Raw genomic sequence first — 65,788 nt, forward strand, 5'->3', positions numbered from 1 at the left:
CCCACCAGTGTGCCTTTGTTTGGGTCGATGCTGTACGGAGTATCTGCTGTGGCTGTCAGAGCCTTGTTGTCTTTGAACCAGCGATAGGTGGCTGGAGGCACACTGAGTTTGTCCTTACAGAAGAGATCCAGGCCTGCACCCACAAACACAGACTTCGGCACCTCACAGGACGGGACATGAGGAGGCACTGAGGATGCAGAAAGGAGAAAAAAGCTGGAGCTTGAGCAAAAAAGTGAACTGCAGCTGAACTTGGCTGTCAGATGGTATAAATAAGCCTTGATTGATTGATCGAGGAAGCAGGGTAGACATGCATCAAAGGGTTAAAGTTGGGAGTCAGACCTGGGACAGATGCATCAAGAAGTAGCCTCAATATATGGAGTTCCTGCTCTACCAACTAAGCTAAACTAGTGCCCAAATGCTTGTAGAGAGGTCTAACACTTAATTTGGTGCATGATGCATCAAAGCATCAGCCTCATAAAATGCATTTAACTTCTAACTTCCATTTCAGTATGTTTTTATAGTATGTGTCTTTTGTAAGGATAGCTTATTTACATATTCATGAAGTAAAATATCACATCTTACCAAGAACATTTAGGGTCACAGTGGTCTCTCCGAGGTTGTCTTTGTCCTCACTGGCAGTGACCTCACAGCGGTACTCCCCCGAGTCCTTCTGAGTGACGGAGTGTATCGTCAGAGTCGCTCCCTCTATCTTTGCCCGTCCTGCATAAGAGTCTGAAGAGGATAGTGATGGATGATGAAAGGGAGGATTTAAAAAAAGAAACTTCAATAAAAAAATGACTATATTTAGTGTAACAATGAAGGGTAATTAAGAGAAAAGGAGAGAATCAACATCGCCAGCTTGTTTGTTTGAGAGGAGGTAGAAGGTTTAAAGCGGCTCGTTGTGACTCACCTGTAAATTTTTCATTAAAATACACGAATGTGACTCCTTTTTCTTTCTTTTTCCACTCAATCCGGGGCCTCTGATCTTTCACAGTCCAGAACTCGCAGGAAAGAACAGCATCTAAATGAACGGAGCAGCATAATAAAGTTTCATACTTTGATTCATTTTTGGCACGTACAGTCATGTGCATAAGTTTAAGGCATGTGTGGGGTGCTAAGGATTCATCACAATGCCCGATGTGCCACAGCAAGGGGCCGGTGAGGTGGGGGGCAGAGATACACTCAACACATGCCAACACACACGTGTTGCTCTGCAGCTAAGGTCAAGGAATTTTGTCCAGGCCTTTTCACCCCTGGTAACACACGCAGAGATTTTTGGACCCTTAGGACATCCACAGCACAACCAGGGTCTCACAGCAACCCTACTACCTGCCTGGGCAGTACTCTAGGCCGTGCTTACTCACCACGACCGATTACTCTGCCCTAGAAGTGTGGACTTTGATATTTTTTCAACAGATTATTTTTCAATGCCCCCGGTGATATATGCAAGGACACCCAGAGCACTGCTGATGTCATACCTGCCCGGTATTGCCCTCAGGCAGTTTACTCGCCACATCTATGCCTTACTTCAGCCTCAATTATTGGCTCAAACTTGCATGAAAGTTCTGCACATACTGTGGATTTAAGGATATTTTTCACCCTTTATCCAAAGGTGACTAAGGCTGCATGTCCATTGCCGGCTCTTTTTGCATCATCAGTTCTAGAGACCTCAATGCAAGAGCGCTTTTTGACTGTGCTTATTGTTGCTTTGTTACAAAAAATGGATCTGTAATGTTTTAAAATAGATCTATGTGATTCATATTTTTGAATTTCATGGAAATATTACACAGAAGACAAGCAGATAATGTAAAGTAATCCTGTCCTGTCACAGGCAGCAGCTGCAGACCTGAAAACTACCCTTGAAAAAAGAAAAAAGGAAGATGAGTCAGATCCGTTTCTCTTCTGCTACTGTCAGATATCCCGCCCCTTCAGGGGCAGCAGCTCTGTTTGCACCTCCTGTTGGCTGCAGTGGGTGCACAATCTTTCCTTTTTAGGGATCCAGCTATGTCTGTGGCATCCTCTCTCGATGGCGAGGTTTTGGTCACTGAGTCTGTACATAGTCAAACATTTTTTCAGCCGTGATCCTTTTTAAGGGACAAAGCATTCCAGTTTGCTATGTTGTTCAGTCAATTCGTGCCAATAAGTTCAATAATTTTCTTTTGGTTTTTGAGTAATTTGGTTTAAGCTGGTTGGTTTTGTGTCTGAGGACTCTGCAGATGATCAGAGTCTCTGTACCAGCTGTCTGAGGGGGAAGCTCTCAGCAGTCTCTCTGAAGATCAGGGCTTTGTTACAGAGTGTGTCAGGCTTGTTTTCTTTTAGATGATCATAAAATTCAAATGCTCTCTTTGATTTTGATAAGTACAGGATATCATCCTAGTTCTGTGCTGCATGCATTATTTGATATTTTTCGCTAGACATTGAGGATGGATTCACAGCATTATGCCTGCAGAATCTGATATTTGTCCCGTTTTGTCAAGTCATGGTTGGCACGTGGGCACCAGACCTTAGAGCCAAAAAGAGTGGTGTTCAAATATCTTTAGTCAAATCTGAATTGGAATTTCTAATTTGGTGCTCCTTTTGACATTATAAAAATCCCTTCTTAGCTTGTTTCCTAGGTTGTCCAGCTTCATTAAAGTTACCTGTGTTACTGATGTTAAAGCCAAGGTAACTGCAGTTTTTGGCATGTTCACTTTCATCTGTATGTAAAAAGAACTCCCTCTGCATTGACTCTCTCTCTCTCTCTCTCTCTCTCTCTCTCTCTCTCTCTCTCTTTCTCTCTCATGTGCATGCTTAATCTCTCAGCACCTGATGACACGGTGGGGGGAGGGACAATTTCAGAGTTCAGACTCTGGCTGAAAATCATCAACACAGTGTCTTCTGATTGTTACAAAACAGCATGGGAGTAAGATAAATAGAGCAGAGAAAATTGGAGAATGATGATATTGACATTATTGAGGCAGTGTTTCTTTATCATGATGACTGGCGCATAAAACATAAAAAGACTTGCCTAAAATGAGATCAAATCTCATTGGATTTTGATGCTCCTTAAAGTTTTTTTCCCCTGATCAATCAGTGATCAGAAACACTCAGCAATAGTCTCACCTGAATGCTCATGGACTTCCACTTTAGGCTTTTTGCTGCTGACTTTCACTGACAGATAAAGAGGACCTGCAGGAGGGAGAAGATCATCATTTTATTAGAAAAGAGTACCATATCAATCATGTTTTCCTTACTGCTCACAGTTGCTTTATGTGCTTTTAGTTTCAGATTATTAATGTGCAGGCAGAGACAGGGGAAGCACAAACAGGTATTACAACTGGAGTAAAAATCTAGGAGGATTAACTCACTACAAAAGAAAAGTGCATATTTAGAGACTGATTCACAGATACACACACAGACGTAAGGAGTGCGTAGCCTAGTGGTACCAGGAGCCGTGCTGCAGAGGAATGCAAGTGATGGATGATTCTCTGACAAGTTGCTTTATCCTGAACTGATAACCTGTTCTTGTGATCGGTCCCTTCAGCCTGATCACACAGACAGAGGGGAGTAGAAAGTCCCACACAAAAATGCACACAAAAAAACTAGATGTTCTAATGAAAGAGAAACAATTTTAATGAGAGAGCTTGATCTAAGTATTTGAAGTATTCAAATTTGGTGAAATGGGGCTTTAAAAAGCGATCACTTTTATTCTTAAACTAAAGTGGCTGCAGTCTGCTTCAATTAAAATCAATTTAAACTGTGTTTATGTCTAAAAAAGATTGAAAAATAACCTTTCACAGAGGATGACAGGGACTTTGCTGCAGATTTGTGAGCTTTGAAATGATGTAATGCTGATTTTACTTTTTGATAACTGAAATCTGCCTCCAGTTTTACATGGTAACAAGTTTTAAATTAATCCAGCCTCCCTTTTTGTTTCCTTTGCAGGTCAGAACCTTAAGCCTCCATTTAAGAAAGCATGGGAAAAAAGTAAAAATCAGACTAAATGGAGCTTTAATTTGACAAATGTAACAAACACTAGAAATTATTCTGGAGCACAAACAGCAATGCTCAAGGGGAAAGGTGACCGCCATGTTTTTGCGTGGGGTGAAGGAGCGTGAGCATGTGTCTCTATGTGGGGCACACATGTCTAAAAAGCATGTTTTTCTTATGGAGACAAAGCAGCTCTGTGTGACAGTAACCTTACCCTCTTCAGCTGGCACAACACACACTTACACACAGATATCTGCATTACACACTTGTGGGATCTACGGTGAACCCTTAACCCTCTGAGCTTTACTTTGACCCTCTGCCAAACTGAAACCTGACGCTCATTTTAACACTAGACCTGAATCTGAGCCATGAACTCACATATGCACCACTACACACTTTAGGACAGTAATAGTGTGTTTAAGTTTCTAATAAAATGCAAAAATAAGAACGTCTATGTCGTGTTTAACAAACAAGATTTTTTTTCCACTGTGATCTATTCCAGTTTTGAGTGAAATAAGTTTGACATGTACTGCCGTGGTACTTAAAAAGCCCACGAGTATTTGAATCTGCTACAATAAAATCCAATTACACTGTTCTCCCTGTGCAGAAACTAATGAAAATTGTATTTTTCCTAAAGCTCCTCTGAGGGGTTTTTGAACAATAATGACACAGACTGAAATCAATGTTAATACCTTTTTATGACCTAAAAAAGCAATAAGATCATAAAATGAAGTTTGACTTCTTCCATAATTTTATTTTTAATATCTGAGTGATAGAAATGGCTGTTAGAAACAGCAACATTACATTTTTCAGGGCTGTCAAAGTATTGAAATGTTTCATCCATATTAATCTGAGATTAAACCTCGAATTTCTGTAATTAACTGCAATTAATTTCCCCTTTAGTCACATTTTGAAATCAACTATTTTGCATTTAAAACCACTGTGTTTCATTTTGGGTTTTTGTTCCGTGTTACACTTGTATAATCTAGTTCCTGTTTGGATATACAGACCTGCTTTTATTTTGAAGTCATAAAGAACTCCGGGTCATTAGAAGGTTATGACATGAAATAAACCACAGAAAAAAGGATCCTATAATGGATCGAATTTAAACAAGGGTATAGTGAAAAGGTACATGTTTGATACCATAAGGTGACTCTTCCGCTGAGCTGTATGTGAGTGTTTTTAAGGTGAAATTTGACATGAAGTAGCAGTGGTTGGTTTTCGCTCCTCTGTAGATCCACTTCATCTTGAGTTTGCGATCGTTTAATCAAGTGGCAGTTTAGTCAGACCTCAACAGTATTTCCTGATCAAAACAAGAGCAAAGAGCCACACCAGCAGCTTCTCTTAGCAGTGAAGATGTTTTTGCATGTCCCTCTATAGGCTTCGCCATGAATTTTATCCACAGATAAGCTTTTGCTATTCAAATATGGTAGTGCTAGCCTGGATAGCTTACGTTAGCATTGGAGCTGCGCGTGGATGCTACCTCATTTTGTCTTGTCACTCTGATTGGCCAGTAATCTATGTGATAGACAGAACATTCATCCAATCACCCTCTGATTTTTTTTGGCAAAGCCCTGCCCTTCCCAAACACTTTATATGGGATGTTTCCCAGATGAATGTAAAATATATCCAAGCAGTGGAAACAGTCTGGCATGTCAGGTTGTGAGTAAATTAAAACAAAACCAATATCAAAATCTATATACTGTATCACTGTTTTCTTTACAGGGGAGGAGAAAAGCTGTTAAAGGGTAGCGCTACCAGCCAAACAGTGAAATAGTGCAGTCAGTAAGGTATGAGCCAGGGACAGAAAGTGGAGGACAAGTAGCAGAAACTTCAACTGATCATCTGCTGTAATGCAACTCAGTTTACTGATGAAGCCATATGTTAGCAGACTAATGGGGCTTCTTCATTACATGGCACCGCTCGGCCCTACTTGGTTTGACTTGGCACGGCAGCCCAGCGCAGCAGGAAGATTTACTTTTCCACCACAACCACGCTACCCGTTTGTGGGCGCGTCTAGAGCTGTTGACGCCGTGTTTTGAGCCCTCCTTGATCTCTCAGAACTGTCTGATCGGATTGACTTTAAATTGTTTTAAAGCAAAAATCAAACTGTAGACTGAAAGCGCTACACGCCACTCTTCACACTCTCTCTCCCTCTCTCTCTCTTTCCACGATTAATAAACAAACAATAATTCACGCTTATCGTCAAAAGGAGAGAATTTTCCTGCAAATAAGTCAAAGAACAGTCTTCTGATGATTGATTGAATGTGCCCTACCAGCTCTAATACAGGGGGCTTCATACTCACACAAGCCAGAAGTTCCTCACAGGAGCTTTAAAATATTCCAGCCATTTCCTAGACTATCTTTGTTCTAACTAAAGATAAAGATTTGATCTTTAACTCTCTGTGAGGACATTTAGTCCACAGGGGTAAATAAGAGAGATCAAACAGGCACGTCAAAGCGGCGATTATCAGCATAAAACAGTTTGTTTGGAAAGCAGCCTCTGCTTAAAAATATCCCACTGAAACTTCAAATGCATTTTTTTTTCTTCCAGATAGCGAGGAGTCGTTTTCATCTCTGTCCAATTAAGAGCAGGGTCAGTCTGGGGTTATCTACAGACTGAGAGGGTGGGATCTAAGACTCCCCCTGTGTGATGTGTGTATGATCAGAGTGTGGATCTCAGGTTCAAACAGCATCAGAGTGGCTTCAGTGTAAACATGAACACCCGACCACACCCTCACCATCTCTGCACAATCTCCCTAAACACATCACACCTCCTCTCTGCATGCACCAGCACAATCACACTAATAATCACCATTAAAGTAGGGACAAATCGCCTGGCCCCTTAATAAAGGTAGAAATTTTTTTATCAAAGTTTATAGCTACAATTTCAATTTTTCCAATCTACCATGCATTCTCTTTAATCCAAGCACTTTTCTTTAATCAACTAACCAAATTTCAAACCCAAATCATTAAACTGTATTTCTAGCATAAAAATATTTGAGAGCTAAATGGGTCAGAAGAGGGAGAGACAGTCTTTTTTGTTGAAAAAGTAAAGTTTCCCTTCAGAAGAGTATTTTTATCTTAATCCTAATTTGAAGGGTTTTTAACAAAGTGTTGGAAAAAAGGGTGATGGGAGGGTAAGAGTGCACCATGAACTCCAAATGTTTCAGCTGTCGTTATTGGTGCATTAGTTGAATAAATCCCCAAACTTTTTTGTGCATGCAATATTGTGGATATAGTAGTTTTTAAGGAAAAGGGCCCTAAAATATCTCAAGAACAATGATACTGCTCTTACTTTTTAATATAAAGTGACATTAAATTTAACACACACCACCTGAACGAGTAACTTTACTTAAGTCCCTGATTATCAATGAGGTTAACACGATTTCTGACGCACACAAAACAACTGTAGGTTTCCAAAAACGTGTATTACGCTGAAAAAGAGAAGATTAAATGAAAAAACAAAGCATGTGAGGCACTAACATCTACTTTAGTAATGTGGGGGAGTAAAAATAACACGCCAAAACGCGACCAGAAAATGATTTACCCCTCTAAAATGTGTTTTAGGTTACGTTTATTCGATGTTAAACGACCTATGTCACTCTTTCTTAAAACTAGTAATATCCATCCTACCTGCCCATTACATCGAGTCAAAAATGGAAAAGTGTTTGATAAAGTTTTTTTTAACCAAACAAAACAACTCACACTGTATTAAGGTGATGAGAAGAGGCAGCGCCAACATCTTCAGGACGTCCATGCTCGGTCAGTGCCGGTGACTTGAGGTCCCTCCAGTGTGGCTGAGGTCGGTTTTACTCCAAACTTTCTGCAGCTTCTTCAACTTTCATCTGCAGCACGTGCGCGTTCTCGCATATCCAGGACAACTGACGAGGGCGCGCGCAGGCGGGAGACCAACGGTGCAAGGGGAAATATGATAGGGCTTTATTTTGACAAGGCCTTATGATACTGTTGGGGCACCTCGAAATTATTTTCCTGGCCATTGTACTTTGTAGCATAACAGTATTAGCAAAACTCCCTTTACTAAAATGTTACAAAAAGGAGGATAAGTCCAAGACTGATTTCAATTTTGCTGAGACATAATCGCAAACTGAACTATTTGACGACAATAAGCCACTTTACAGAGCTAGTATGTTTAAGCTAATTGGTTAGCACTTGGGCTTACAACTTTATTATTCCTTTTTTAATTGCAAACTACGGTGGCCAGGAAGTGCAATACAGTCTGAAACACTTTTAAAAAAGCTTGAAACACATTTACATTAACCAAAACATTTTTACATTTCATGAAACAAATATAAAAAGCAAAATAAATGTACAATAAAAAAATCTAATACAAAGCGCAAAGCACTTTTAATAACAACACTTTTACATTTCATGGAACAAATGTAAAATATGAAAAGCAACATTTAAATTTATTAATTAGTTATTTATTAGTTTTGTAAAAGTGTTTCAGACTTTGTAACTTTGTATCTAAATTTGTGAATTCCTTTCAAGTTTTGTAAAAGTGTTTCAGACTTCATTTTGTATCGGTCTTTGTTAATTTGCTTCAAGTTATGCACATTTTTTTGTTAATGCAAACTTGTTTTATGGCATGAAAAATGTTCCTAAAGCAAATTTGTTTAAAGCTATGTGAAGGTGTTTCAGACCTTGTATTGCACCCTCATACCGCCATAGAAAACCCGGTGAAATTTGGTGTTTAAGGCACTTTTATAAGCTAGCTGGTGATCACAACTAGCAAGAACCTAGGTGCTACCTTAAAGACATTTCCCCATGAAAATGGTGGCAATGAAGAAACAGGACTCAATGACTAACCAGGGGAGTTTGGTGTTATAGCTTTGATAGAAGCATAAGCCTTAATGTTTTGTGTTGCTTTGTTATTGCAGGATAATTATGTGTAGCCTAGTTTTTTGTGTTTCCACTTTAATATTACTGCTACTAGAGCGTATCCTGTCAAATACACTCTCAATGGAAGAATTTAAGAAAATAGATTTTACCAGTAGATCTTGACTTAAACCTTAAAAACACCCTGTTTTTCTTGCCTTTTGCATTTATTCCAAGATATCTGTTTAATTCAAATGTGCATAGCCTAACATAAATCTGAAAGATAATGTCCATTAGAGCTTTACGTTATCCATGACAACATAAGTGTAATAGGAGGTGCAGAGATAAGACAGCTGCTGGCTGAGCTACTGTGTCCTTGGCTATTAGGTTTCTTACCAGCAGCAGCACACACAACAGCACATTGTCCCTCATTCTAGCTAATGCGCACACATGCTTACACTTGTGGCCCTATGCATACACAAAGACACTCACACAGGGGCCATACGTGCAGGCACGTGTGAGCAGACCCACACACACAGAAAGAGAGAAATACAAGCTCACAAAATCTCTGCTGCAGCACCTGTTCACTATCGACAAGCCCAGCTGCTGCTGCTGGCTGCAGGACACACTGCTGACATGATAGACACAATACACACCACATTTACATAGAACAGCAGAGCTCAGCACAGCGTGTGTTTACTTTACATAAATATATTATATGAAGGAGTCATTTTCACTTAAACAATAAAATCCTGGTAGTACCCACCTACTGACCCTGCACACTCAAGTGTGCATCTCAAGTTCACTTTCAGCTGCACACAACACATTTCATCACAACAGCAGAGGCGTGGGCAGGTGTAACTCATTACATTAATGATGGCTCTGACCTATTTATGTGCTCAACTAAAGATTTATGCTGGAGACTGCAAGAGCTTGTAAAGTAACAAGCTAAATGTTGTATGCCCTCATTTTTGTCATGTACGACACCAGAGATTTTCCTGCGGTGTCAACAAGTCACTGTAAATACATTTAAAAGCAGAAAAGTAGCATCTTATGTTTCCTGTTTTCTTTTAGTGTAAGATTTTTAGGCAAGAACACGTAAAAATTTTGATTTAAATGCACAGTATGCAAATTCTAATGGCAGAAGGCTCTCAGTTAAAATAACACTGTAACATTCAACCGTAAAAAGTTGTTGTTAAAGTTAAGTTGTTGTAACTTAAAAATCCAAAATAACTATTTCATCTCAATTTTTCTGAGTTGATAGTACAAATTTTCAGTTTTAAGTAAATGTATGGAATGACTCTCAGTCAGACAAGTCCTGTCTGTAGAGAGCAATTTCTATGTGGCATGGGTGGTGTTCTAACAGGATGGAAGAGCACTTCCTGACTCAGTTTGCACCCATTAGTCATTGTTACTTGTAGTCAATCAAGTTAGCTTACCTTGGAAGGCATGAATGTTTAAATTTGAAGTATGTGAGGGAAATAAGTGAAAATTTCAGCAGATGACCTTTTCCCAGTCTAGTTATGCTCATATTTTAAAATCTGTTCTCCCCTCCTCCACAGTCAGTTTGACGTGTCAGTGCGACCACTGCAACCCTCCTCCACCCCAGCCACCTCATTATATCTCATCTGTACCCAAGTCCAGATCCTCAAAAGTCCACTTTATCTCATCCTCCCTCCTTCCATTACAACAACCAATGTCTGGACTCTATAAAGGGGATATCCTATCCTGCTGGCAGCCTCACTACCCCTGTCAAGTACATGAAGACATCACTATGGGGGCTATTCACCAAAGACATTTGGAAAGATTTTGACACATTTGGAGAGGCATCTGGCTGCAGCCCTTGGGCAAACCTCTACGCTGGGGCGTTCGGTTGGAGACCTGTCCGCTGGGGTGAAACCTCTCCGCTGGGGAGTGACGTATATTGCCCGAGCTGGCGGACCTCTACGCTGGGGCATGACGTATATTACCCATGACGAAATTTCAGCTCTATCCATTTGCCGACAGGCTGACCCTAAATTTAACCAGTCGGATTTTAATGCCTAAACCGAACCAGTCGGGGTTTAATAGCGTAGACCCGTACACTGGGGCAAAGCCCCAGCATATGGGGCTATGCCAATGTGTCATAAGCACAGCGGTGTAGTCATGCTAACAACAGCCCAAGCGTAGGTTTGGGCAATGACGTCACACCCCAGCGAAGATGTTTCGCCCCACTGTAGAGGTCTCCAGCTGAACGCCCCAGCGTAGAGGTTTGCTCGAGGGCTGCAGCCAGACCCTCTTGCACATTTGAGGCAGTGAAAGTACTTGACTACATAACAGAAGCAGTGATTTATCAACTGATGTAGACATTTCAGTGTGAAAATGTACCATATTGTACTTTTAAACAGATTACAGCTCTACTACCCAGATTATCCAACTGTAATCTCAGGGGGGAATTAAGGGATGGACTGGCTGCTAGAACATTCAAAACTAATTACCTGAAGTAAAGAAACATTCATTTTGAGTCAGTGGATTCGACTTTCTGTTGAGAAACACCGGTTTGAGGAAATTCAGTGACTCACACTTATTAATATTTAGGCTTGGAGTTTCAAAATGTGAACCCAAGTTTCTTCAGGGCAGGTACATTTCCTGCTGGCTTTTTATTTGAAGGAGCATACCACATGTCTGCCCTACTTCATATTTTATTGACAGCAGTGTTGTGAGTCATCCAGGAAATAGTTCGCCACAGGAGTATAAGACTGAATTAAACAGTAACGTCAAACATCACTAATGATGCCTTAATCTATTCTGTTATTCTCAGGTCAGAATCCAAATCAGGATCTTTGAGTTGATAGAAGTTTGTTGTGAGGAATAGATAACAATTGACCTATACCAATAATAACCGATGCTCCCAGTGGTTACACATTAATTTCTAAGAGTAGAGTTAAAAATACATTCTAACCTCATGCAGTGCCATTTAAAAGTATTCACCCCTTGGATGTTTTACCTTAAATTGATTCTATAAACCAGTTTTATAGACACCTGTGCCTGGAAGATCCAGTCACTGGTTAATCAATATTCTTTGCTACCATTCCACCATGAAGACAAAAGAACACTCAAAGCAACTCAGAGAAAAGGTAGTTGAAAAGTGATGGGTACAAAAAAATTCCTAGGCACTAAACAACCCCCCGGAGATCAGTTAAATCCATCATCATGAAATGAAAGGGGTGTGGCCCATGTGTAAATTTGCCTACATCAGAGTGACCATGCAAAAAGGAGACTAGTGAGAGAGACCATCAAGACACCTATGACTACTCTGATGGAGTTACAAGCTTCAGCAGCTGAGATGGAAGAGCCTCCGTATACAACAACTGTTACCAGGCTTCTTCACCAGTTAAGTCTTTATGGGAGAGAAAGAGAAAGCAACTGTCAAAGGAAATTCACATTATATCTTAACTAGAGTACGCCAAATGACATGTGGGAGACTCCATGGTCAAGTGGGAGATAGTTTTTTTGGTCTGATGGGACCAAGATGGTGCTTTATGGCCATCAGACAAGACACTATGTTTGGCGACACCAAACACTGCACATCACCACAAACACAACATCCTCACTGTGAAGCGTGGTGGTGGCAGCGTCATGCTGAGGTGATGGTTGTCTTTGTGAGATATTAAAATGGGTTTGATGATCTGAAACATTAAAGTGTGATAAATATGCAACAAAAAAAAACTCAGGGATCAGAAAGGGGCAAACATTTTTTTCACAGCACTGTATATATTTTCAGTTGGGTCAGTTAAAGTAGTAGAGCCAACTTCCCCCAGAAATTGTTAGCCCAGCATAAATCTTTCTGTTCAGCTGGCATATATATTATATAATTGAACAAACTCGGTATGATGTGTTGTATCAGCTAGTTAAGTTATCAGAAGTGCACCCAGTTCTTAACCTGCCAGATTTGTCTGCTCAGATGTTTTGGTTTTACCAGGAGCTATTTACAGCTCTGTGTACTTCTCTGGAAACCTTTACAGTGTGAACTTTAAGCTCTTTTAATATTTAGGGTTTGTGCCAACAGGAAACAAAACAAAAAAAAAAAGCTTCTGACACGATACGTTTTATTGCTTTTCAGAAAGTATTGATCCAAAGGCCATGATTAATGCTGCTCATAAAGATTAGAGGGATCATAACTAAACCCAGATAAATAGCAGTCACAAAGAGACGTACTGCATGAAGCACAAGGTGGCAGGGATTATATCGTGTAGACACTGTTCATATAGAGCGGACTTGTTTTTTCATATTGATGAAGATGAAGACTCTGGCTTTACTCTCACTGAGCCTTGCAGGTAACAGATTTTACTCTGATCTTTTTGATTTTTGATTTATTCTCTGACAGCTTGCTTTCTATTTCTTTTTCCTGTGCTGAAAATGTGTCCCTTTAATTTTTCCTCCAGGAAAATATTTCACTGTTTGTGTAGATTTTAAGGTTATAAAATATATCTGCCTGTCATTTGGTTTATGAGCTTTGTCATGTTTGAGAAAGTTCTGGTTTCATGTTTTCCAAAAACACAAAACGTACCATTATTCTGAAAATGTTTTTCCAAGATACCTAATGGAGATGCTTTCAATGGCACATTTAGAAGGGATTTTGAAAAAAGAAATCATTTGAAAATTACAGCCAGAGTTTTTGGTTCAGTATAAATCAAATATTTCAAATTTTGCATTACTGTAATTCACATCAAATGAATACCACCACGATTAGCTAATCTTAGCTTGATGAAATCATCATCATGTTTGTATGCATGTTAAGTATGTGGAGGTGGTTTGACTGAGGGTTTAGGGGGGCACTCAGAGTCTACGTTTGGCATGTATGTTGAAAGTCAATCAAAAGACTACAAAAAGATTAAAAAGCAGAGACAAGTTGATGTAACACATAAACAAAAAGATGAAACTGAAAGGAAAGTAATCATAAAAGGCTCAATAGTACCACAATAATGCTAAAGGACCACAAAAGATACAGAAATACTTCAAAGGAAAGTAAATAAACGGCAAAGGGGAAAAATATTTTTATGAACTCATAAACAGAAGTAACCATAGTAATCACAAAAAGAGTAATACAACTTTAAAGTGATTGTAACATAAACAAAATGGCTCAAAAACATGCATAACTATTTCAAAATGATTCACAATCAACCAAAGACACACAAAAACACAATGACCAGGCTGAATGGTAAAAAAGAGAGGGAAAATTACAACAAAAAGGAAAAAATGCAAACACTATAAGAAACAAATCAATTACAGAGAAATCCAAACAACTTCAAAGAAAGGCACAACAATGGCATTATAAACAATAGAAACACCTTCTAAGAGATATGAGATGACCACAAAGAGATTCAAAACAACTCCAAAGACATACAAAACAACTTCAAAATAGTTACAAAACAACTTCAAAAATATACAAAACAACTTCAAAATAGTTACAAAACAACTTCAAAAAGATACAAAACAACTTCAAAAAGATACAGAACAACTTCAAAAAGATACAAAACAACTTCAAAGAGATACAAAACAACTCCAAAGAGATACAAAACAACTTCAAAGAGATATTAAACAACTTCAAATAGATAAAAAACCAACTTCAAAGAGATACAAAACAACTCCAAAGAGATACAAAACAACTTCAAAGAGATATTAAACAACTTCAAATAGATAAAAAACAACTTCAAAGAGATACAAAACAACTCCAAAGAGATACAGGATGACCAAAACGATTTACAGAACAACTTCAAAGAGAGGCACAATGACCTCAAAGATACAACACAACTACAAAGAGATACAAAGCAACCTTAAAGAGATACAAAATAACTCCAAAGATATACAAGATGACCACGAGTTACAAAACAACTTAAAAGAGATGCACAATGACCACAAAAAAAAATATAAAACAACTCCAAAGGGATACAAAACAACTTCAAAGAGATACAAAATAACTTCATAAATGCAAAACAACTTCAATTAGATACAAGATGACCACAACGAGTTACAAAACAACTTCAAAGAGAGACACAATGGCCACAAAGAGATACAAAACAACTTTAAAGTGATAAAAAAAATAACTTCAAAGAGATACTAAACAACTTCAGAGAGATACAAAACAACTTCAAAGAGACACAAAATAACGTCAAAGACATACACAACTACCACAAAGAGATAAAAAACAACTTCAAAGAGATATTAGATGAAAAAAATGAGATAGAAAAAACTTCAATGATACAAGATGACCACAAAGAGCTCTGCCAAACTTATTCATGTTTGCAGATATATTAATCCAATTTCTTGTTTTGTCCCCACAGTTGCTCTTGGGATGCCACCATTTGCTCCAGATATGGCACAAAATCCTGTTCTGACTAAAGAAGATAAAAACCCAGTGCAAGGAGATCTACTGCCCATGCAGGGTCATGTAGTGGTTGAAGACCCTCGGCCACAGGTCAGATTAGGAGAAGGGGAGCAGGAGGTAATAGCAGCCCCTGTGGTGGTAGAGCCAGATGTTATAGAGAAGCCAGAGGTTAGGGTGGAGACGGTGCTTAAAGAGGAGCAAGAGGTTAAACCAGAGCTAGGGGTAGAGGTTCAGGAAAAAAAGGAAGTTAAGGAGGAGCAGGGGCTAAAGGCTAAGTCAGAGGTACAGATGCAGGCAGATGTAGAGGTGCAGCAAGAAGGTCAAGAGCTTGAAGAAAAGCCAGAAGTTAAAGAAAAAGCAGAACCCAAGGTGGAGCCGGAGGTGAAGGTAAACACAGATGTTGAGGTTATGGTAAAGCCAGAAGGGGTGGATTTGGAGACGAACATGGAGTCAGAGGTAAATCTGAACCCAGAAGTTATGCCTGAGTTTGAAGTCAATGTGCAGCCAGAGGATGAGATGCTGGAGTTTAAAGTAGACTCAGTTTTTAAGGTTGAGCCAGAGGCTGAGGATGTCAAAGAGGCTGAAGTGTTTCCCAAGTCAAACGAGGAGCTTGAAGAAGAGTTTAAGGTAAAACTGGATCTCCTGCCAGAGCCTGAAGCTGGCCCTGAGTTTGAGAAAAGGTACGTCAACAGAGAGGTGAAATCAGAAATGTTTGACGAGCCAATCATGGAGCTAGAACCACTAGAAGAAGGTGATACAGAATTTCCAGAAGAGAGGGAATATCTGAGGGCATCATTTCAGAATCAACTCATACAAGAGGAGGAAGGGCTTGAAAAGGACTATGATTTCTATGAAGAACCAATAATGGAGCTGGAGCCTGAGAATGAAGAAGAGCCATACTCATATCCAGAGGCTGCTATCATGGAAGAAGGGCCTGCAATGGACTTAATGGACGAACCATTGATGTCTTTAGAGGGCTATTTCCCAGAGGAGGAGGCGAGGATGGGTATGGATATGAGCGAGCAGGAGGACTTGTCCAAAGCGGAGGGGCCGGAGTATTTCATGATGGAAGAACCAGGCAGTGAGTTTGGAGAGGAGAGAAGAATAGCACTGTCACAGGACAGCCAAGGTAAGGTGTATGAAAATGTTGCTCCTCACCACACTCTACAACCAAAGATACTTTTACAATGCAAAAGATGAAAATGACTTTAGTTATAACACTTTAAATTAGCAATAGAAGAAGATGCTGCAGAGCCTATGAAAATTATTCACCTCCTTGCAGCCAAAGGTGCAGCTGCTAAATACTGACTTGAAGGGGATTAATATTTATGCAGTTACTATTTTACATACATATTTGTGTTTGATTGGCAGTTCTTTGTAGAAATCTTTTCTCATGTTGACATTAAAGTGTTTTTTTTTTTTTGTTTTTTTTTTTTGGATTTTTTTTGTCAAAGAAGCCAAATTATATTGAGCGTGATTGATCTATAAAATCAATGACAGGCTTAAACATCAAAGGGAGTGAATACTTTTTATAATCCGCATGTTGAACTAACTTTAAATGGATACAAAATCATCAAAACTGTCTTATATTAATTTAAAGGAACCAAAAAGGCTCACATAACAATTAAAGCTAATGTGATAAGCCCAGAAAATGCTTATAGACCACAAAGAGATTGAAAAAGCAACAACAAAGAGTCACAAGTAAGACTCTAAATGACTTAAGAAATACAAAAACAACTTAAAAAATGGTGAAAAGGGGACAAAAAAGAAATAAAATTGACTACAAAGAGAATTAAGGTTACTTCAGAGAGGTACAAAATGACAAAATGTTTACACATTCACCCTTATAGTGCTACAAATGATTACTTTAAGATACAAAAAGACTTCAAAGGGATGTGGACGTCCACTTAAAGATATGAAGCTATAAAAAAAAAAACTCAAGACAACTACAAATAAGTACAAAAACTGCTAAAGGAAGTCAGATGAATATAAAAAAGACACACAATTACTTAAAGATGCTAAAATAATTCAAAGGAACACAAACAAAGAGATATAACATGACTTCAAAGAAAACAAAACACTTACAAAGGGATGCCAAATGACTACAAAGACACTCAAGCAGATGCCTGGCAAATTCTCAACGTTAAATCATGAAAAATAAACTGCTTGAGCATCACATCAAAGGGTTCTTACATCTGAAGCTGCTACCCAGTAGGTGATATGTCAGAGAATCATGGGGGTGATATCTGGAAAAGCTTAACATGATAAACTGAAAATGGAAAGCAAGTTCGGGTTAATATCGGATGTTTTTGTCAACATCCATCTGCTTACACTGACAGATATTTTAAAAATTCACTTGACTCTCTCCCTGGCTCCTGTTATAAATCATGACCCCCACTAGAGGGTGCTGTCACTCAAGCAAAATACATACACTGATATTAACTGAAGCTGTTGATCAACTTGGAGTAGTGTAAGATGAGTTATATGACCATGACTTTTAAAAATAGGACAGGGAGATACAGAGAGGAAAGATATTCACAGAAATTGATCATAGAAATGAGTTACTGTTTGCAAAAGAATTGTAATGATCAGCTGACAGTGCTGTAAAAAAGTATTTGCCCCCTTCTTTCTTCTTCTTCTTCTTTTTTTTTTTTTTTTTTCAAAATTTGTCATACTGACATGTTTCAGATCATCAAACAAATTTAGATAATAGCCAAGGATAACCTGAGTCTTTGGGGATCATCAAGATGTTTTTTGGCAAATGTGAGGCAGTTCTTTGGTTTCTTTTTGGTCAGTAACTCTGAACACTGACCTTTACTGAGTAAAGTGAGGCCTGCAAGTCTTTAGATGTTGTTCTGGTTTCTTTTGTGGTCTCCTGGATGGGTTGTCAGTGCGCTCTTGGAGTAATTTTGGTCTGTTCCTGGGAAGGTTCAATACTGTTACAAGTTTCCTCCATTTGTGGATAATGGCTCTCACTGTTCTTTTTAGTCCCAAAGCCCTATGGCTTAATAACCCTTTCCAGACTGACAGATGTCAATGACTTTGTCTCTCATCTGTTCTTGAATTTCTTCAGATGTGCTTTTTGAGATCTTTACGCCTACTTCACTTTGTCAGACAGGATCTATATCAGTGATTTATTGAAACATCAGGTCTGGCAGTAATCAGGCCTGGGTGTGGCCAGTAAAATGAATATAGTTTTCTAAAAACGTGGTTAATCACAGTAAATTTTATCAAACAAGGGAGGACAAATACTTTTTAGCATAGGGACAGGTAGATTTGGATGGATTTTCTCCCTTAATAAATGAAACCATCATTTAAACACTGCATCTTGTTATCTTTGTATAATATCAGAGTTTGTTTGATGATCTAAAACATTTAAGTGTGAGAAATATGCAAACATTCAAAAAGAACAAAGGTTGAAAATGCTGCACTTTCTCTTTGTAGCCACTAGGCGGAGCTATTGTCCTGGTGTTCTGCTGGGGGGGAAGTGTTACAGGTCCTATGGAGAGCCATGAAGGGCTGAAGAAGAATGATGAAGACTGTGTAAGTCCTCGCGCTTGGTAAGAGTCACATTTTTGTCCAAGTTAAACTAAAGGCATATAATGTTGTACTTTGTGTGTCTGATGTGCTGTCTGTGTGACTTTCAGGAAAAGGAAAGTTCAGTGACTCCACATGTTGGAAACATCAGCCTTTTTTCTGCTCCTTCCCCTTCACTGACTGAGCTGCGAGTTTTTCATTCAAAGTCTGATGCTTTGAGAGACACAAACACTTCCGAGACAGAGCCAACAAATCAGGATGTTCAAACATGTACTTATTGTTCAAATAAGACTTTAAATGTTTTCTATAATGAGCTAAATGTACATAAGCAAACAATATTTAATTCTTAGCCTTTATTTTCTACTAACTAACACAGATTGCATCATAATAAGGTGTGTTCATTACCAAGTAAGATGATATTAGACGTTGGGCTAAATGATGCAGATACTCTATGCTCCATCAATCTTGTATCAAACAGCCTGTTTGTCATTTTAGTTTTTTCTGTATCTTTGTTTTGAATTTTTTGTATCACTTCATAAAAAATAAATTTATAAATCTTACATTTTAATGTATTCTGTTTATTCTGATACCACAACAATGGGTTAATGATGCGTCAAATATTTAGGTAGGCCACTGTCTGGGGCCTTGTGCTCCAAGCATCTCAAAATATATATCCATTAACTCTTTAAAGCCTGAAATCTCAATTAAGAGCTAGAAAATTCTCATTTGTTGGACATGAGATGTTTATTTAACATTCTACCGAAATCTAGAAAAAGAAGCCACAAAATTTCACATAAATATTTTTTATATCACATTTGATGTATTTGGTATTTCTGAGAACTGATAATCCACCAGAGGGCATTTTTTGTATCAACAGATTGTATATAAAAGGTTTTTAAAGAAATTATTGACCATGTTGATTAGACAGACGTCTCACAAAATTATGTATCAGATATGATAAACTGGCTTTAAAGGGTTAAAGGTGTACATCAAATATGCACTAACAGTACATTTAATAAAGTAATCCATTTGAATTATTGATGAAGTTAAACATCAATGATACTGATACTGATAAAGTCAGAGGCAGAATAAAGGAGTAGCTGGGGTGGAGGAGGGTTGTAAAAAGTGGCCTGCAGAAGGAGCAGTAAAGTGTAGAGCAGTTTAATTATGGCAGCATGAGTGTGATTTGCCAATGGAAGGAATTAGCTTGTCTTCAGGGTTTTATGTGAGATCAGTTAATGGCAGCACTTCTCTCTGTGGCCTGCCTGGATTTAATGTAACATATAAGAGGTTATTTTGTATAGATATGGTTTTGGTGTGCCTTGAAATTGAATTTTGCAAGAATTGAAAATGTGCAACAGATATTGTGGGTGGAGACCCTCTTTAATGACAGTATGTCCATGTTTAATACAGTTGTTATGTGATTGACTCATGCTCTGCACCAATAGGTGTTTTTCCAGTATTTTCTCATTATTTACCCTATTTAACTGGGCTGACCATATTAGAAATGCATATTGCAGTACAGCTCAGCATCCTTACCACCACTGGTCCAGCTCTCTCCTCATATGGAGTCCCTGCATTTCTGATGGCTCATTTCCCAGCTCACTCAATCATACAGAGAGATCTGCTCTGATGCCAGATGTCCTTACCACTATTAAAGCTGTTCACACTTAGATTTGATATGTTCTCATTACCTCACCTACCCTTTAAAATTGCAGCAGCTTATCACCCATTAACTGACACATCCACACACTCAGGCTGCTCATGTCGCTACTGTAAATCCAGCAGGGACTCACATGTTGCTGTGTGTGACCATGACTCATTTTCCACTGGCCTACACAATCTTTCCCTGACCTTTGGACGTGGAGGTGAGGATTACCGACACTAAAGTGATGAGCGCAGCTCTTCATCTTCACATTTTAATTACAGGCCGCTCTACATACATCCATGATAATTCATCCACCAATATGAATATTTAAATGAACTGATCCTACATGAGCTATTGTTTGACATGTACACTCTTTGGCATGGAGGTGCTTCATTGTTCTCCTACCAGGAAGAAGGACTTCTGCAGGATTTAAGAGCTCACAGCTGAGTTTGCATCTCCAGTCTATTACAGGAGGATTGTCACTGAGCTTTATATTACAAAATCATATTTTTAGACTGTAAACACAACGAGATTTCTTTAGTCATCATAAGGCAGATAAATGTGATGAAACAAATGTGTAAGAAAGTATTGCATCAGGAGCTATTTTAGTCAAATATCATCTGTGCAATAAATCAGTCATCAATGATTGATAAATGAGATGTGGATCTGTGGGTTCATGCTGCTGAGATCCTGATGCTCTAGAAATCCCCTAAAACCTCCCATGATTATTAGAGTTGCTGTTTACATGAGAGTGACTCAGTGTTGTTTGGTGCTGTCTGTCAGCTCGAGTCATTTCCAGTTTCATGCAGCACAGTTGTCTGCAGGCGTGCGTGAGTGTGAATTTAAGCACTGAGGCTGTGAATCCTCCAGAGTGAGCCCCACAGCGCGCCTTACTAACACATGCAGATGCCACTGTATCAGTGCTCACTCGCAAGTCTACATTACAATGACAGAAGCAGACTCTACACCCCTGACCTTTCCTTCAAGCAGGGTGCAGCTTTGATTGAGCATATTAAAGCCAAAACAGTATTTAATAGTGTTAGCTCAGTCCAAGATAGGCATGTTAACCCTGTAAGCTCTAAATCATCCAGTAAATGTCAGAAAACTATAACTGTTTTTATCTGGAGTCTAAAAAAAGAAAACCGGATTAACATATTGCATACACAGGAACCACACAGCAGATCAGAGGATCAGCGCGCGGTGGAAGGAGACAAAATGGCGAAAGCTGCATTATAAATTAGTGCCTGACACTAATAAAGTGAATTGCTTTGTACATTTTCGACACAGTGTACAGGCGAGCCAACATATTTTCTTGGCCCATTTTTACGTAAAACTATGCAGATAGAATGATCCCATCTACAGCCACTATGCGCCGGATCTTGTAATAACCACCGGAGCAACTTTCACCGAAATCACTGGAGGCTAATGACACCACTATAACCAAGTACCTCATACGACCCAACTTCAAAAATCCCAAAATATCCCTTTAAGAAGAAAGTCAGCTGATGGCAGCAGTCATTAAACTGCATGATACAGCACACACCACACGCAACATGGTGTGGCCCTCACACCATAGCGTCTAGCAAGACTAAAAGCAAAGATACTGGATTATTTCAGGTTTCAAACACTAGAAAGTCTTTCAAGCTGCAAAAAACAAGGTAAAACACTGCAGTAACACTTCATCCATACACAACTCCAGGCTAGTTGGCAACAACAGCAAGGCTCACTGGGCTAGTATGTGTCATCCCAACCAGCACTGAATGACCCTGTAAAGTCAAAATTTCCCTCAACTTTCAAAACCGATCAGGAGATCATAAGCAGCACATTATGCTGTATTTGTGCAGACATGAGCTAAAAAAGCAGTGCCGATAACAAAGGCTAATGAAGCCTGCTGCAAGACTCCCAGTATGCCAACATTTTCTCACCATAAAAACAGAGTTTGCTTAACTGGTGACTTTTCTTTCCTGTAAAAAGTCTCTTGCTAGTTTAGCAGCTAGATATGCACTATATGGACAAAAGTATTTGGCCACACCTGTTAATTATTGAAAGTCTTGTGAGAAGTGCCCCAAGAAGAGTACATGTATGTGAATACAATGTCATAACAGTCCCTGTTGGTGAATTCTCAGGTGGACAAATACTTTTGGGCACATAGTGTGCATCAGATACAAGAATTAAAGTGATTGGACACATTAGATAAATGGGGTTGATATTGGCCAACCTACTCACAAACCAATGAAATCTCATAAAGTCCTCTGATCGTTTCCACCGTGAAAGTACCTCATCTCTCTGATGGTTCGTTTTTTTTTTTTACAGAGAAACCAACAAAAATCCTGTGGACTGATGTTTCACACATCAAGAAGGCTCTACAGGAGGAGGAGGAGAGATATTTCAGAGGGATGAGAGGAAATAACTCTTGTGAAAGGTATCAAAAGTAGGTAAAGTTTTCTCCCCTCTCCTTCTGTAAACACTCTTGTCTTTGCCAAATCCATCTCACACATCCATAACAAACCTCTCAGTTCTGCTGTTTGCCTTCCCAGGGTAAACATAAATGTGCAAATATAATGGCACAGAGATCAGTGTGAAAACATGCTGCACTGTAATGTTTACATGTCTCTATAGACCGACCTGAAAAGGTGTTTGGAGAAATGATAAAACATCCTACAAGAAGATGAACACTGGAATTACAAGACTAGCAATCTTTTTTTTTTGTTTTGTTTTTTTTTTTGGTATATTCAGATAAAAGGGCAGGTCTGCACCACACTCCAAGTTATATTATAAATATTATTCCCCTAGAAAACCTTAAAAAAAGTGGAAGCTTTGACCTCAGAAATGGTCAAGTGCAAGTCACATTAATCAGTTTGTTTTCCATGCTTAAACAGTTGGCTTTAAATATCAACCTTTTGACTATTTTTGACTGTTTTGCCCCCTTTAACTTATTTCTATTGCCACTTTAACCCATTTTTTGCCACTCTGTAAATTGTCATTGCCCTTATTTTCAATTTTTGCCACTTTTTATCCTTGTTTAATGCCTTAAGCCCACTTTTGTTGCTTCTTTTTGCAAATTTTCACCATTTTTGCCACTATTATCCAGGTTTTGCCCCATCCTCCCACCTTTTGCTACCTTTTGCCCATTTCAGTCGCTTTTCACTACTTTTTAAAAATGTTTTTGCCACTTTTTGACCATTTTGCCACCTGTAACTCATTTTTGTGTCGCTTCTCACCCAGATTTTGCCCGTTTCTGCCCTTTTTACCACTTTATCTCAACACTTGTATCACTTTTCACCCAGTTTTTGGCATTTTATGTTTACTTTGCGCCATTTCACCCGTTCCTGCTGCTTTTTGACTGTTTTGCTCCCTATAACTTATTTTTATTGCCACATAAAGTCATTTTTGCACTTTTCACCACTTCAATTGTGGTTTTGGAAAGGTATTTTTCAACAATTTGGCTCTCTTTGGTTGAGCAGGGTTTAGTAATGCTGTCATAAGCCTTTTATAAATTATTCACCCCCTTGGATGTTCAACCCTTTTGTTGATTTAATAAATCAGTCATGGTCTGTATAAATTGACCAAAAAAACTCTTAAATGTCCAAGTGAAAACAGATTTCTACAGAGTAATAACAATTTAATAAAAATATAGAAGATAATATAAGTGATTGTGTAAATATTCACCCCTTTCACATCAGTATTTAGAATCACCTTTAGCTGCAATCACAGCACTGAGTCTTTGTGGCTAGGTCTCAATCAGGCTTGCACATCTGGACGATTTGGACATTCTTCTTTTGCAAAACTGCTCAAGCTCACACAGGTTGCATGCACAGGTCTCAAATCCAGCTTCAAATTCTGTATTGGTTTTAGGCTTTGGCTTCAGTCTTGCAGGTTTCTTGCTGACTGAATAAATTTGTCCTCCAGGATTTTCATATATTTTGCCACATTCATTTTACCCTCCACATTTAAAGTCCTTCCACGGCCACCTGCCAAGAAGCATCCCCACAGCACGATGCTGCCATTACTTCATTTTCATTTTCACTTTGGCATCAAAGAGGTTTTTTTTTTTTGTCAAAAAGCCAAATTATATTGACCATGATTGATTTATTAAATCTATAAAAGGTTAAAACATCCAAGGGAGTGAATTCTTTTTACAGGCTCTGTCTATACAAAGACCAAACAATAACCCACCACGGCACCTGAAAACATTTTGCATAGCAGAAGCATGGAAAAACCTTCTTTCACAGCAGCAGGCCGTCAACACCAATGATCCAGATGGCACAGATGTCCCTGCCTTATCAGGGGTGTGTCACAGACGATGCTGCACCTATAAACACAAGAAGACGACGGCAGAGAGACATGCACACTGCAGAGAAAGAGGACAGCACTACGACATCGTTCAGGTAAGTCTGATACTCTCTGAAATGCAACAAATGCAACGGCTGCTTTTGAAACTTTTGGTTGAACGAGAAGAAAGCATCAAAATTCAGAATCATAACGTCTGCATGTCATATTTGCATGTATCTCCAGCTGAATGTGATGTGTACCCCACTCTGTGTCCCTGTGTGAAGCATGCTGACCAGAGGATTTGACCAGCTGTGTTTCTGGGCTCCAGACTGCAGCTTAGTGTCAGCCAAACAGACTAGTCGACTAAATCTAGTCCATCCTGAACCCACTCCAACTTTTTCTCAGCTTACTAATAAGCCACAAACACACAAATCATATGGCAAGCTTCATGGATATGAAGCAGGATTCTCAGTGTGACAGCTGGTGACAATGCAAATGTTTGTGATGATTCAAATACTGGAAATGTAAAGCTATGATATACACAGCTGATGCATTTCCACAGCTAAAGCCATTTATTATGTCGGTACCTATTGAGAGAATATGTGAGGGATTTTTAGCAACATTTTTATCATGAATTTTGATGTGTTTGGATGAGAAATACCTGCAAAATGAAGTTTATTTCAAAGGTACACGGTTAAAGGTTATCCTCATTATAACATTAAAACTCCCAGAGAACAGAATGATGTAAAAACAGGTTGAAAATATCAGTAATTTCCCAGCACCCAGAGAGGGGTCTGAATGTAAAGAGGGCATGCCACATACATTTGGTTTACTACATATTTCATGATGATGAGTTTGGCTTGGCTGTTGAGGTCTTGTCTTATCAATGCTGCATCAAAACGCTGCTTTTCCTGTGATAAGTAGTTATGGTCAAATCAGATTTTTTTTTTAATTGTTTTGCGAAGCCACCATGTCAGAATACACAGCAACAATCTTGTCCTGTTTTGGCCACAGATCTAGACCAATCATTTTATGCTGTTGTCCTGAGTGTCTTCATGTCTGTGCATCAATTTATTGGCTCTTAGGGAAGGGGGTCAACCAGAAGATCACTGCAGGAGAAAAAAGATTTGGAATAATTGTATAATGCAATTCTGGTAAATGATGATACAAAGACAAGTTGGGGAGCATTAAGTTATGCATTGTTGACATAAGGTCAGGGGGTCAAACAAGATGGAAGATGCAAGAAAAATTCTGATATGCTGGTCCTGTCCAACTGTGGTCATAAGGTTTCCTGGATGCACCACGTGTAACATCACACAAGATTTTTTTTTTGTCATTTCCAACATCATTATTAAAGGTCACATATTTTACCCCTTTATGACAAGTTTATATTGGTCTCAGAGGTCCCCAAAACATACCGGCAAAGTTTTTTTTTTATGAAAAAAACACTCCATTATTGGATTTTTGCATGTCTAAAAACTCCTGAGGCATTTCTGTGTCTGTGGCTTTAAATGTTACTGAGCTGTCTGACTCCACCCCTCTCAGGAAATGGATGTAGCTCAATGGATGTGGCCCTTCTGATCCTCCTCTACACTGCCAGCTGTGAGGAGGACCAGGAGAAGAGGGCGGAACTTTCTTCCAAGCGGGGAGGGCCAACCGAACCTGGGGGCGGTGCTAACTCCCCACATGACATCATGAGGGGAAAATCTGAGAATGTCTTGTTTCAGCATACATTTTCTGAAAGGTGGAGAAAGAGAGGGCGGGAGGGATTTTTCCAATTCTTTTGGTGTGTGTATGTGTGTGTGTGTGTGGGGGGGGGGGGGATTGTGGACAGACCCAATATTCAGGCCCATTATAACACACTGGCAACGATGTACCATAATTTCAGGGATCAGTTTAATAAGATATTCCCAAGTCCAGCAGATTTTTTTTTTGGTTTGGTTCATAAAGGATGTCCAGATGTTGGTTTAGCCCTGTGGATTCTATCCACTGTCCTCCTCTGGCATAAAAAGCCAAAAATAAGTTTTTAAATAAATTTTAAATCACATGACCCATTCTTAACTTCATAAGCTATTATCTGCCTGTACAAATATTGAGCTAATATTACGCCTACCTACTTATCATGACCAATTTTCTATTTGTAACAGTGCTCAAAATGTTATTAAATGTCTGTCCTTTGCCAGCATGCACAGAATGACCTCAACCTGCCAACCTGTGCTACAGAAAAAAAAGGAAAGTGAGACGGAGTGCAAAAGACCAAATGTGAAACAACAGATGGAGCAGGAGACCAGAGATGAAGGTACCTGTTCAATCTGCACTGCCATCACATGTCTGATTTCTGTACTGCAACACATAAACATCATTTAGCTTTTAGCTAGATTTACTCCACTGATGAGAGCTTTAAGTCTGCAGATTTACACGCCACCCTCTCCTCTTCTGCTCTTCAGCTGTAACAGAGCACAGAGCGATGGCAGGAGAGGCCCAGGACAGGAGGAACGTCTGGGAGCCGAGTGTTTACTACGCACTGGGGAAGGAGAACTTTTACTTTGCTGGTCATGACATAAGCATCCGAGAGTCTATAGATACTTTCGGTGCTCTGATCTGGCCTGGGGTATGTTTGTACACAGCTGTGTGTATCTGTACAGAAGTTAGTTGTTCGTGAAATAATAACATTTTTTCATTTTGCAGGCGATAGCTTTGTGCCAGTTTTTGGAGAATAACCAGCAACAGGTGAACCTGATGGATAAGGCAGTGCTGGAGCTGGGAGCTGGGACTGGTTTGCTCTCTATAGTGGCCAGTCTGCTCGGTGAGTCTGATAATAAAGTCCATCTGCATATTTAACAGTTTATAACATGTGTGAACAAATATCTTTGTCCACAAGAACAGTGCATGTCTCCATACAGACTTTACACTTCAATCATTATTAACACATAACTCAAAGTGATCTATCTGCACACTAAAAAGCCCCCAAATACAAGAACTAGTGTTTGTATGTTAAATTCCTGTTAAGAAAGCAGTTATGGTGGCATTTTAAAAAAAGTTTAATGTCCGTCTCACATCACAGAGGCTTTGCATTTGTGCCATAGGTCATTGGTTTGAATGACGTGAAACTACTGTATGCCTTTGCCTTTAGTCGACATTTCTCTGCTCTTCTCTTCTTTCGTACAAAATGTACATTTTTTCCTGCTTGTGGAACTCAAGGAAATATCATTACGTCACTAAACACTTGGACTCATTGTCTGAGAACCATGACTTTCCACCCACACCAACATTTTTGCATCCCAAGCAGACCAGTAAAGACACAGCATCATGATGAAGAGTCCTTTTGACAGTTATTCACATACGCTGAACTTTTCATTTATAATGCATGGGAAACATAATTCTCATTTTGCTTTACTGGATATTAAAAACTAATCATACAATACTTCAGAACTTTTCATAGTTTCTCCTCGTTTCTCTGCCTTCGTCATCACAGAGCTACAACCTGAAGACCAGTGATGAAATACTAAAAGGAGAAAGGTTCAAGTGAATTTCTATGGAAGCCCTAAAAGGACATGCATCTACACATTTTAAATGCTCCATTATCTATAGTCACAAGGAAATTTTTAATGTTCTTATGATAACTAGGCCAGTTTTCTGATGAGTCCTTAACATTTTGTCGAGATCTTGAGAATTTAACTTCTTGCCACTAATTTTTAACCTGACACGCAAGATGGATGTTTCACATATCCATCTGGTAAACCTCCCATATACAGTGTTTGGAAAAAGGCAGAGCCTTTGAAAAAAACTCGGAGGGTGATTGGAAGAACGTTCTGTATATGACATCTTTACTGGCCAATCAGAGCAACAAAACACGTGATGAAGCTGCTACCAAGGAGTAAACTCCATAGAAAAACGTGAACCATGGCGACTGTAGACATCAGTACACGACTTTTATCATTTTCTAAAAGAAAACAACTCAATGCTGTTCTTTGTTTTTCTTTTAACGGAGAAATGTTGTTAAGTTCTGATTAAAACTAATGCTTTAGCAGCATCCACACTACTGTCTTCCGCCATAATTGCACCGGCCTCTTGTTGCAGCTTGCTTACCTCACGACTCCCCGCACCCGGAAGTACTGCCCCTCGTTGCTGATTGGTCCTGTCACTTTCTAACCGGGTCCAAACGGTTCAAATGGGAACTTTGCAAGGTGGATTTACCAGTGAGAAACACAGAAACGGGTGTATCCATCTGCATTGCAAGGTTATGAAAAAGTGATTTTTGCATAATATGTGACCTTTAAAGACTACTTTTCTCATACTGTGCTAGTAAAAAAAAAGCCCATTTATTTTTCCTTCTCTCTTTTTTTTTCTTTCCATCATATTTCTTAACTCCCCCTGTGTTTCCCTGAAATGGTTTGGTCCTGCCTCAGACAAAAAAAGATGTACAGGTGCTGCTCAAAAAATGTGAATATCATGAAAAGGTTTTTTTTTTTTTTAGAATATCACTAAACATCAGTTCCAAAAAGGATTTATGATACAGAAATGTCAACCCTCTGGAAAAGTATGGTCATTTATGCACTCAGTACTTGGTTAGAGTTCCTTTTAAGATGTTTCTGCATCTATGCAATGTGGCATGGAGCCAATCAGTCCGTGGCACTGCTGGGGGGAAATGAAGCCCAGGTTGCTCTGATAGCAGCCTTCAGCTTGTCTGGATTATTGTCTCTCGTCTTCCTCTTGATATTGCCTTAGTGATTCTCTACGGGGTTCAGGTCAGACCAGTTGGCTGGCCAATCAGACACAGTAACACCACGGTCAACAAACCAGTTTCTGGTGGTTTAGGCTTCACAGTGGGCAGGTGTCACATCCTACTGGAAAAGGAAACCAGCATCTCCATAAAGCTTCTCAGCAGATGGAAGCATGAAGGTCTCTAAAATCTCCTGGTAGATGGCTGACAACATAGACTCTGGACTTTATAAAGTACTGTGGACCAACAGCAGCAGATGACATGGAACCTGATACCATCACTGACTGTGGAAGCTGAAAGCACTGGACCTCAAGCACCTTGGACTCTGGGCCTCCCTGATCTACGTCGAGTTTCTGGAATTTAGATTTCCAAATGAAATTCAAAAATGTACTTCCATCTAAAAACAGGATTCTGGGCCACTGAGCAACAGTCCAGTTCTTTTTCCCCTCAGGTGAGACACTGATGGCGTCTGTGGTTCAAGAGGGAATTGACACTAGGAACTGGTCACTTGAAGTCCATTTCCTGGACCCATTTGTGTGTGGTGGCTCTTGATCCACTGACTCCTGTTCATTCCTGTTTTCTCAAACTTTCTTCCAGGTGCTGCTGTGACAGCTACAGACCTACCTGACATCTTGTCCAACCTCACCTTTAATCTTCTAAGGAACACCAAAGGTCGGTCCCGTTACACCCCTCAGGTAGCCAGGCTAACCTGGGGCCAGGACCTGGAGCGAGACTTCCCCTCTGTGTCCTACCAGTACGACTACGTCCTCGCAGCTGATGTGGTCTACCCTCATGACTGTCTAGAGGAACTGCTGGAAACCTTTTGCCACTTCTGCCGACCAGGAAGTCGAACCACGCTGCTGTGGGCCAACAAGATCCGGTTTCAGTCGGACTTGAGGTTCGCAGAGAGATTTAAGAGCAGCTTCAACACGTCGCTGGTCACTGAGATCCCACAGCAGGAGATCAGGATCTACAAGGCCACAGCAAAGGAGTAACAGAACCCTAATGAAGGTTAAACAGTTTTAGATAAGTGTGCTTTTAATGTGTGCTTACATTACATTCCTCTACAAACCTGCAAACGTTAGAGATTTTTTAAAATACATGTAGTTCTTAGCCAGATTGCATTTCAATCAGCTGTTTTATTTATAAGTACATTTTTGTAGAGTTGTCTGACTTTTGCTGTTTTTAGAAATATTGTGCTTTCAACATTTTTTGCATTAAACTAACCATACATTCAACCAAGGTTCTATGCTCTTGCCATTAATTAAAAAAAATATATATAACAACTGAACTTAAACAGAAGAGCAACCGAAACGTTAAAGCACTAATTAAACTGATAAATCTAAACTATTCTTCTCACTTTTTCCCCATGATGAGTAATTTCTCAAGAGAATCACAGGAAAACTAGAGTTGTTGTCCTGGGTTAACAAATCATTTTGAATTTAATGTCAGTAACACGTCTCAAAAAATTAGGGACAGGGCCATATTAACCATTATATAGCACCCCCTCTTCTTTTCACAACAGTCTGTAAATGTCTGGGAAGTGATGAGTGGTGGAGTTTTTGGAGAGGAATGTTGTCCCAGGATTCTACCTGCTCAACTGTCCTGGGTCTCTGTTTTTTGCCAGACTTTCATCTTATGATGCACCTAATGTTTTCCTTTTGTGAGATTTCTGGACCAGTTCAGCCCCCAGACTCTTTGCAAACCCATGCTGTTGTGATGGATGTGGTTTAGCATTCTCTAACCGGCATAGTCAAGGCCTTCCCTGAAAGAGACGTTGTCTGGATGAGAGCGTATGTTGCTCTGAAACATCTACAAAGCTGTCAGCATTGATTCCACCTTTCCACATGTGAAAGTTGCCCTCGCCATCGACACTAACACAACCCCATACCATCAGAGATGCAGGATTTTGAACATGGAAGCTGTGGTTTCCTAAAAGATTTTCAAATTTTGATTTAACTGACCACAGAGCAGTTTTCCATTTTGCCTCAGTATTAAATGAGCTCTGGCTCAGAGAAGATGGCAGCATTTTCTGATCATGTTCACATATGGCTTCTTCTTGGCATGTCACAGCTTTAACTTGTAGGCATGGTGAACTGTGTTGACAGACAGTGATTCCTGGAAGTGTTCCTGAGCCCATGCAGTGATTTCCAGTACAGAATCATTGCTGTTTTAAATGCAGTGCCACCTAAGGTTTAAAAGATCAGGAATCCAATATTAGCCTTCTTCAGATTCTCTGAATCTCTTGATGATGTCTTTGCAATTTTACATTGAGGAGTATTTCTCTGTGCCTTTTCCTTTCTTCTCCTAACTTGTGAGAGACTCTCTAAAATGCCCCTTTTACACCCACTCATGATACAGACCAGCTGCCAATAAACATAACAAGTTGCAAAATGCTCCTCCACCTGTTTTTCATTAGAACCACTAACTTTTCAAGACTTTGTTGACCCATCCCTACTTTTTTGAGATTTATTGTTGCCATCAAATTCAAAATGATTTAAGTTTTGTTTTATGAAATGGTAAATTTTCTCAGTCTCAACATCTGATATTTTATGTTCTATTGAAATAAAATATGGGCTTATGAGATTTGTACATCAATGCACTCCAACTTTTCTGAAGTTAGATTGTTTACTTCACAAAATAAGAAAATGATTTCCAAAAGGATCAAACTTTGTGTTTATTCTTGTTTGCCTCTGTTAGACAGCAGCATTAGAGCTAAAAATTGAACACACCTTCCATTAAATGGCAAACACTATATGAGGGCACGTATTGACAAGAAGAAAATTAACATGTTCAACATGTGATCTTAGCACCAAAGATGCCACACAAGCCTGGTTTATACTCTTGCATTGAATCTATGGTACGCCATAGTGGACGTAAGCATTATAGACTTGTTTGCTTGCGTGTCTTCATCGTTCTGTAATTCTCTGAAAACAAGCAGAGTTCAGCATGTGCTGAGACTAAGGATCGATGGAGAAGTATAAATCAGGCTTAACTTGTGGTAAAGCCAACCTAAATTTTAAAGTGCATTTTATACCTAAAAGCAGAACATAACTGAAGACTCAACAAGAAAAAGAAGAAAGTTAACAGCTTTAAAGAGAAAAACAAAAAGATTTTGAGTGTATAAGGGAAGGATAGAGGATATGACATAGTTACTGTCCTAATTTTTAGTTCATTCCAGGTGGAAAACCCATCTCCATTCTTTTCTTTAGGTGTTTGTGCTCAACAATCAAAAGTCCCAGTCTGACTCTGCTATTAAAAAGTTCAGCAGAGACTCTTCCTGTCCTGAGAATTTGTCTCTTAATGTCCTAAATAAATACAATAATGTCGACTGCATGGTTGATACATTAATTATGAAACACAACAGGTTGATGACTTTGGCTGCTCCAGTATGGACTCCCTGCGGAGGTCGTTGGGGAGGGTTCCTTCAGGACCCCAAAGGTTCAACTCTCCATAAATGCCCATATCTATCATCTCCTCCTGCCAGGGGATTGGGATGTTTCCTGAGGAAAACTCATCGAAAAAGGTCTTGTCAGAATCCTCCAGGGTTACTCCCTTCACCGAGGAGAAAGCCCCGACGTCATCAAGACTTTTGGCGTACACCACTTTGGGATCAGGGACGAAGGGAGGAGGTAGAATACCTGGAGAGGTGAGAGGTAAATATTACATTGCATCACAGTGTAAAAGAATTAAGACGTTTTCTACCCTGAAATGACCACATAAACTCCCAATGAGAAAATATTCTAAAACACTACAGCATTTTCTGAAGAAAACACAGCAGTGGATTAGTCAGTTATTCCCTGTTAATTCCTGAAAATATTTAAGCAAATTTCCACAAAAAATGTTATCAATTTTAAAAAAACAAATTCATTAAGCAAAGTTTCATAAAAAAGATAGAAAATTCCCAAAGACATAAAAAAAAATCCCTGTAATGACAATGAAAATTCTTCAAAATGTTAAGGGGCACTACCCTCATATTCTCAAACAAATTGCCTGAAATTAACAAATTAATTTACCAGTGTTGTATTTAAAAAAAAAATATGTTTCAACACAAACTCTAACCATAAATTAAAATCAAATTTCTTAATATCAAAAATACATTTCCCCAATTTCTATAAAAATGAAAAAAAAAAAACTCCTGATGGAACATTCCAAAATATACAAACGTATCAATAAAATTTCCTTGAAAATGCTTAAGAATTCCCCAAAGTACTTAAACAGTAAGTGAGGCAGATTTGACTGCCAACCATGCTTGTTTTTTCAGGATTTGTGGGATGTAACATGGAGCTGCTTCATGGCAGAGTCGGTTTAATCATAAACCACCATGACAACAGAATGTTTCTTAAACAGATTGTACCTGCGTTGAGTTTCCTCCAGTTGATGCCACTAAAAAATGGATGAGCTCTGATCTCATCACAGCATCCGTTCTTAAATCCCATCCTCTGATTGACTTCTCTGGCCGTCAGCCCCTCACAGAGAGACTTCGCATGCTCGCTGAAGTTGTCTGGATAGTTCACCTCCCGTGTCAGCATACGCTCTTTCATCTCCTCACGGTCAACCTAAACACACAGGAAATATTGTCTCATAACCTGATCTACTTTTAAAAGTTCAGATATTTGTGCTCTAAATTTGATGAAAAGGTGTTTCACCTTTTCCCCTCTGTTTCTGAACGGGTTCTTAGCAGCCATGAACTCAAACAGTGTCACTCCAAGAGTGAAGTAATCCACTGAAGTGTCATATTTCTCTCCTTTCAGCATCTCAGGAGCCATGTACCCTGTAGGAACCAAAGCCAAACAGTGGATGAAAATCCAATAAAAGCATAAAAAGAATAAAAGTAAGGCATTTTTATTTGTAGATGTGACCCACCTGGTGTCCCAGCGTATCCTTTAGTCAGTGTTTTTCCTTCTTTTAGCTCCACAGCAAGACCCAGGTCAGATATGCGCACATTCCCTGGGAACATCGGAGATATCATCCTTTAATGTTTTTGTGTTTTTGCACCAACACTTTCATAGTTAATAAAATACGCCTACCATCATTGTCCAGCAGCACATTCTCTGGTTTGAGATCTCTGTAGATGATTCTCTTCTGATGAAGGTGCTCTAACCCTTGGATGATCTGAGCCGTGTAAAAACATGCTCTAGGCTCTTCAAACCCTGGGTTATTCTCATCCACCAAGTAGATGTGGTACCTAAGAAACACAGGACAGGTGAGCTATCAATTTCTCACGTAAGGCTATGTTATCTGCATGCAAGTATGTTATGTAGGCTAACAGATACCCCGTATCTAACTTAAAGATAGAAGATGCTGACAACGAATATTCAGTGGTAAGCTATGTGAAAAATACTGAAGTTTTCATTCCCTGTCCATCCATTAAGCCACATCCATTTCCTGAGTGGGGCAAAGTTAGGGGTGGAGTCAAACAGCTCATCAACATTTAAAGCTACAGACACAGAAACAGCCTGTTCTGAGCAGGGTTGAACAGAGGGTTTTTAGACATGCAATAATCCAATGCTGGAGTATTTTTTACAGCGACAAACTTCACAGGCATGTTTTGGGGACCTCTGAGACTAATATAAACTTGCCTTAAAGGGGAAAAATATGTGACTTTTCAATTTGTCAACTAAAAATGTTGTTAAAAAGCTTTTTTTCCATGAAAGACAAAAAGTTGATTTAAAAAAGGACCACTGGTGATAAAAACAGTGACAAGAAGTAAGTGTTGTTTTTGTCAAGGAGACTTAAAGAAGACTTAAATGTATTTTTTTTTGTCGAACATTCAAAACCTATGATATTTCTCCACTTTGCATAGGCTATGTGATACGTCAGTATTTTTATCAGTATATATTGAATTAATTCAAACATCGATAGTGCTTTAATATGAGTGTTTTAAAGTTATATTGATTTTACGTTCTGCCTGGTTAAGTTAGCTCAAAGAAAATGCAAAGACTTCCTAAAATGCTAAAATGTTTTTGAGTTTTCATCGTCTAAAACTGGACTAAAACTTTCAAGACTGAACATGACTAAAATGTGACTAAAAACTAAAAGGCATTTGAATGTAAAATGAATGTAAAGACTGAGACTAAACCAAAAAAGCTGCCACAAAGAACACTGCTGCCAGATGAGTTGGAGCCATTAGTCAGGAGGCCTCAGGCCCACAGCCATCAGTGGGTTTCATGAGTTTGCCTCAGAGACCAATGGTAATGCCACTGAGACTAATAGAGCTTTTCCACTATGACTTCCAAACCAAGCTGTGCTGGTTTATTTTCCCATCACCAGAATAGTCTCTGGAGCAGGGCCCAAGCCCACCTGTCCCCCCTCCTATTGCATCACAATGACATCATCATTTGGGGACGCCTCGCAGACATGTTTAAGTAGCAACCTCGAGAACTTGAAGCACCTCAAGACAAAAGCAAAGACAGGCATGATGTGAGTGGATAGATAACCAAACATTGCTTCTTCTGGTGGTGCAGCAATCCAACATCATCGACCCAAAACGCCGTGTCAGCAGCTCTAAGAGGTACCCTCAAACAGTTAGCTCGGTTATAGTGGAAGAGCAAATCCCCTGCTGCACTGGGCTTGCCATGCCGAGTCAGACCAAGTAAAGCTATTCCCTTAATGTAATGGGAAAGCCCTACAACTGTTTGTTCATATTTAGTCAAAGCTCAAAATCAAAGGTTACAGTGTCTAAACTCAGGAAAATACTCCTATACTACATTAACTCCTGTCCTAACTTAAAGATTTTCCTTTTAACCTCACTTTAAGTTTAGGGTATTGTTTTTTTTCATGAATTCTGTGCTATCAGTTTACTTTATCTTATTGTTTCTGACTTTTATAACTGTTGGTCTTAATTAGCTTCTGTCAATCTCTAATCTCTAATCCCTGTCATTTCAATCTTCTCCATTTGCAGTTCTTTTTAGTTACAGAGTCATATAATAAATCTGTTGTAAAGCACTTTGGTTCATTTCCTTACTCTGACTTTAATCTCAGAATTCTGACTTTAATCTCAGAATTCTGACTTTAACCTCAGAATCCTGACTTTAACCTTAGAATTCTGATTTTAATCTCAGAATTCTGACTTTAATCTCAGAATTCTGACTTTAACCTTAGAATTCTGATTTTAATCTCAGAATTCTGACATTTTTTAGGAGACATAATTTTGACTTTTTTTCAACGAGCTCTGACTTCAATCTCTGAATTCTGACTTTTTTCCCAGAATTTTGACATTTCTTAGAATTTTGACTTTAATCTCTGAATTGTGACAACTTTGAGGAGTCTGAATTTTGACTTTTTTATTCAGAATTCTGACTTAAATTTCAGGATTCTGACTTTAATCTCAGAATTCAGACTCTCAGAATTCAGACTTTTTTCTCACAAGTAAAAAAGAAAAATTCTGACTTTTTTCCCAGAATTTTTGACATTTCTTAGAATTCTGACTTCAGCCTCTGAATTTTGACATTTTTGAGGAGTCAGAATTTTGACTTTTTTTTCCCTCAGAATTCTGACTTTAATCTCAGGATTCTGACTTTTTTCTCACAAGTAAAAAATAAATTGTCCCTTTTTTTGTTGCACTAATCCTCTTCTGTATATAATGAAAGTTGCCATTCACATGTCTTTTAAAGAAGGGCCATTATTAATGGATATATCATGTAATCATCTGCATAAATGCATAAAACACCAGCACTCAAAGTTGTATCTGTGGCTCTTGCATTGGAGCTAAGGTATATCGTTGGGGTTGTTTCTGATGCCAGTACTAAAGTGACACTTTTCAAAAGGTTCCAGTGCCTAAACGGTACCTGAATCGATACTTCTAAGACAAAAAGTGTTTTAAAAGTTTCAGCTGAACAAAAAATTGTCTCTGTATCATGAATATTTCAGAAATAGAACATTTTAGTGAAGGAAACAGCTGTAACTTCTTCACCTAACGCATTTTATGCCTGGTACTATGTTGGTACCAGATTGTGATACTCATCCCTAATTGGAGCGGGTATTATGATGTCCATATTTTACAAAAAGATTAAAATTATCTACATTTGTATCCATTTTATATTGTGGGGTACTGTGATCCCTACCGACTTCAACTGGGTCGTACTCAATTGTGGCACAATTTGACAAATGATAAATTAATCCTAAAAGCTGGCTGCATCAGTCTGTTCGATGGATTGCAATTTTAGAGGATACTGCAAGAAAAATCTCCTGTCCTGTTTTTAGACACCAAGAAAAACAGTATAACAGCAGTGACGTGATGAGGAGCGAGTTTTCTAAGTGTTCCTGGTGTTACATTGAGGTATTTCAGAGTGTAAAGGTTACTTGAGGTCTCCTCCATTCATGATGGTCATGACCAGACAAAGTTCTTCTTTTGTCTGGAAGGCGTACGCCAGCGACACAATGAAGCGACTGTGAACCTTCTCAAGAATCCTCTTCTCCACCATCGCCCCCTGCAGGAGGAAATCAAGAAAGACAGCTTGTAACAAATGTACAACTATGCAGACTCTTCTGTCCATCTGTAGAAAAACCTGCTGATGCATATTCCAGTTGAAAAAGTCCGTTTGACAAAATGACCTCAGACAATTCAAGGGCGAGATGCATGTGTGCCAAGAAGTTCCATTCGGCAGAGCTTTTCACTAAAGCTCCCAGTAATCACTCTATCCCCGTCTCAGTGTTTAATACTGCAGGCTAAAGCCAAACGAGACCGAGGCAGGGACAAAGATGATTAGCACCATCGCAGGCTGGGCACTTTCTCTGGAACAGAGAGCCAGCAGAATACCTTCATTAATCATGCAGTGCCCGCGCTGCATTGAAAAGAGCTTTGGATTTCCCTGAAGTCTTCTGCAGGGAAATAAAACAATGCCTAACCTATCCACTACTAATGTGTTTAGCAGAGAAGGAACCATCCAAATAATCCACAAGAAATCTAGTCTGCATGGACTTATTTTCAACATGTCTTTAATTCACTGATATCTTTTGAATCAATTTTGTCAGAAACTCAAAAACACATTTTTAATTCAAGGATGCTTAAAATTTGCAGCTTTGTACGTTAGCTTGTCTTCATTATCAAATCTTGATTTGTTTAGGCATTTGAAACTTAATAAGACCAAAAGAAAAGAGGAGGATCAGTGTAATTGTAGTCGTTACGGAAGCCTAGATAGGACATGCATTCATTCATAGTTTACTCTATTTTCTCCAGTAATTTGCAACTCTTCTTTTCTAAGGAATTTGATTTTATATCCCAACATTCCAGGGTGAACAAATTTTTTTTTATTTGTTAGAGTTGAGTTCTCCAAATCTCAAGAAAACTACAAAATGAAACTCCCTTTCACAGGAAAACCAACATTTTAAACCAGGACAACAAGATAGGTCAGCCACGATCTCAAGAAAAAGATAAAAAACTGACATAATCCCAGAATAAATGAGTAAAAAGAAGTTTATGGTGCATGTCCCTCCTTCTGGTACTACACATCCAATCTAACAGGACCAAGAGGGATAACAATGCTGGCCTCTTGCAGATGAACAGCAAGTTAAAAAAGTATTTTCCCTTACCTCGTATCCTTTCCTCTTCTTCAGCCTCTTCTTGTTGAGCTTCTTACATGCGTACAGTTTCCCTGTCGCCTTCATCTGACAGGCTGAAACCTCCCCAAACCCACCTTTCCCCAAAACACGAAAGTCTTGGAACCAGTCTGCATCCATGGGCTGCATCTCCAGCCACTTCCACTGCAGGAACCTCTTCACGTACATGCTCTCCAGGAAGAAAGTGAAGGGGGCTTCTCGTAGAAAATCCAGAGTCGTGGATAATGCTACAGCGAACAAGTTGTCGCCTACTGCCTCCTGGCCTTCTTTCACTTTAGCTATGATGTCCTCAGAAAGGAAGGGGCAGTAGTGTTTGGCAGAAGGGTCCATGTATCTCTGAATGATCTTTGAGGCCTTCTTTGCCCGCTCTGAATCCTCAGCCAGGTCATAGTCCTCGATGTCTCTCCACAAACGGCATGCGCCGTGATACTCCTTATTCGCGTCTAAGAACTCTCTAAAGAGCCGTTTTCCAATGGGTTGATCCACGCAGACCAAGTCAAAGGACAAGTCCAGGGTTTCCATCAAACCCTCACACACGGTGATGTGGGGCAGCTTGAGCCGAGAGTGGTACTTCTTATCCCGAGCTGCTGCCAGGTTCGAGCCATCGATGCTTCCCCGAGCATTGATGTAAGCAGAGTTCGCGACCACCGTGGTCAAGCCTCCAATATCCATGTCGAAGCAAGGTGACTGTTAGGCAATGCAAAGAGGGGACATTTCAAAGACTGAGGGTAAATCCTGAATGCAAGTTTTCATTGGATGAGGAGGTTTGAGGTTGAAGCAGAGGTGAGAAAACAGAAGACAGATCACAGAGCAGAGGCGGAGGGAGCATGGGAGACAGCAGAGAACTTGAGTCTGGTGCCTGAGACAGATCCCAGGACTCTTTGAGCACTGTACCATCCTCATACATACACACCTGAGTCAACACCTTTAGATAATCCATTAACACCCTAATGTCCCAGACAAAGTGTGCGAGCTGAGGCTCTAACAGAACAACACAGGCAGCTGGAGTCAGTCAACAGACTGGGACATCACAACTGGCACCAGGACCTTTACAAAGAACAAAGCTATTCTAAAAGTAATCAGTGCTACTGAATTTAATTTGAAGACCTTTTCCCCCAAACATGCTGCACCAGTATCCCAAAACCATTTCATGAGGATTATTGATAAAAACTTCACTAAGATACATCACTCTGCAGAGAGACGAGCTACAGTGAACCTTATCAAGTATTCAGTTATACTGTGGAGTAAAATGTCTCTTACCTTAAGAGTTTCTACAAGTTCAATATTCTTACTAAACAGTCCTTCGCTTAAGCACAACAGTAGATTTCACCTTCTCACACGAAGGCCTACTGCATTTTTTCACTGTATTTGGGTGTAATGTAAAGGCTGCAACTCCATTATCAAAAACAGCTGCCTAACATAAAAGGATTTCTAACCAGCGTGTATCTCTTACATTTCTTTCCAATTTCCATTAGCAGCACTCAATAGAAACTGCCGTTTTTAAGCCCCACTCAGACCAAAGATTCAAGTTTTGGAAACATTCAAGCCCATTTCAGAGGGTCACTGGGGACAGCTGTGTGAATCACAGCTGGATTCAGGTCAGCCAAAGATACTGCCTGTGATTCAGTTTGTCTAATCTCTAATCACTGGCTTTGGGATGTTGTTAGCAGATAAATGGGCTGTTTTACATCCATTCCCTGACTTATACTTTTCAATGACCTTTTCTCTGAGTTGCTTGGAGTGTTCTTTTGTCCTCATGGTGTAATGGTGGCCATGAATACCGATTAGACTAGACCTTAAAGACAGGATTTTTATACTACAATCACTTTAGACAAATTCACTGCACTCAGGTGATTCCCCTTTCACTAGCTGTGAAACTACTAGCACAAATCGGCTGGACCTCTGTTAAATTAGGACAGTCACTTAAAAGTAGGATAATATTTATGCAGTCATCTATTTGACATTACATATTTTCGTAAAATTAATACTTCTTTGTAGAAATCTGTTTTCAATTTGAAATTACAGAGTTTTGGTTGATTGTTTAGTCAAAAAAGCCAAATTATGGCGCATTGGTAGTCGAGTGGTTAAGGCGCACACCATATTTGCAGGCGACCTGGGTTCGAATCCGGCCCGTGGCACTATTTCCTGCATGTCTCTCCCCGCTCTCCTCCCTGCTTCTGACTCTATCCACTGTCCTATCTAATAAAGGCCAAAAATAAATCTTAAAAAAAAAAGCCAAATTATACTGACTTTTTTTTTAAATCAGTAACAGTGAAACATCTAAGGGGGTGAATACTCCTTATTTAGGCAGTGTATTTGACTGTTTCATGTCCATATCTGAGCTCTATGATCACCCATGCTACCTTCAACGCACCATCTAACCACCTAAAAGTCTTTAAAAAATTAATATGTTTATCAAAATGTGCTATATTCTCATGAAGCATAATGAGCTTTTTTATTTACCTGAGCTCTATTGGGACAAGTTTTCCTCATTGGGCACTTGTCTTTTAATGAAACCAAATGGAAAATACTGAAATACCAAATGCTGGAAAAAGTCCAACCCTCCTTTCTTTGAAACATCAAATCATGCTAACATTATTTTCTGCAAATTTATGAACAAGATTCAAGTGCTTTTAAATACATAAACACTGTGCCAGGCTTAGTCAAGAAACTGGGGGAATTTTGTGTTGCAACCAATGATCCTTGCGCATACCTACATATTAGACTTCCTTTAAAGTAACTGAAAATCCTGCCTCTTTTTAACTCAGATTGCTAAAGGTCTCAAACTTCAGCTGAACTTCTACAGGTTCATCTCAATAAATTAGAATACTGTGGAACAGATGATTTATTTCAGTAGTTCAATTCAAAAAGTGAAACCCCGATAAAGATTCTTTCTTCTGAAAACCCAACTTCAGCATCTCAAAAAAATAGATAATTGCATAACACCAACGATTTTTTACAGAGAGAAGTTTTTCTTCTGAAAAGTATGTTCATCCATATGCACTCAGTACATCGTTGGAGCTCCTTTTGCATGAACTACTGCATCAGTGCAGCGTGGCATGGAGGCGATCAGCCAGTGGCACTGCTGCGGTGTTATGGAACCCAGGTTGCTTTGATAGCAGCCTTCAGTTTGTCTGTATTGTTGAGTCTAGAGTCTCTTCTTCTTGACAACACCCCATGGAGAATCTACGGGGTTTGGGTCAGGCCAGTTGGCTGGACAATTAAGCAGGAATATCCATTTAACCAGCTTTTGTTACTTTTGTTTGGTTTCCCTGTGGGCAGTTGCCAAGTCCTGCTAGGAATGAAACCAGCATCTCCATAAAGCTTCTCAGTATATGGAAGCATTAAGTGCGCTCAAATTCCCTGTTAAATGGCTGCTTTGACTCAGGACTTCAGAAAACACAGTGGATCCACAGCAGCAGATGACATGGCACTCCAGACTGTAGAAACTTCACACTGGACTTCAAGCATCTTGAATTTTGTGCATCTCTGATCCTCCTTCAGACTCTGGGACCTTGATTTCCAAATGATATACAAAATGTATTTTCACCTGAAAAGACTTTGGAGCCACAGTGTTCTTAACCCAGGAAAGACGCTTCTGATGTCTCTGGTTCAGAAGTGGCTTCAAACAAGGACTGAGTCAATTGTAGCCAAATTTGTTAATGCATCTGTGTGGTGGCATTTGATATACTGACTCCAGCCTATCCACCAAATTCTTGAATAGGTTTTGCTTGTTAATCCTCTGAAGGTTGCAATTATCCCTGTTGTCTATGTGCCTTTTTCCAACATTTTTTCCTTCCAATCAACCTTCTATGAATACGCTTGGGTACAGCCTGTGGCTTACCCTTCTTGTGGAGGTCTCAATGGCAGTTTCACAGACAACTGTCAAGTCAGCAGTCTTCCTCATGACTGTGTACCTACGTAAGAGACCATTTAAAGACTCAAGAAACCTTTACAGGTGTTTAGAGCATCATCATTAGTTTATAATTTTGAACTTTTTCCACAGTATTTTAGAAGACAATGAATTTAGGGGTTTTATTAGCTGTTAGCCATGAACATCCCAATAAAAGTAAACACCTTTTCCCACTTTTTCACTGTGTAACAAATCTGTTTAATTTTTTGATTTTAACTACTGAATGAAATTAATCTTCCACTGTATTCTAATGAATGAGATGCACCTGTAAGAGTACTATACTGCCTACACCAAGAAAAAGGACTTTTGATGAAAATGTAAACTATTCCTTTTAATAGTGGATTTTAAAAGGGAATATGAGTTTGGTATCATGCTCATACACGTTTTGTTGTTTTAGATCAGACTTAATGGGCCGAAACTTTGAAGTATTCCTGTGCCGGCAGCATGTGTTTGATTTAAGCTCTTATCGGTTCTCCATGTCAGAAACATTTGGGCACACACTTCATTAACGACAGAACAAGTCTAAAAATCTTGAGCTGCCCTTGTAAATCCTTTTCTATAACATTTTTATAAATGTCATGCTAATAGAAAAAAAATCAACACCACAGAGATGAGGGAGAATGTAGTACTACTCACCTCATTGCTCTCTTCTTCACTGTCATACATTTAGTTTCTCCACTGACAACCACCGATTCAAAGTATTCACAGGTCTGACTGGAGACCAGTCTTAATCCCTGGGCTCCCTAAAAAGAGATCACAAGACTCCAAAAGTCGAGGGTCTTACAAGTAAGTATTTGTAACCAGATCACTAGAAAAACAGACAGCTGAAAATATTATATAGTTAAAGGTCTGGCTGAGGAAGCAGAGCAAGGGAGTCTTTTGATTTGGCTCCGGAGGGAGGATCCAAGATGGGAAAGAGGATCGTGACGCCAGCTGCAGGGGGCAGTAGAAAGACGTCCCTATCGCTGCCCCACCACCCAGTGATGTTCTGAGCTTAAAGGGGCCAAATATCTGAGATGGGTGGCTCCCAGCTGATGACCCTGATGTCACCGGTGGAGGTGCACCAGGCACAAATGCCCTGCAAGCAGAGATGCTTGTGCTCCAACCAAAAAGTCAGGTGTTGTTTCTGCTTTGACCACTTAGAAATTATACATCCCAGCTTATTAAAACAATCTATATTTATTTTCCAAACTTATATTAGATTACAGAAAAGGTATTTGGAAGAGTCAGTACATGTGTTGCTGAGTTTTAAAAGGGAGATCTTCAAGGGAGTACATAAAGACCTATGCAACCACACTTTTAATTTTACATTGATAAATTTTGAAGGTCTATCTTTACCACTGGCCTCTAAAAGGATACTATAAGCTACAATCGTCGTAGGATTCATATACGTAATTCACAAACAAAGCTTATTTACCTAGAAGGAGCCTGGGTTATAAAAGTCTTTACCTTGCTGGTGCCATTATTTTGTAAACACTACCAAGGCGTTATCAGGGCGGTGATGGAGAAGTCCTTTTAAGTCCAGAATACAAAAAAAAAAGAGAGAGAAACAAAAAAAAAAATAATCTAGCAAACAAGATCAGGAAAAGCAGCTGCCTACAGAACAGAAGGAAGCCAACCCAACACAATGGGAGATAAGAAACTATTTCAAATTATTGCCCGGAACACAAAACAAAAAACTATCAACACACTGGATGGAGCCCCATCTTGTGTTGCCATGGCAACTGTGTCAGGCCTCTCAGAAACCATGGTGATGCACAAACACGGCATGTTAAAGCAGACACTTTGGCCATCTTGGAACATTTTGATCATCGTCATGTCTGCCACATGTCATAGCAAAATAATAGGAATAACTATTCAAACAGGTACATTATACATTCTCCAACAGCAGTAGGTTTTACAGAGGTTTGTTTTTTTCTTTACGTGGGATGGCTTATTGAGAAGTGGATTAGACATACAAAGACATCAGCGTGGTGGCCGGGCCACAGACTACAGTTCCCTTGGACGACGCCTCCCCCAGAGCTGTGGTGGTGCAGGTGCACGTGATTCAGGAGCAGAAAAAAGATAGGTGCCGTACACACCTCTGTTCTTTCAGTAATCATCTACACCCCTGAGAAAGCCGGACAGAAATACAGGCATGGGGGAAACGGGGGGAGGATTGAGAAGCACACACAAAAAAGGGACCTAAATTCCCACAGTGAAGGTGGCGGACTGTGCTTGTTGGAGTGGGGCGGCGTAGACAGTTTAGTCCTCATCGTCATTTTCATCATACTCATCATCGTCATCATCATCGCCCATATAAGACACTGGAGTCTCCACACGAGAGCCGCTGTAGTGAGAGTCGTTTGAACTGGAGGCCATGGTGCCGTCAGTGCATCCGTCACTGAGAGGAGAAGGAAATATATCAGGTTAATAATGGTAGCAGTGACATGGAGTATTAGGGCCACATATAAGGAAAAAATATACATTTTGACATTAATTCTAATATGAAAAGACTTCAGTCCTAATGTTAAGAGAAAAGGCCATCATTTATGAGATTAGAGTCTTGACAAAATCATCAAAGCATCATTTGTTTGGAAACAAACTTAAATTGAGCATCTCAAAAACGAAGTTCATGAATTTTGGCTCCAGAAACGCTCTGAGGACAGATCAACAGCTGTGCATTTCTTTACAAGGTGAACCCGTTGTGCAGGTTTCAGAGGAAAAACTGCTGGGTGAAACAACTGATGTCAAACTTACAAGTCACACTAACACTGTAGTTGCAAAAATGAGCAGAAGCTTAGCCCAGCTTGATTACTGTCAAACTGCCTGGTCTGATGTCTCAGAAAAGACCTAAATAAGATCCAGCTCACCCATAACCGAGCCAACCGTTTGGTACTGCACTGCTCAACGGGCAACAGTGTGGATAAGGTACATGCCAGGCTGTCATGGATAAATGTGGAAGAGAAACTTCACATTACCACTGCCTAAATCCAATGCTTTAAAGAGGACTGTCATGTATAGGGCAGTGTCTGCCTAGAATAAACTGCCTCTATATTTAGTCCATATGATAAACCTTTAGAGCTCTCAGCTATCTTTTAGCTGTTGTGTCTCATCCAGACTTTTTATCTTAAAAAGCTTGTAAAACATCAGCCCCTCTAAACATCCTTTTTTTAAGGTCAACCTGGATTTTAAGAATATGTGTGCTGCAGTAATGTGACTTGAATTCTAAAAAATAAATAAATAAATAAAATAAAATGAGAGTATAAAGACAAAAGAAAAAAACAATCAGAAAGTAAAACTCAATTATTTTTATGTAAAATTGTTCTCCCAGGTCTGACGTGATGACAGAACAGCATGCCATTGGTTGTCATGACCTAGTTGCAATGCATTCTGGGATATGAACAGACAATATGGCTAGCGGGCTAACTGGCTAACTGCAGGAACAATCAAAAAAAGGATTACTAATAAAAAAGACGCTCAAAATTGGAGTTACCAGTAAGGATTAAGTCTTATAAGAGCCTGGAAAGTCAGCCAAGTTCCAGGCTTGCTAGAAAACGTTCTATAAGAACTACAATGGCGTCATGAGAATGGCAGAACGGAGAGTGTTCAGAGGGAAAAAGCGTCTATGATTTACGGTTCAAAAGTTTTTCAACTTTGAATAACATTCCTTCCTGTCGTACACAAAAAAGCCTAGTATTGTGCATCGCTACTAAGCGTGAAACAGATTTAAAAGATTAGAGCAGCTTGTTAATTTAATTATATTTACTACAAAGTTGTGTACTGAGCTCTCTGTGAAACCAGAGGTTACCATCAGCCGTTTTGGTCCATGTACGAGCTGACAGCGGTGACCAAATAAAGTCTGGACTATTGGGTTCATACTGCGGAGCTCCATGATGAAGTTTTCTTCATATTTATATCTTTAGTAACCCACAGTTACATTAACACTCCCTGTTATTTAACTCAGAGCCGGGAAATAGAGGAATTGATTATTGCTACACTAAGAAAATAAAGGGCGCCACCAGTAGCCTGGTGTATGATGGATTTGTTTTTGGGGTAAGTAGAATTGGCAAATATTTAAGTACTCATTCATAAAGTTATGTGAATACCATACTCAAGCACTGAAACTATTCCATCTCTATCAGAACACATTCATATAGTAAAGGGAGAGCTATTCAGGTCGTCTGTGGCAGCCTCTTCATAAGCTGGTATTGGCTTGCATTTCCACACAACACAGAGAGGCACTCATTGTCAATGTCTATGTAATTTTAAGTATTGTCAGGAGTGAATGCAGTTCCATGGCACTTCACAAGATAATACATGTTTTCTAATTTTACATCTGGCAGCTGGTTGCTCTTCAAAATAAAATGTAGATATCAATTATATTTGACATTTAACTGTCGTAAAATTAGGACTTTAATTACAAATTCTACAACATAAATCTCATCAAAAATTTAGACTTTTATCTTGAAATCTTAACATGGGTCTACTATTTCATTGTATAAAAGAGGTCTGCTTACTGGCATGTGTGAAGGCTAAATTACAGAAAAAACTTCTCACCTGCTTGCAGGGTATCGTGCTCCGTTGGCAGAGGACCCTCCAGTGATGTAGACGTTACTGATGGGACCTTTTGCCATTTCTATAACACAGGGTGAAAAAAACAAGCATTCAGAATTGATCTCCTACTATCACACCAAACAAACCATGCCACCATGCTTACATTCATGTGAAAACATTCTTAATTGAATTTGACACCTTTTCCAAAAATGTCTGGAACTATGGCTCCAGCTTTAATTGATTTTTAAGGGACCCTGGAATAAATAAAAATCAATCTATCTGAAGAGGTTTGTCCAATTCAGGTTAAGACTAAACCTCTGAATCATTCCCAACAGTAGCATTTTTCTAAAAATTACAGCAGTTAAAGAAATTTGTAGTACTATTTCGTAAATATTTTATGGCTTTTGCCTTTCCTTAACAGGGCAGACAAAGATAGAAAATGTGGGTAGATAGCAGAGGATGGCATTCAGCAAACATGGTCAAGAACGAGGAACGTAGGACCGGTATGAAAAGGACAATAGCTCTGTAAATTGGGCGCCTGCCCCACCTACTGAGCTAAACCTTCTCCCAAAATCTGTAGAGTTGTTTCAATCCTGACACCAGTACCTGAAATGTCTCCTATATTTCTAGAATGCAAAACCAGCAAATGACCATTCAATGCCCTAACTGGATCCATTAACTGAGCTGCAGATGGACATTCAGGAGTCTGTAGCACTGACCTATAACGTAGGGCTCCAGTGCTTTGGGCACCAGGCTGCGTGCGACCTTCAGATCCTCTGGAGAACACTTTCCCGCCTCCAGACCACAAGCCATGCCCATCCGCTTCAGCACCTCGATGTCATCATGGATCTCAAACATACTGTCGAAATTAAACAAATACTCGAACCTGGAGAGGAGAAAGAGAAAGAAAGATAAGAAAAGTGCATTAGGCTTATTTAGAGAAGAAAAGTGGACTGTTGGATGGATACTGAAAAAGAGACAGGAGAGATTGGTTAGACTTTACTAAACTGATAAGCATTAAAGAGCCCAAATATTTTTTCAGACAGACGCCAAGATAATCAATGAAGGGAGGACTGAGTTCTTGGACTTTTACATTAAAGCCAAAAAAGCTTAGAGGGTTTGATTATTTATCTATTTAAAAAAGTCACTTTCCTACAAAGATAGACCTGACCAAACACTCTTGCCCTCTCCAGTGGTGTTTCAACATGACTTGTTAGGTACAAATGTTAGAATCAATGACAGCGTTTTCACCTACAGAGTGATGCATGTGCTGGACCCTCGCTGTAAAAATAGAAGTAAATCCTGTTATTTTAAATGCATTTTTAAGTGAGTTGTTCGGCCAACTTCTGCAAAGAAATGTGTCAGAAAGTCTTTCTATGTCGTCGTCTATGGTGACTTTGTTTTAAACACTTCTTTAAACTTTTCTGTGTTGCATCTACCTGGATCAACATTTGCCATACCAGTATCAAACGCTGGGTGTGGTTGACAACAAACAGAAAGGTTATCAGTGGTATCCTAAAAGCTATGATTACATTAAAATGGCAAGAGAAAATATCTGACATTATGACCCCTAAATTAGCTGATAAATGGATAAATAATAGTGTTTGGTCATATTTTGAGACTTGAACAACTGTGACTGTATGTATCAAGTTCATCCTGAAGCTTAGCCTCAACAACCAGGCTGTCAAGATTTTCAAATCTGTTCAATTGATGAATAACGGCTGTTTCAGACAGGCAGCGTGTTTGGCTGCTTGCAGCTGCTGCACGTGTCCACGCCGGCATGCACCATCACAGCTTTCATAGCAGGCTGTATGTGCTTCCTGTTGGCCAAGTCTCTCTGCTGTCAAACTCCAAAGAAATGCTAAACCAGGCTTCTACTCTGAAGAGCCCAAATTGGAAGTGTGGAAACAGAAAGCTTCACTATAGTAGAAGTCTAGAGAACAACTTGATCAAGCAGGGGCATTTCAGCTTGTGTCCTTCATCAGGGTCATCAAGAAACAGAGTGCAAACATTTTCTTCCAGTGTGGATGTAAATATTTGCTTCAACAAGGTAAATATGGCTCTATATCATTTCCTGTCTATTTTGATTGATAACCTTGCATTGTGCACCAGAAAAAAATAGGTGAGGCCTCTATTCCCTAGATTCTCTGAAAGCAAGACGTACATTAGTGGCGTGAGGTGCAGTGCTCATGCAGGCAGTCTGACAGCTCTGACCTCTCTATACAAAATTAAAATCAAGCTGTGTCACCGCCAAGACATGTGCCGCAAGCGCACAGTCTAAAACTGTCTTTTGAGTTGATCATCTGTTAACCTATAAATGATCAACTTTATTTGCATTAATGAACATGTAATACAAACAAATTACATGACTTGTACACTGGGCATAATAAAACAGACATTCACCAGCAGAAATATTCTCTAAGTGACTACATATAGTGATTGATCTGAAATGAAAACCTTTCAAGAGAAAAATTAACCTTATACAATAGGGAGGTAAATGACTTGGTTGTTTCAGAAGTTTCTGTCAATGCCATGTAATGCTTTTGTATTAAAGGGTATTGTAAACCTTGAAGATGAACTTGTGCATAAAAGAAAGAAGGCAAAACCACATACTTGTCGTTAGAGATGCTGCAGTCGATGACAGTTTTCTTGCTGGTGTTGATAATAATGAAGGGGAGGTGGATGATGGAGTTTGGAGGTGGAGGTCTGCTTGCCTGCAGCTCTGTCTGTCTGTTCCTCTGGACCAGGTTCTTAAAAGCTATTTGCTGTAAAGACAAGATCAAAGACGAATGAAAACTTTGAAGCAGCAAAAGAGAGCCCTCATTTCATAACGTTCAACATATCAAAAATCTTCCCTCAGCAGCTCTCAGGCTGTCAGCCCAAGAGTAAAGCTGCAGTAAATGTCTACCACAAGGCATCTGGTTCAGTTTTAATCTTAGAAGTTCTCCATCTGACTGTCTTACCATCGCCAAGAGACAACACACACTCTACTCGTCTTACATCCACAAAGACATCATTTTAAAATATGCTCACTGGACAGATTTTTGGGTGCATCTCAAAAACAATCCATCACATCAGTTTGGCCAAAATCTACCTTCACCAAGTTGATTACATTTAGTTTTGAGTTTCATTATCAGAGGAATGACTGAGTGGTATCTAACTTGTAATACAGTTAAACATTCCCAACATTAAATCCAATATACATTTAATTGTGCCTGTGTCATCACTGTGATAGTATCTTTACAAAAAGAAGGTGGCGTTATCTGGACACTCTTAAGACATAAAGAAACACACTAATAACACAATGCCTTTTTTTATGACTGCAACTGAAGCAATACCAAAGTTTTCTTAATACTCAGGACACTCAGGATTACAGTCCAGCCTCAATCATAGGACATTTCTTAAACCAAATGCTTGTTTCTGAGTTAATATAGAGAGATCTTGGTGGACTACACTTTGTTTCTAAGTCTTTGTACTCCTATTTTTACATTGATAGAGGTAGGAATCACTAAGATTCAATGTAATAAACCCATACAAAGAATATCAGAGATATTTATTGCAATGCAGAACCTTCTATGAACTGCAACGTCTATTGGAAAAGGTAAATTGCCATTAAGGTTTCATGTACCTCACAAAGCAAGCTTTAAGTCTCTATAGCACAGCTCCACTTGCGTTGATAATGTAAAGGCATTTATAGCAATGCAATGTTTGTAAACAGAAACCAGTAATGATGATTCCTTTTTAGTTCTAACTATTTTTGTACCCATTAAGGTTGTTGATACTTCCTTACTTTTTAGATTCAATGTACATTTAAAATGATATAACATCAGTGAAATCTACAGCTTTTATACACAAGTTATCAGTTGACCCACCTGCAGTATGAGCTCCTGAAGCTGTGACTGTTTCTGTTTAATCCTCTCCAGTCGTCTTTGTCTCTCCACCTACAGAGGAATAATGATTTACAGTTTTAACATAGGAAAGGGACAATATACAAATAAACCACTGTTTTACTGTGCTAATTTACCTCTAGGTTTTGGCACTCCTGAGCTGAGTTTGTGGGAAGGCCGATCCATTTGATTTCCTTCTTCTCTTTAGAGATAATGTTCATCGCCATGAGCACATTGAGTGCATCGTATACACGCCGCCGAATGTTCTTCTGATCATAAACATGCTAAAACGAAAGATAACGTACACATTTTAACTAAAACTTCTCACCAAGTACAATATTCCATTTTTCATTTTTCTGAGGTCTTCAAGAGGATTTCATCTTATGAGAAAATGTTGCACAGCCGCAGCACTCACTGAGTCATTGGGCGACATGTGGTTGTCTGCAGAGCTGAATTCTGCAACCAGCTCGTCCGCCACTTCATTGTAGGTGGTTACTCCCTTCTTCTGCACCTTCTCACACACTTTCATGGAGAAATGCCTCAAGCCCTTTCCATTCTTCTCCCCTTTTTTTCCACGTTTCCTGCAGAGAGAGCAGATCCTCCACATCACTCCCTACGACTGGTGTGTCCAACATAGGTATCAGGATATCTCCTGAAAATAAACTCTGAGCAAAACCACACCACAGCAACCATTTCCCACTTTCTGAACACACAAATATTTTTTCAGACTCACCCTGATGACCAAGGAGAGGCGTCAGATGGCTGACTCTGAGCGAGGAACTGGGAACTGGGTGTGTGTGGACTGTTTACCAAAATGGCATTGGGTACTGTAGGCCTCTGAGGTGTTCCAATCACCTATAAAGCACAGAGCAAAAGACAGGAATGAAAACATTAAATAGTAAATAACAGGAGAGTTAGTTGTTGTAAGAACTGAAGGCTTTAAGTCTTAAGAGTCTAGGTAAAATTTGTTGTCTCTAGGTGAACTTCTGTTGGAAACCTTCAGTAGTTTTCTGCTTCATTCTTCCAAGCTTTGGGTCAAAAAACTGTTAAAAGGCAATTTGACTGAAAAATGTGATCGCTTCATTTAGCTGGTTTTATCCTTTCCTTTTTCCTCTTATGTTTGTTATTTTTTTTGTATTTTGATGTTCCTCTTGCTGTAACCAGTGAGCTGTCTAGGCCAGGTCTCCCTCAAAAAAAGAGATCTTAATCTCAAGTGACCACCTGGTTAAATAAAATAAAACAAAAATAGACAGGTTGTGCCTGCCTTTATCTTTCTTGCCGTTTACTGCTGTGTAAAAGATCCTGTTGTGGTACTTTTGATCTGGTTTAATGGTGAACAAAATATTCCTTTTCACAAAGGTAGTTAAAATTTTTGATACTTCATTGCCTTTGCAATACTATGCCTTTTAAATAATACACCACCTGTTATTTTTACTTTCAATAGTACCAAATTTTGGAAACAAATAAACATATATATTTTTATTCCTACCAAAAGATGCTGCTCGTGGAAAGAGAGAGAGAGAGAGATAGCATTTAGCAGGGGGCAACCAAATGAGGGAAAACGCCAGTATCCTGATGGTACAACGGAGCGGTGGTATGGAAGCAAAAGGGTAGGTTTTCCTGTTTGTAAAGAAGTTATAAATACACCAAAACTTCTGCACAGACATGAAGAAAGAGTCCAGATCTTATTTGACTGATGCAGAAGCTGTACATCTTCCTGCCAGCTGCCTCCTTCCCCGCTTCGCCCTCCATCACACCTCTATCCTCACTAACTACTGAATGTCCGACAAAAACTAAATTACATCTTTGTCCTGTTTTAGCCACCTTGACAAAAAGTAAACCTACCTTTCATTCGAGTTTTACTCATTAAAGATTTATTTTTAGCTCGTCTTTGTCTCGTCTTCCTCACAGCCAAAAGTTAGTCTACTAACGTTATAAGTCATAGCTTTAGTCGACAAAATTAATATTGCTCTAAACAGGAAAATCATAATTATTTTGCATTTTACTATAAACAGCACATCAAATTTAGGCATATATTTCACAGTTTATTGAACCTTTCCTATATCCAGGTTGTAAATTGGGAAAAGCTGAAGTAAGCAGTCTTGGGTGTCGGGGAGATCATCTCTGGTGTATCGTGGTTTGATTTTAACTGGAATCCTATCAAAATTCTAGTATCATGACACCTCTAGTTTGCTTCGTGTAAAACACACACTTGAGGTTCCACTCAGGTGTCTACAGCACCACAGTATATAAAACTATACTCATTTTTGCCCATTTTAATTTCAGTCGTCTAGTGCAGCTCTATGAGAAACCATGAGATAACAAAGAAGTTTTCTTTGTTGTACTAAAAGACTTACTCTGGTACATATTAACCTGATGTGATTAACTTTGGCTGCTGAAGCCTCATGCTATCTTCAGATTCTTGTTATGTGAATGAAGGGGAATTTGGTGATTTGAACCCTCACCAATGCTGCTCAAATGCAGAAAGAAGCTGAAAGTTTGCAAAGATCTTAGCCATAACTAACATAGACCCTGAATTTAAATTTGGTCAAATCAAACTAAAATCTTTGCTTGGTTACAGGGCTGAATCATGACATGTGCAACACTTCCAATTATTTTCATTTTACAACATTTTCCATTATTAATTGCGCATATAGAGCGACGAGTACTTCAGAGAAAGTCACTGAAAAATCATTTTTAAATGCAGTTTTGATTGAGAAAGATCTCAGGTTTTGAATATTCTAATAAATAGCCATTTATGTCTAAATAAAATAGACTTTCAAATCTAGTAACAATGAGGACTGTAGCTAGGTGATCTATCAGTTCACTGAGGTGATATCTAAGCTGATTTCCGTTATGTATACATTCCATGTATATAATGGGATGATGGGTGTAATCCTGCTGACAGTAGAGTTGATAAGCTTAGGATCAACTGCCTCCACCTACCGTCTGCCCGGTCACCTCACAATGATAATGGAGGGGCTTACACAACATTAAGACACTGCAGGGAAAACTTGCAAACAGATACACTTAAACATGCATCTGATACCCAGTGACTATTTAGAAAGCTGAATATCTTATTTCCAGATTCCAAGGTCTTTAAAATTGGGGTTAGGAATACACAAAAGCCTGATATCTCCTGCTCATAAAGGGCAGTAATAGCGTGGAGCATCACTCACCATGTGTGGCACATGCTGCATGTGTGCAGCGACGTTCACGTTAGATGGCCCAAGCGTTTTAGGAAGTAACTGTTTGGCCACAGGGGCAGCTGTAGGCTGAACAGTAACCAAAGATAGGACACCTGACAAGACATGGGAAGACAAATAATGAGTCTAGCTTCATTTAGTCATTGATACTCCATTGCCCCCTATTGTCCAAATACAATGACACACATTTGAAGAAATATTGTTCCCTTTGAGACTTTGCTGTTGTTACAAAGACAATTTCTATACTAATATTATTGATATAGCACCTATCAAGAGCAGCAAAGTCATAGAGTGATTTACAGAAGAGATAAAAGGAAACACAGGCAATGATACAAGATACAAAAAATTACAGTACACAAACTACACAAGCAGGTCTTGAGTTGCTTTTTAAAAGAGTCAACAGTGGCCACTGATCTTAACCCTAATGAAGGAGGGTTCCAAAAAGCTGGACTTAATAATAAACAATGCATCTCAGTTGAGCGGTATATTACGGTTAGGGTTGCACCGATTGCAATTTTCTGGCCGATAACCAATCTTTAAAAAGCCTGACCTGCCGATTCCAATTTTGGCCGATACCAATTTTTTTTTTATAACTGACAGCATATAATAATCTTATTTTATTGAAAAACATTGAACAATACCCTTGAAACAATACAAACTTGTTGTTTTAATTGCACATGAGGTAGTTCTCTCAAATATAAATGAAAAGTTTAGAGCATTGCTGTCTAAACTACTAAATTATATCAGTTCCTTTAGTCTTTTACTTTTCACATTTTAGTAGGTAGAGGTACATATGAAACCGATCTTATCCACTGATCTTATCTTAGTATCGGCCGATCACCGATCCCCCAAAATTAAGGAAATTGGCACCGATTCAGATTTTGGCCAATCGATCGGTGCACCCCTAAATATGGTACTAAACCATCTGGAGCAAACAGGACCTCAGTTTCGTCAGTATTAAGCTGCAGGCAATTATCTGAGATCCAATCCTTAATGGCACTCGAACAACTGAGCAGTACTGACACTTGAGACATTTGGAGGTGTAAAAGAGATAAATAACAGTGGTAGGATATATCTTTAAAGCCATTGATTAGGAGGCTTAGTGGAAGCACGTACAAAGAAGACAGGGTTGGTCTCAGGACTGGACCTTGGGGAACTCCACAAACCAGGGAAGAATTAGAAAAGGTGTGGTTGATAACAGTGACTGAAAATGTCCTGCCTGACAGGTAAGAGGAGAACCAGTGTATGGCTGAGCCAGATACCTATCCACTGCTTAAGCCTATCAAGTAAAATATCACAATCCAGTGTTGAAAGCTGCACTGTGACTCAATAAAATCAACACAGAGCATTTTCTTGCACCACTATGAAGAGGGCATTAAAGACTTTAAGAAGGGCTGATTCTGTTGAGTGCCACTGATGAAAACCAAACAGAAACATATCAATAATGTTGTGAGTGTCCAAGGCAGCTGAAAGTTGTTTAGCAACAAATATTTCTCATTTTTCTATAGATGTGTTTACCTTTACTGGGGCTCAGATTCTGATCGATGAAAACCTTCAGTTCTCCATTAGTCTCAATCAGACCAGCCTGTGTACAAGAAAGGAACTTACTTCACTCAACAACCACAAAAGCAATAAATCACAACACTGAAGTTCAGTACTAAAAAATGCAAAGTAGGGTCATAATATATGCTTGAAGGGTTTAAAATGCATTTTAGCTAAAAACAGTAGGGATACACAGTTTTGTCATGTGATACCGTAAATCCTCATATAAAAACCAGGGCTTTTATTTACAAAACTGTACAAGGCACCAGTGTTAGTTTTGTCGACTAAAACTGACTAAAAATGTTCGTCAACAGCCTTTTTTTTCCATAACAAAAACCAGACTAAAACTAACAAAAATGATCTGTAATGACTAAAACTGACAAAAATTAAGTTTAGTTTTTGTCAAAATACTAAAACTAGACTAAAATGTAATGTAGTTTTGGTCGGACATTCGAAATCTGTGATATTTCTCCACTGTGGGTAAATCTGTCAAAATGCAATGCATCTGTAGCTATTCTGCCTCTCAGCTGTGGAGAGCAGGGACCCCAGGTCTGGCAGAGTGCAGAGAACACACTACCATGATTTTGTACCAAATTTAGGCAAGAAAATAAATGCTTGGACTTAAAGTTCAGACTTAAATGTGAGGACTTTTTATGGACTAAAACTAGACTAAAATGTTTCAAGTTTTTGTCGACTAAAACTAGACTAAAACTAAAAAGGGTAGAAATTACTCAAATGGGACTAAAACTAAAATGCATTTCATTTAAAGCCTAAAACTAAAACCAAAAATAGCTGCCAAAATTAACACCGCAAGGTACCAGGCCTTTATAAGAAGGAGGCTTATAATAAAAGAATGACTGATAACCTGTGTTAAAAAAAACAGATTTCAAGAAGAAGAGAAGCTCTGTTTCCTCAGTCCTCTTTTCGTGAACAAACTATTTATGCTGCCACTGACTCACTCTGGTTGTCCTTCAGTTAACTCTCCTGCTGGCATTGCACATCTGTGTGCCTCTGTGTATTTCCAGCTTCAGTCTGGAGCGAAAGATTTAAATGGCCACGTAGCATCTTGTGTGACAATTTCAACTGTAAAGCTAAGAAACGCTGCACTGTATCAAATAAACTCCTGTTACAAAGCATTAACAGCTACACTGTGTCAAATAGAAGTGCCCAGGCAATTAAAATGTTAATCCTTTATTATACTCCGGTCAATAAAGGGGGGCATGCCCTTATTTGTTTGTGTAGACCACGACCCTGGCCCCAGTTTGACTCTGGGTCTTCATTAGAGGATATATGGTAAATAGTAAATTATCAGTATCAGCAGAAATAAAAATTTCTGCTACTATCTACATCTAATGTTTAGGTTATAAAGACCTGCATTTATCAGCTGTAAACGTTAGTCATACAAATAAATAATTTGCGGTTGCGGTGCAATTTTAGGCTGGACCAACAGTCCTATGACAGCTGAAGTCTTTGTCTTTTTTCATCCTCATTCCTTACACTTTGAAATGTGTTTAAAGGACTGAAATGTGTTCATCCTCAAGCTTTAAATCATGTGTTTTAACGAAGTGACGTTTTAGGTCTGAACTACATTAAACTACATATCAGTAAAAAAATATTTCTTAAATACTGGCATATCAGATGTTGGCAAAAAAATCTAATAACATGCATCCCTAAAAACAGCTATGGTTCCTACATTGTAGCAAATGAGAAACATAGTTGTTTCTTAAGTGTTTTCTCTATTTATCTAATTCAACAATAAAAAAAAAGTTTAAAAAATACTCATACTCACATCTTTAGCCATGATCCCAAAGGACCAGAGGAGTTGAGCTTCAGGCTAAAAAGGAAAAGTTCTCCTTTTTGTCACTTTTCAGACCCCTGTAGACAGAAAGAGCAAACTATTTAATTGGGTGTTAAGTTTGCAAATTCAACCGAGCATCACAATTCGGCTAGGCTATGCCACATATTTGATTTTTTATCCTTTTAATGGGGTAAATTTAACATTTATCTCTGAGGCCCATCTGAACTGTCAGCTGCAAGCACACTGCTCAAAGCTACATCTCAAACGTTAGCTTGAGTTACCGAGTAATCTTCTTGCAGGACAAAACCAACTGAAATCTTATCTGTTTTTCACCAATCCCGGTTTGTAAGAGCCTTTGAGAGTTATTTCAAAATGCACTGTGTGTTATGAATAGCATATGAAACCACCCCTTGATGCTCTCAACTTTTACTACGGCAAGTGTGCACAAGGCCTACTTCAGGTACCGAGCACGTCCGGAGGAGAGGCATCGTCGAACTTCTGCTACAGGTCACGCAAACAGGCTAACTTTAACACACAAGCACAAAACTAATAGTGTGACCTGTGTGAAAGCAAGATATGGTTACATACACTACTACTGCTGGCGGTATTCGCACATTATTTTCATACAACGGTACCAATGAATCTTTTGTTGGATGCAGCTAGCTAACAGCCACTGCTAACAGTTAGCGCTACACTGAGCTTGCTGGTGTTAGCTAGCGAGTTAGCTTATGCACGTTTTCAAATGATTCACATCAAATTTAGCGAATATTTCTTTCAGTGCTGCAGATTCCAGACAAAATTTAGACTGCATGAGCATAAAAGAAATGTGTGTGCATTTCGCACGGTGAATAAAGTTAAAATAGCGATTCTGTGCACTTACGAGTGCACTCTCCTGTTTCTTCGACGGCTGTTGTTGTTGGCATTTGAGAATGGAGGAAGAGGAGGTCTAAATCCCTACCAAACAGGAAACATACTAAGTAATGTCGAAGGACTATTTAATAAATTGCATTGTTATTTCAAATATCAGGGCTTTTTTCAGTTTCAGATAGTCGACTTGTATGCTTATTTATGTTCCCGTTTCCATTTACTTGATGTAATACTGTAAGCAATGCCGGGGTTCGCCTGTTGGTTGAAGTAGCATCAAAAGTGACCGTTTTCATTTGAAAAGACCATCCACAGCGGGAATACAGAAAGAATCAACTTAACAGTGTCATTAACCATTGTATAGTTCACTCAAAGGGATAATGTAAATAAAAATCTCACTCAAAATATTTCACAACAATGGGTTGACTTCCCGTTATTCACTTTGTAACAGTGACTGTTGTATAGATCTCTTTATTGACAGTCTTTGAGCTTTACTTGTCAGATGCCCATCAATCGGAAATAAACAGTAATATGAATGAGATTGTTGTCACTCATTTTCACACTGAAAACCAGTTATTCCCATCATAATATGTGCAACTGCGTACATGCGTGATTATTAGACTTTCCGTAAATAGTAAAGTATAAGATGAATAATTGTGGCTAATTAACGCTACAAGTGAAATTAATCCAAACTGGCATAAACAAACATTTTTCATACCTTCCTTCGCCTTTAATGATACAGAAACGTGCAGAACCGTCCAAAATAAGTAGGTGCGTAATTAAAAATTACCAGCCTGATCTCTATCGCCGTAGAGATTCAGTGGAAACCTACCGAAACCCTGCAAATGACTTCACCGCTAGCAACATACGGCAGGTAAATAAACACTTTTAATAAATATTTAAGATAAAGGCTGAAGAACAGCAATGATTACTAAGTATATGGCCAATTAGCGCAATCTATTAAGTATTTTAGCCAAAAGCTAACTTGCAGGAAGGGTGGAAAACCAAGGACCACCGACGCTTTGTTAGCCGTCGCTAGCTAGTAGCTCACAGTGGAGCTAATCCACAGCTGTCATACACAACACTGACAACGCGCTGCAGTTTCACCACTGTTAGCTTTGTTTCTGTTTCCAGCATATTCAAACAAAATAAAACACATAAACTGGTGGAAAATGTATAAAACATCTCGAACTTTCGTCCGTGGCAGCTGGGTAGCGAGCCACAAGTCGATAAATGTGGCTTACCGGTGCACTTCACAAGTTAGCAAGTTGTTTGTTAGCCTTTTCTATCCACTCTCCGCTAGCAGTGCTACAGCGGCGCGTCTCACAATCTGATCTTGGCGGTGTCTCGGTTTTGCGGGGTCTGATTGGACAGCATCGACGGGACGAAAGCAAAGCAGGCAAAGTAGATCATGCCCACAACCTGACTCTCCTGGGATTGGTGAATACCAACCAGCTACAAAGATATACACATCGCCACCTGCTGGTCAGGAGTAGGAGGAGACACTTTACTCCTGTACTTCTCATGTAGGAAAGCTCACCGTGTACTTTTAATAGTCTTTACCAGAAAAGCTGAACATACGGTCGTCATTTTTAGTCTTTTATCTTTTTTAATCTTAAATGGAGGAAATTCTTTAGGTTCTAATAAATTGCAGTGTTTCTACAAATGCAGTTTGGATACTTTGTATTGGTGGGAAGGGGTACAATATCACAATCATAACATATGTAATACAATTATCTTGTAAATTATACGTTTTTTTTTTTAAATACAGCTCTCTAATGGAATTTTCCCTACCAGTCTGAATTTGAAAGTGAAGACTGGGATCTTGTCAGAAAATATGTGAAAAGATGTTAAGGATGAAAGGAGAAACAGACACCAAGTCTAAGTGAATAAATACACTGAACATGCATTTTACCTTTTTGGGGTGTATTTCGTAGCATTTCGTAAATCAGATGTTGTGATGTGTTGTTTTCTATGATTGTCTTGCAAAATATCAAGAAAAGCAGAATCGCTGTATTCTGATATTAGCTTTGTCACAGATTAGATATCCTCTATTTTGTATCATACATTGTGCAAGTTGCCTTGCAATATCCCAAGACTTCACAAATTTCATTTTTGATCTTTTTTTGAGTCCATTTGTGTTTTTTTTTTCTTTAGAAATTGTACTCAGACAAACTTTCATGTCACAGCAGCAAGTAAACTGACCTCTTTGGCTCCATTACTTTACTTTCTCTGTTTACTTTGGAAAAATAACCATCAAAATATTTGTGATCTACCACTGACTTCCCAACCATTGTGCACTTTCTGCCAAATTTTGAATTCTCCAAAGAAGTATTTTTGGTTGTATTTTTTCCATCCCATTGTAACTGTATTATCATCACTGTGTCTATAGGTCAGGTCAGGTATGGAGCATATGACAATTCAGCACTTCGCTGCATCAACCTTGGCCCTGCACTGCTCTGGCCCCCTGATGGCCTTCCTCCAGGCATGCGCCAGGCCCATGCCCCCTCTTTTCAGGTATCCTTCCAGCTGGCCCTTCCACAATGCAGTTGCCCCCGGCGTCTGGACCAGCCTTCCTAGTCCGGGGCACCCATAGAAGCACAGCTTCCATTCCCATTTCAGGCAGCTAACCCTTCATATCCTTGCTCTCTTAAGCACGTCAGCATCAGACACATGGTCTTACCAACAATACCCAAAAATGCACCAAAGAGAAGTTGTCACAAAGGAAACCAGTCGACACCTCTGGCCATCAGTCAACATTAAGGCCTCGCAAGAGTATAGCAAGACCAGAAGGACCAAGGACTGAAAGACTGACTTTCGGCTGCATGCTCAGAAATCTGGGATGCCACACTGTTTTGCTCGGCAAACCCATCGCCCCATGCATGAGTCCAAGTCTCAGCCTTGCAGTCAGCTAATTGATGGATTATACTGCCAAGGTAGGTGGACTGCTCTACAATTTCCACACTCTCACCATTCTCAGACACAGATTGAATGGCAGCGTCCGAGGCACACCCAAATGCTTGGATCTTTGTTTTGGCCCAGGAGACGTGTATTTCCAATGCTTTAGCCTCCTCATTCAGGAAATTAAGAGCCTCCACAAGGACATCCACTGTCTCCACAAGGATCACACTATCATCAGCAAAGTCCAGATCAGTGATCTGGATATCACCAAATGTCACTTCACAGTTTGCTGCTCCTGTTATCCAGTCCGTACAGCTACTGAAGAGTGTAGGGGCTAAGATGCAATCCTGCCTGTCCCAGAATCAACTGGGAAGAAGTCAAAGGTCGAGCCACCACACTTTACAACACTCTCTGCATCAGTATAGGGCAAACATCAGCTGGATGAGCCAATGTGGGATGCCATAGAGTTCCAGAATCTTCTAGATGGCATCTCTACTGGCCAAGAAAAACATCTTCCGGAAGTCACCACAAGCTGCAAGCAACCCTGAATTGAATTGTTGAAACTGCTCAATAACGGCCTTAAGAGCCAGGATGTGGTCTACCGTAGACCTCTTAGGTGTAAAGCCAGACTCTTCAGACCGCTGGCGTTGGAGCAGCAGATCACAGATCCTGTTCAGCAGTATATGTGTGTCTAGAATAGGACTGAATGAATTTTATCAGTCAGCTGATAAGAAAGCCAACCTCATAATGAAACTGGGCACAAGATCAAAATCGGGTCTCCATGAGTTTTACCAGGAGTGCATAAAACTTCTAGTCCCTCAGATATCATTTGCAGAGAATGAGCTCGTCATTCTCACATGAGAGCTGATAGTAAGGAATGAAATGTATTTCCAAAGTAGTATGAATACAAGAGTTCTCCACAGCTTAACTGTAATGACCACTCACATGCTGCATCCTGTGTTTCTTTAATTCAAGGCACCATCCTTGTCCTCTCACTGTCAAACAGAAGGAAGGCTGACATCTACAGATACTCTATCAGCAGCAGTGCTGTGTGGGTTTCACACTTGTTGAAGGGTGTATTCATTCTTTTCTCATGAGATAAAGCTCAGCTGAGCCTGACTCAGCCCAAAGACTGTCTTTATAGAAAAAGCACACTTTGGTTTTTTTTTTCCTATGTTATGTAAGGACTTAAATATTCATTCTGAGATCCGTTCACTCAACAGTGACAACATACATGACAAAAAGCTTCCTGCTTCCACAAAGTTTGAGCAGAAAAGGAAAAAAAAATGGCATCCTCCGTGTAACTGTCTGATGCAGAATAATCTCCCTCTCTGTCACCAACATGAAAGCATTCAAGTTTAGTCATTTGGTAGGACACCTACCACCAGAGGTATTTGAACAGTTGGCGGTCAAAATTAATGTCTGTAGTAGGGCTGTCAGTATTCATTGTGATTAATTAAAGTCCATTAATTAGTGCATTTTTTATCGCATGCTTAATTTTATTTCTTTTCATTTCACCTAAAAACTTAAGACAGCTCAGTGGACAAGTCACAAATCATCTGCACCTTATGCTATCAAACATTATTTTTTTACTTTTCCTCATGCCCTTTCCAATCCATAGAAAGTTTCTTTTTTTGTGGTTGAATTCATGTCCTTATTTTTGATCTATTAAAAGTTTATTACCTCATTTCACAATAAAAGCAGGCCTGTAACCAGACAGGAAGTCAATTACCCTCAATTTAAGCCAGTTAAAAATTGTTTTAAATGTCAAAAACTGGAATTTTAAAATGCAAAAAGGAGATAATTTGGGATTAACTACAGAAATGCAGCCATAAAAAGCATTTAAAAATGTTGACATTTTGACCTCTTGATTTTTTCAGTAAAAGCCATTAAAATCCAAGCAATTATTTTGTATTTAATGGTATTGTTTTAACAGGAAATGTGTGTGATTTTTTTTTTTTTTTTTACTTCTATGATAAAATTTGTTTCGTTGTCTAGGTTTGCTGCTGATGTTTTATGACTTTTTGGAGGTTTGTGTTATTTTATTTTCATTTAATTTATTTTATTATCATTTATTCATTTATTTATTTATTTGTCTATCTATTGATTGAGTGACAGAGTGACATGACACTGATCATTCATACATAGTAAATTAAAAAATAGTTGCACCAGATTAAGCAAGGTGCTATTTTCCATCTGTAGTCCCACATAAAACTGATGCAAAACACACATAAAACTTGTATGTATCAAAGGACAAACACCTAACAAGACAAGATACATAATTAACTACTATCTTATGTTTATTTAGAAAAAGGAAATTTTTTGTCCTAGATTTTATATGGCCTTTTAAATGCTCCTTAGGCTCAGATCACATTTGAGCACACTATTGCCCTCTGGCCAGATTAACTTGTAAGGGTCAAGAAATGCTGGGCCCCCATTAACCCCTGACCCACATACTCTTTGAGTAAAGTGTGCACTTGTTCTGTGTCTGAATCCTACCAGCCTCTAGGTTTGTTGTTAGGTCAGTGGATTAAACAGATATTTTAAGGAAATGTGTATCATATAACCTCACAGCACAGCCTCAAGATTAAATGTGCTACATCAGGAGTATGTCTTTGTTCTTTTATTTGTGTTTGGGTTCTGCTTTTATTCTTTTATTTAGTCACCGTTTTAGCTTTATGTAGGGCTGTGAAGATCAGTCATATTAATCAAGATTAACCATGATCCACAATTAGTGCACAAAGCCTGTTAAATACTTTTTTTGGTCCTCTCAACAAACTTTGCTTAAGCCACTGTAGCATCTCCCTGCAGCAACAGTGACTTGAAATAAGTCCAGCACGGCTCCTTAATGTCTCATTTCACATTAAAAACTCACAGACAGCTCAGTGGAAAAGTCATAAGTCATCTGTACCTTGTGTTATCAAATAGTTACCTTTTGGCTGTTCCCCCATTTCCTTTTCAATCCATGACTAGTTACTTTTTTCCTTAGTAAATTTCATCTCATAATATTCCATTTACCTGTAAAAACAGGTCTTGATTTAAACAGTTTTAAATGCAAAATAGTGGAATTTAAAAATGCAATACAAAGCCTGCAATTAATCACAAACAAATACCGAAATCCTTCAATTAATTGCGATTAAGAATTTTAATCTTTTGACAGTCCTGTTTTTTGTCTTCCAGTTTGATTGTTTCTTTCTTCTTTTTTTTTTTGTATTTAATGTTGGGTCTTTTTGTTGAGCATGTTGCAAAATGAGTTTTGAAAAGTTCTACATATAGAAACTTCATTTTTAGCAGGCCTATCATTCTTAGGAATTATGGTATAGGTTGTCTTAAGGCATGGACTTTATTAAGGGGAAATGAAAATTAAAAGGGAGGAAAATCAGCTGATAAAATGGTGGAAAACTTGTGTGAGTTTATGTGACTTCTTTTTATATACACCTTGCTATGTCCTGCAGTTTTTTTGTCAAAGAGAGATGCATGTTCAGTAATTAGTCAAATCTAACGCTTGTTCCTTAAGTTAGAAAGCATCCATTTCTTGTTGATTTGGACAGAAATGTTAGATTATGTTTACAAATTCAACTGTGCCCATATAGGCTTTGCTATTTGGCCAGTATGTGATGGTGAATTTATGTTGTGGAGTAGGGACTGGGTGTCTTAATAGTGTTGACTGCAGTTTGAAGGGAGTTTTCTTGTCGTGTAACAGGTATAAAAAGTAGTGTAAACATCTACATTTCTTTATCTCTCACTCATATGAAAAAAAGTCTTCAAACAATCACAAATAGATCAAACGAAAACTGGGCAATTCCTGCAAACGCTTTTATTTCAATGAAACCTCCAATAACTGCCTGACTACTTCCGCGCATGCGCACAATGAGCGACAGTCGGGCTACCAAACTGGTCAAACAGCGGGTGTGAAAATGGTAGGTAACCAAAATAAACACAAACCCAGGTATGCCTTTGGTGCTACTAAGGCTTATCTTCGGGACTATTGTTGTATTATTAAAGTACATGCCGTGTCGTGCTTTGGGAAAGCCTACAATGGTCAGTTACTCGTGTTCGCTGCTATTCCAGGGAAGGTCAGTTGATATTTTGAGAGCAGCTAGCTAGCTACACGTCCCTTTTTGGTAGTATGTAACTTCGGCTGTGTGCAGGTCAGCAGTTCGATCTCAAAGACAGACATACGCAGGGTCGTTTAGGTGAAATCCCGGTACGTCTGTAACCACAC

At 39.1% G+C, this 65,788-nt stretch overlaps 4 protein-coding genes across 5 annotated transcripts in view; 1 reads left to right on the forward strand and 3 right to left on the reverse strand.

The window, feature by feature from the left end:
• Nucleotides 1–7,811, reverse strand: part of jam2b (junctional adhesion molecule 2b) — a 10,862-nt gene extending 3,051 nt beyond the window's left edge. The window contains exons 1-5 of the mRNA XM_041807399.1: nucleotides 7,678–7,811; nucleotides 3,103–3,168; nucleotides 911–1,021; nucleotides 583–732; nucleotides 6–187 (exon numbers count right to left, since the gene is read on the reverse strand). Of these exons, the coding sequence (XP_041663333.1) occupies nucleotides 6–187; nucleotides 583–732; nucleotides 911–1,021; nucleotides 3,103–3,168; nucleotides 7,678–7,729 (561 nt within the window). The 5' untranslated portion in view covers nucleotides 7,730–7,811. The remainder of the gene's footprint in view (nucleotides 1–5; nucleotides 188–582; nucleotides 733–910; nucleotides 1,022–3,102; nucleotides 3,169–7,677) is intronic.
• A 19,005-nt stretch (nucleotides 7,812–26,816) lies between these two features.
• mettl21cb (methyltransferase like 21Cb) lies at nucleotides 26,817–30,350 on the forward strand. Its single transcript, XM_041807759.1, has 4 exons — nucleotides 26,817–26,931; nucleotides 27,080–27,243; nucleotides 27,321–27,438; nucleotides 29,953–30,350. The coding sequence occupies exons 1-4, from the start codon at nucleotides 26,817–26,819 to the stop codon at nucleotides 30,348–30,350; spliced, it is 795 nt and encodes a 264-aa protein (XP_041663693.1).
• A 2,173-nt stretch (nucleotides 30,351–32,523) lies between these two features.
• LOC121522730 (rhodopsin kinase GRK1-like) lies at nucleotides 32,524–40,003 on the reverse strand. Its single transcript, XM_041807355.1, has 7 exons — nucleotides 38,890–40,003; nucleotides 37,660–37,787; nucleotides 34,386–34,543; nucleotides 34,222–34,305; nucleotides 34,005–34,129; nucleotides 33,713–33,914; nucleotides 32,524–32,996 (listed from the first exon to the last, which is right to left on the reverse strand). Exons 1-7 carry the CDS (start codon nucleotides 39,586–39,588, stop codon nucleotides 32,707–32,709), a joined length of 1,686 nt encoding a protein of 561 aa, XP_041663289.1. The 5' UTR covers nucleotides 39,589–40,003; the 3' UTR covers nucleotides 32,524–32,706.
• A 3,986-nt stretch (nucleotides 40,004–43,989) lies between these two features.
• tfdp1a (transcription factor Dp-1, a) lies at nucleotides 43,990–60,062 on the reverse strand. Of its 2 annotated transcripts, none has more exons than XM_041807867.1 (12): nucleotides 59,907–60,062; nucleotides 57,790–57,875; nucleotides 55,977–56,043; nucleotides 54,432–54,553; nucleotides 51,986–52,107; nucleotides 51,668–51,833; nucleotides 51,390–51,536; nucleotides 51,238–51,306; nucleotides 49,979–50,130; nucleotides 48,085–48,251; nucleotides 47,369–47,447; nucleotides 43,990–45,212 (listed from the first exon to the last, which is right to left on the reverse strand). In XM_041807867.1, exons 2-12 carry the CDS (start codon nucleotides 57,799–57,801, stop codon nucleotides 45,074–45,076), a joined length of 1,242 nt encoding a protein of 413 aa, XP_041663801.1. In that variant the 5' UTR covers nucleotides 57,802–57,875; nucleotides 59,907–60,062; the 3' UTR covers nucleotides 43,990–45,073. The 2 variants fall into 2 exon arrangements, with proteins under 2 accessions (XP_041663801.1, XP_041663802.1); XM_041807868.1 differs by lacking the exon at nucleotides 59,907–60,062 and adding an exon at nucleotides 58,679–58,757.
• Nucleotides 60,063–65,788: the final 5,726 nt, after the last annotated feature.

This window comes from Cheilinus undulatus, linkage group 15 (assembly GCF_018320785.1).
Source record: "Cheilinus undulatus linkage group 15, ASM1832078v1, whole genome shotgun sequence".
NCBI lineage: Eukaryota > Metazoa > Chordata > Actinopteri > Labriformes > Labridae > Cheilinus > Cheilinus undulatus.

Bases quoted from the DNA above. Each gene is read 5' to 3' on its own strand.
- LOC121522730 (XM_041807355.1), bottom strand. From the start codon at position 39,588: ATGGATATTGGAGGCTTGACCACGGTGGTCGCGAACTCTGCTTACATC. The intron at 37,788-38,889 runs GTAAGGGAAAAT...TTCCTCCTGCAG, and splicing joins AGAAGAGGAAAGGATACGAG to GGGGCGATGGTGGAGAAGAG. The intron at 34,130-34,221 runs GTGGGTCACATC...TGGTTCCTACAG, and splicing joins AGGATACGCTGGGACACCAG to GGTACATGGCTCCTGAGATG.
- mettl21cb (XM_041807759.1), top strand. From the start codon at position 26,817: ATGCACAGAATGACCTCAACCTGCCAACCTGTGCTACAGAAAAAAAAG. The intron at 26,932-27,079 runs GTACCTGTTCAA...TCTGCTCTTCAG, and splicing joins GCAGGAGACCAGAGATGAAG to CTGTAACAGAGCACAGAGCG. The intron at 27,244-27,320 runs GTATGTTTGTAC...TTCATTTTGCAG, and splicing joins GTGCTCTGATCTGGCCTGGG to GCGATAGCTTTGTGCCAGTT.
- tfdp1a (XM_041807867.1), bottom strand. The intron at 51,537-51,667 runs GTGAGTGCTGCG...CTTTCGTTTTAG, and splicing joins ACATGTCGCCCAATGACTCA to CATGTTTATGATCAGAAGAA. The intron at 48,252-49,978 runs GTATGTGGTTTT...TCTCCTCTCCAG, and splicing joins TGCAGCATCTCTAACGACAA to GTTCGAGTATTTGTTTAATT.